Source organism: Vigna unguiculata, chromosome 1 (genome assembly GCF_037176805.1).
Source record: "Vigna unguiculata cultivar grain cowpea cultivar isolate G323 ecotype 2 chromosome 1, ASM3717680v1, whole genome shotgun sequence".
NCBI lineage: Eukaryota > Viridiplantae > Streptophyta > Magnoliopsida > Fabales > Fabaceae > Vigna > Vigna unguiculata.
This window is the reverse complement of record NC_140792.1, coordinates 29,937,502-30,009,590: the sequence shown is the minus strand read 5'-3', so window position 1 is coordinate 30,009,590 and position 72,089 is coordinate 29,937,502. Positions and strand designations below refer to the sequence as shown.

General features: G+C 34.9%; 3 protein-coding genes and 1 long non-coding RNA gene across 6 annotated transcripts in view; 2 read left to right on the top strand and 2 right to left on the bottom strand.

The window, feature by feature from the left end:
- Window positions 1-3,634: 3,634 nt before the first annotated feature.
- On the bottom strand, window positions 3,635-8,303 carry LOC114163282 (uncharacterized). Its single transcript, XM_028047501.2, has 8 exons — window positions 8,153-8,303; window positions 7,213-7,328; window positions 7,015-7,124; window positions 6,587-6,773; window positions 5,068-5,292; window positions 4,208-4,279; window positions 4,039-4,099; window positions 3,635-3,957 (listed from the first exon to the last, which is right to left on the bottom strand). Exons 1-8 carry the CDS (start codon window positions 8,205-8,207, stop codon window positions 3,926-3,928), a joined length of 858 nt encoding a protein of 285 aa, XP_027903302.1. The 5' UTR covers window positions 8,208-8,303; the 3' UTR covers window positions 3,635-3,925.
- A 4,583-nt stretch (window positions 8,304-12,886) lies between these two features.
- On the bottom strand, window positions 12,887-17,046 carry LOC146888852 (uncharacterized). Its single transcript, XM_085666556.1, has 7 exons — window positions 17,038-17,046; window positions 15,500-16,140; window positions 15,000-15,430; window positions 14,561-14,852; window positions 14,201-14,425; window positions 13,082-13,217; window positions 12,887-12,928 (listed from the first exon to the last, which is right to left on the bottom strand). The coding sequence occupies exons 1-7, from the start codon at window positions 17,044-17,046 to the stop codon at window positions 12,887-12,889; spliced, it is 1,776 nt and encodes a 591-aa protein (XP_085522682.1).
- Window positions 17,047-21,495: 4,449 nt separating this feature from the next.
- Window positions 21,496-71,260, top strand: RIF10 (polyribonucleotide nucleotidyltransferase). 3 transcript variants are annotated; one of them, XM_028074660.2, is made up of 25 exons: window positions 21,496-21,935; window positions 23,351-23,419; window positions 32,709-32,815; window positions 32,912-32,954; window positions 33,772-33,855; window positions 37,126-37,190; window positions 37,596-37,752; window positions 38,915-38,971; window positions 39,434-39,547; window positions 40,647-40,913; window positions 41,352-41,423; window positions 46,298-46,411; window positions 47,093-47,185; window positions 57,337-57,515; window positions 62,830-63,013; window positions 63,911-63,958; window positions 64,176-64,248; window positions 65,844-65,917; window positions 65,997-66,104; window positions 66,210-66,304; window positions 66,867-66,930; window positions 67,515-67,568; window positions 67,659-67,700; window positions 69,932-70,397; window positions 70,891-71,260. In XM_028074660.2, exons 1-24 carry the CDS (start codon window positions 21,657-21,659, stop codon window positions 70,283-70,285), a joined length of 2,796 nt encoding a protein of 931 aa, XP_027930461.1. In that variant the 5' UTR covers window positions 21,496-21,656; the 3' UTR covers window positions 70,286-70,397; window positions 70,891-71,260. The 3 variants fall into 3 exon arrangements, with proteins under 3 accessions (XP_027930461.1, XP_027930453.1, XP_085527232.1); XM_028074652.2 differs by having other exon boundaries at window positions 69,932-70,404; XM_085671106.1 differs by lacking the exons at window positions 21,496-21,935; window positions 23,351-23,419 and adding an exon at window positions 25,023-25,071 and having other exon boundaries at window positions 69,932-70,404.
- A 668-nt stretch (window positions 71,261-71,928) lies between these two features.
- The window catches only part of LOC146888851 (uncharacterized), a 2,054-nt gene continuing 1,893 nt past the window's right edge, over window positions 71,929-72,089 (top strand). Inside the window, exon 1 of the long non-coding RNA XR_014995201.1 lies at window positions 71,929-72,089. This exon is cut by the window's right edge and continues 645 nt beyond it. This is a non-coding gene — a long non-coding RNA (uncharacterized LOC146888851).

Here is a 72,089-nt window from a genome sequence, read left to right as displayed (position 1 = left end):
GATTCATATTGAAGCTTGTTGAGAAAAGAAAACCAATTATTAAATTCATGAAAAACGCAACGAGAGTCGACATGTGAAGAAATATTTTCAATCATAAAATTCTTCCTTGCATCTTGATACTCTAAAAGCTCACACAAAACAAATCCCCATTAATATACTTAATAGTTTTAGGCGAGGCCATGAGTGTGTTTCTCATATGAGAAAGAAACAAGGAACAATTACTTGTTTACTTTATCATTTGTACACTATAATAATTTGAGGTGTGCTACCACGTGATTGATGAGATAGAACTAGTCTTTATCATGATCACTTGAAGATTGCAACCGTGCTTCGAAAGACATGAGGTCTTTGTTGGCATAAATTATTAGGTGCACAAAATTGTCAAGAAACCTGATTTGGTAGGACAAATGGTTAGCTCATCAGTTGAACTATCTAAGTATTGCATAAAGTTTGAGACAAAAGGACTCATTAAAGTTCAATGTCAAGCTAACTTCGTTGGTGACTTATAGTTAAGTGAGGAGATTACAAATGCACATTGGTGGGACATATCATGTTGATGGGTCCTCTAATAAAAAAAAGAATGAGGGAAAATATTTTACTTGAAGGACCTGGTAATTTTCTTAGTGAAAAGTCTTTTCGATTTGACTTTAAAACGTCTAACAATCAAACTGAGTATGAATCCCAAGATATGGGAGCATCAAAATCTTGTTGTTCCAACAATTACCAACTCATAGTGGGATATTTGTTTGAAGGATTCCTAGTAAAGGACTCACTGCTATTTAAATGCTAACACTAAGTACAAGAGGTGTTGTTGGATTTCAAAAAAAACAAAAGTGAAGCGCATCTTGTAAGAAGATAAATACAAAGTCAACGTGTTCTCAAAGTTAGCAAGTACAAAAAAGAAAGGTCAACAAAAATTCATGATACAAGAAATAATCATGTCACCCACTATGGATGGAATTGAATGCCTTGTTATGAACCATGAGCGTAGTTGGATGAGGCCACTAACTAATTACTTAGAAAAAAAAAAGGCATGTGCCAATGACTCTAAGGAAATTATATGAACCCTAGAAGGTTGGGAGGATCTTGATCCACTTATGAAGGTGTGAGATGGGCGAAATCCATGAGAAGATAGCGTAACAATAGCAGAAGCAAGAACACGCATGGAATGAGTTATACAAATGGAGCAAGATGAATGGAATAATAAGAACAAATAATGAAATGAAAACCAAAATGGATTAAGATCAGAAAATAAAGAAGAACATGCCACCTTTAATTCTAGAATCAAAGGATAAGCGCATGGAGATTCACCACTTAAGAAAGCTCCTCATGATAAGAACCAAAAGAAGTTAAAAGAACTCTCAAAATCTCTTAATAGATAATTTCATTCAAAACTCAACTTGTGTTTTACAAATGAAGGGGACTTTCATTTATAATGGAGGAGCTCAACCTAGGGTAGAAGAAGGGACAAAAGTTAGGATTTAACTTTTCTAATCAAGAGTTAACTTCACTAAACATGATTAATGCTTTTAATCCCTTGAAATTAGGGAATGCACATGGTTAGTTCCTATAAATTAGGAAAAAGTAATGATTACAAGTGGAAAGTAATGATGACATGGACAAATACATCACATTCACATGTGGTGCCTAAGAGGTCTCAAAGGACACAACAAGGATTTAACTTCAACAAGTTCTTCTTCATCCTTATTTATATCAAGAAAATAATAACCCAACAAGTTAAAAGAAAAATAGATGGAAAAACATCATACACCATTATGGAATACTCCACTAATTGTCACATAATTAGCTCTATGAAACGACCTCAAACAAATGGATCTAAAGAAAAATGGTTGTATGAGTTTTTGAGTCCTTTGGGCCTATAAAATTATGAGAATCCAAGGTAGATTGCTTTAGTTTGAAAGTTCTTTCTTATCAAACTTCAAGCAATAACTTTTGGTTGAATTTCTTGGAAGGAATTCTTTGAAGAAGTCTTGAATAAAATATGATTTTCAACTTTTGCAAAAGCCACGAAAAAGAAAAAAAAATTCAAGAATACACAAAAATCATGATAGTCTTAGGAAACAACACCTTGTACCACTCAAATACTATGAGATAAACAAGGTGATGATTTATCACTTATGACCTAACCCATAAGAATACTAGAAGAGCCTTGTGCCACTCATACTTGAGATAAGCAAGTATAGAAAATTGTCACTTGTGACCTAGCTCACAACATAAGAAACCCTAAGATAGAAAATGTTCTATTTACCAAACTTTGATGAGCACCTAATGCGCCAAATAAGAAATATGATAAGGAGTGTTACTTACTCTGGATAAATTAAGGAAAAAAGTGGCTCGTCACTTGAGATATGGTACACTCAAGACCAAAACTCTCACGCACGTTTATTCACTCAAAATCATTAAAATAAGTGTAATAATTCTCCTCACATAGAGAGTATGGTGGGAAAGGATTAGCTAAACACTTCCCTTCCCTAGTCTTATGTCCAAACAAACAAAAATATACTAAAACTAGGAATACCTAGTTTATTCTTGCAATACTAAAAAAATAGGGTTAAAAATGTTTTTGTTCCCTCAACTTTCAGTGAAAATTGGAATTAGTCCCTCTTCGAAACTTTGACTCAATTTAGTCCCTCAACTTCAAAATTGTATGGATTTAGTCCTTTTCACCAGATTTTGTTAAGTTTAGTTGACGTTTCAAATACGTTTCATGATAGTTTCTTAGCTAATATTGAAGGAAAAATGTGTCAAACGGTATAAACATCTCAAATGCCATCATGAAATGCGTTTGAAACGTTAAATAAACTCAACAAAATTTGTTTGAAAGGACTAAATTCACGCAGTTCTAAAGTTGGAAGACTAAATTAAGCCAAAATTTCAAAAAGAGACTAATTCCAATTTTTACTAAAAGTTGAAGAATAAAAAACATATTTAACCCAAAAAAAATAATATAGTTCTATTTTTATTTTTCGGATCACATCATTTTTTTTTAAAAAGTCCTTCATAAGTACTTTACTATCGCGACTTTTAAAAACAAAAGAAGAAGAAAAAAAATATAGAAGCTCTTCTTGACCTTCTCGTCGTCATGGTTAGATTGTGCTTCTGAAAGAAAACATATAGTATGAAACAAAGAAGAAAAGTGAATTTAGAGAATTCTTTTAAAATTTTGATTTTTTAAAATAATTCTATTTATTGGACTTTTCTTTAATTTTATATGGTTATTATTAGCAATTGATAAATAATTTTTTAAATCATTTATATTTTTAAGAAATGATTTTTTTCATTTTCACAATTAGTTTTTTGTTAAAACAAATGTTTACATTTTTAAATAATATATCTAAAGACAAATTTGATATTATACTTAAAAAACAACTTAATTATCTTCATTAATTCAACCAAATCAATCACATATATTAATAAACAAAGATTCTCCTGAAATTACAACCTTTTCATTAAACCAGACCATTTTTACTTTTCATTCAGTTTTTCTTCAAATCAATCTTACACTTTCTACCCTGTAACCTCATGACTTAGACTAGCAATTTCTGATTGTGAATCATTAACAACAAACAAAAAACAACAAACATTGAACTATTGCCTGAAGAATGGGAACAGATTGGACTCTAACTCACAAAATATATACTTAAATAAGGTGTTTGAAATAGTATAATTCGGAGCCTATTGGAATAAGTCACATCAAAGTGTTCATGTGTTTGAAATAGTATAATTATACTACTTAATACTGAACCAATCCAGTAAAAACCAGCCTCTATAATCAGAGTAAAAAAGTTACATATCTAAGCCAAGAAATCATCACCCTAACTGCACATATCAGAAGGATTCCCCAAGTTCATTCAACCTAGCATTTGTCATCAGTTCTTGTCCTCCAGGAGTATTCTGTGGAGATTTAATAATGTTGCATTTGATTAGGTGCATCACCTGCCAAAACCAAATGTTTCATACAATCAAGAAAATAGACTCTGAGAAAACAGAAGAAGAATATTAGTAAATTATTGTTACCTCTCTTCTCTAACACATCAGTCACTTTATCAAGTGCTTCGGTTATATCACTTTCTTGTTCCTGGGACAAATTATACATTCATATGATACACACTTTGTTAGAATTGTCTAAAGAGTGAAGACATATATATCTAAGGTAACTTGATGCATCTCAATAGAAAGACATTACCCTAAGAGTCCTTCTTGCTATCTCAAGATCAACTGGGTCAGGTTTCTCTTTACTGAAAAGCATCTTCTCAACCTGCCAAAAAGAATGAACATGTTACAGTATATGTTAATTAGTTGCTGAGTGTTCAATGTATTCATTGAGTAAGCATTATTCATAGCATAAAAAAGATCCTACTCAGTAACTCCTTGAACAAGCATCAGTCATAACATAAAAAAGAGACCATGCACGATAAATAATCTATCTAGTTATACAAAGAAATGCTTTTCAAGGTGAACTTTTCAATAATTTATAAATTTTCATTTAAAAAATGAGTCTTTTTAAATGCCTCCACTTTTAAACAACCGAATCAACAAAATAACTCTTCTACCCTACAAAATATTTCACTTTTAAACCCATTCATACTCATCGATCATCTGTAAAATGTTGAATGTGAAAAAATGAGCACCCTTTAAAATGCAACCGAAGAAAAGGAAAATCCTTTGCTCGGCATAAAACCTTCTGATTCTGACTGCATAATACAATAGAGTAATTTTGTTTCTACATATGCAATAGAATGCAGTAATAACACAAAAATAAATGTATAATTCATGTTCAGGATGCTAAAAAGGCTTTACACATTTGATATTCATTCAATATTGCAAAATCAGATTCAACATTCTTAATGATAAGGTTAAATTACGCACAGATATACAGTGGATTCATCACAGACAATTATGATCAACATTTAATCATCGCTTTATGCACTACAAAGTGTATTTTCTAGTTACCTCTTCATATCTACAAGTTCCGTGAATAGCCAGTGAAAATGAAAATAACAAAAAGCCAATCAAAAAGTACATGCAAGTAAGGATTTTGCTTACATCACGGATAACCCTATCTGTTGGACGAAGCTGAATTACATCAGATCTTTTCTTTAACTTGGCAGAGTGAGATCTGTGAAGATCCTTCTGCAATAGATGCTTTCCTTTCAGCACTCTCCCTCCACCAACAGGTGGTAACTGAACACTATAATTGAACATTTCCATAGATTGTTGCACTTTTCCATGGACAAATTCGGCAGTCAATGAATCACCATTAAATTTTGGCTGGCACACAAAATCATAGTTAAATAAGCCTGAGGCTCAGCAGTTTTTTGTGATGTAGTTCTGAATGATCACATATACCAAATGAAGGCATGAAGTGAACTGGGACTCAGGTATGGCAATCAATTGTTGAAATAAGCAATTTAGATTTTAGAGGATTAGTTTTGAGTAAAACAAACTTCAAAACGAATTGCGTTGGAATAGATTTTTACAAAAGAAGGAATTCATTAATGAAGGCCATGAAATATACTTAACAGAAGACCAAACAGAGAACAAATAAAAGAAAGAGGGGAAAATTATGGTGAGATGTGTTGGGAATCCCTCAACATAATTTTACCAGGCAAACCAGTCAAACCACATAAAAAATGGCATTTGCACTTTCACCATCGAATAAAAGCCAAATGTACATAACAGCATGCTTAGGCCAAGTGTTAGACCATAGAAACCTAAAAAAGTACAAGTTGTGCTCAAACCAAATGCACTAAAAATGCAGCATAGAGTGAACATTGCAAAAGTTTTGCCTCTTTACTCCCATCAGAGCCACCGAAGTTAATCATCATTAACTAATTCAAAGACCTGGACATACCTAAGATTCAATTTACAAAACTGCCAAATAAGGAATACTGTAAGGAAACAGAAGCAGAACAGTGTTCAGAACAAGCATAAAACTGATTCCTATCAAGCACCACACATACCACATAAATCAGGGGAACAAGGTGTATGCAGCCTCCAACTACAGTAATGTCATTTAACATTATTAATTCTATAAAGTATTGTACATGCCAAATGAAAGACTTGACCTTAGAGGTAGCTTTAGAGTTCCAAATGGACTTATCAAGAAGAAAAGTAACCCTATTCAAGGAATGTGTCAGGAATTGGAATATTCAGAACAATCAAATGTTTTACTTTTTAGAAGATCAGTGAATAGAATCAAATTTAGTGTACAAGAGTGACCTTAAAAGGGTAAAACATTGGATATTGTTAGAAAATATTATTTTCAGATAAGAATGCTTACATTAAATTGTTGTATATGCATGATAAGGGTATTTATATAAATAGATTATATTAGAAAGTGTGAGAATTGATTTTCAAGGACAAGTAACAGTTTCTCATTTTAACTTTTAGACCCCAACTTCAATTCTCAAACTCCATATTCAATTCTCCTAAGTTCTGCAAAAAACATTTGCATGCTGTTCCTTAATCAGGCCTTGTTTCAAGAGTGTCTAAAATCTACATCAAACAATGAAGCATGAATGCAATACAAATTTAATATTTGTATTAGGCTTGATTGACTCACAGGCTTTGAAGAAGGAGTAGGAATAGAAACAAGACATGTTTGGCTGCGGGACATCTTCTGAGTATAAATCGCAGCAGAGGGTGGAGTTTTCAATTTCATCACTGCATTTCCCATTGAAGCAGAAGCACAATGAGGAGCACTAGCTTTAATATAATCCTTAGCATGAGATGACAATTTCCTCTCCTCCCTGGGAAACAAAATGCCAAAATTGGTAAGGATTCTGGATCATTACAACAATCAAAACAAATGTGCATAAGAGTTTTAGCTCATCTAGAGTGAGCAAATGTGTAACTAAGAAAGTAAAAGTGTGTCTATCTACTTCTATCGAAGTATTGAAGTACCACCGTAATCCTAACCAAGTTTAAATCAATGGTGATATATGTTTGTCCCTTTAGAGAAGTCAAATCCATGTACGAGAAGACAATCACCTTATCTGCTTAATTAGCTCATCGGAATTGATTTTCGCTAGGATTTCTCCATGTTCAAAATCAGTAACATTCAGTTCCTTTCGCAGCTCAGTCATAAGTTCCTCTTTGCCCTACGGCCACAAACAAATTTTCAGCAGCACACTCAAGATGAGCCAAACTTGATCACAGAAAACAGGTTCAGAATAAATATTAAGTTACCCAAGTAAGAAGATCAGACTGAGCAATGAAAGCCTTCAAAACAGAACAATAAGCCTCAGTTTCCAGATAGTGGATTTGATGCTCCAAGTCCATTACATCCCTTATCCCATGAGGTTCTGTAGTTAATGTATGTAAGAGACCAGTCATCAATAAACATTTTACATCAATTTCCAGAGATCTAGTGATATAAATTCACATAATGCACTAAACCTTTACTTGCATTGAAAAAAATTAATGGCATCAGCAGTACTAATCAACATGTAACATGAGCAGCCACAAGCCATACACATCTCATATAATTATAGCATTTAAGATCAATTACAAACACATTTCAAATTAGAGAAAGTGTAAATGCTATTAGAATCTTTAACACAACTATATATACAACACATCTTGCTGTGCTATCAGATGTTGTGGAGTCAAGTGGGACATAATAGAGAAAGTAACAGATAATCCTGCCATAAAATGAGTAATGGGTCCATTCCTCAATAAATAAAACCACCAATAGTCATACATTCTTTAGTAAACTATTTCTCCATAGAAAATTAGAACTGAAAAAGTATATAAAACAAAATTCAAAAGGGTTACCAAAAAGTCAGCTATATGTCACCAAGAATCTTGGCAGCACAAGTACCGTGGACACTCTAAACCTCGTACCACATGATCACCCATTTGAAAAAAACTATTTATTTATTCAATCATAAAATAAACAAATAAGATACAACAAACAATACATATACACAGAACCAAAGCAAAAAACACATAAAGTTCATTCCTTTGCATTTGATTTTTAGGGGTTGAGTGCCCATTTATTTAATTACTAGTTTATTTAGTCTTAGGTGGAAAAAAATAATGAACATGCAAGAGGGAAGATAGAAGGAAGTTGACATTAAAAAAGTGAAAAGCCAGAGAAGAGAAGAAAATAGAAGAGAGGGTTTACCAACAGTGCAGTAGTTGGTGTCGTAAGTGTACTCCATCATCACTTGCTCCCTCATACACTGCTTACCCTTCTTGTCTCTCTTCACTGCTCAGATTCTTCCCTTAAACCATGAGTCTATTCAAGTCCAACACTTCACCTTTATTTTTATTTTTTTTCAGGTTTCTCAATCTTAATTCAATTTTTTGTATTTTTTTTTTTACTTAGTATACAAAACTAATCAAATGATATTATAGTTTGAAAAGGAACTTCACAGTTCTAAATCAAAGAAATATGTTTTTAAACATGCAATAATGTGAGTTGATCAGAAAAATACTGGCTACTGTCATAATTAGTTATAAATTTTTATTGAATATATATTTATTTTATTATAATTTGAAATCATCATTTCTCTGATTAATAAATATCACTGTACTTTATTTAAGCGGATTTTGTCCGCTTTAAAAGGAGTAATATACAGGGAGGACAGAGTGTGATTTTCTGTTTTAAATGTTGTTTACATATATCAGTTATTTATTGAGCAATAAATTTCTTTTGACAATCAGTTAAAATTTGAATTTGTTTTTTCTTTTCAAAGAAATCCTTTTTCTTCCTCTTTTAAAAGTCCAACTGTTTGTTTAAATTGAAATAACCTATTTTATTTTAAAAAGTGTAAATTTAAAAGTATATATACATTTAATAATGATAAACTACTCATATTTTGTAGTTTAATATCAGTGGAAAAATACCAGAGTGTACATTTTTAGTTTATAATATATATATATATATATATATATATATATAAAATTGAAAATTTAATTACAAACTGAAAAATACAATTTAATTTATATTAAAATTACAATAAATATATACATAAAATAGTTATGTTTCATTATTTTTCTAATATTTATAATTTTTTATTATGAGAATTACTAATTATGGTGAATTGTTTAGTAATTTATGAAATTAATTACGTCTATAACATATAAAATGACATCTTCAAGGAGGGAAAAGTGGTAGTTCTTAATATTTAGATTTGGAGAAAATAAAATTAATAATGGTATTTTCAGTTATTTTTAAACTATATGAACATGTATTATCAGTTTTTATTTTAACATACAATTAACAATAAAATAAAATACAAAATACGTATACAAAATAAAAAATATTATTATAATAAATATAATTAAAAATATAAGGAATATAAAATATATAAATTAAATAAAAAAATTATCTATATATATAATTAACTATTACATATAAGGATAAAAATAATAAAATAATCCATTTTTATTTTTATTTATAGATAAAATTTTATATATATATATATATATATATATATAATTACAATAAGAATACTCCAAAACAATATATCTCTTATACAATTATAAAAATCATTAAAGAATAAAATTGTCCGATAAAAAATATATTATAAATAGTTACAGAAAAAATATATCATCCTAGCAAAGATGTATAATGTATTTTGATTTTAGTCCAGCAAACTTTATTATCTTAAAATTACTTTAAGAGAAACTAGTATGAGTGTTTAAACAAAGGTGACTCTGATTATAATATTTTATTTAAATGATTAATTTTCACAATGATTTAATATGTCAATTCTTTCGTACACACTTATAGTCACTTATAAGAACTTTTATATCATTTGATAATTTTAATTAAAAAAATTATGTCCAACATAATAATGTACACTAAATATTTTAATTACACAAATCAAAATTAACATCATATGTAGCTTTTAAAATGTATCAAAAATGCAAATATCCAATTGTAACGTCCCATTTAATTTATAAACACAATTAAAGGAAACGTCACACATAAGATAGTAAAATCACGCAGTCCTGGGGTTTCCAACATCACCCCTACAAAACCAGGCACACCACGATGCCAACAAAAGCAGGATAACAATTTAACTAAGAGTTTACAATCCAAAGACAACGAATACAGGGGCCATAGCCCTAAAGAAGACATCAAGAAGAGAAGTGTAAGATTCAGTCCAGACGGCTAAGCGGTGGAATCGTCATTCCCTTGTTGACCACGAGAACCTCGCCCATCTGCTCCCATCAACCAAGTCGATGATCATTGCAAGAAAAAACAATCAAAAGTGTTTTCATCATATCACATCCAAATAATCAACCACACATGTTATGACTCTCAATCAATACACTACGACTCGACTCGACTCATCCGGATACGTATAACTTGGTCGGATTCAGCGGATGCTTGCACTTGTGGTGGATACCTCTGCTCGACCCTGAGCTGCTCGATCCTGAGCTATGTAATACAAGTGTTACGATGAATCAAATCTCCCTCACCACAAGGTTAGCCCTTAGTGAATTTCAGGCCTCCTGCTACCCTCACCACAAGAGTCAGTCTGCTCTAGGTGAGACTAACTGGCTCCTCAGAGTGTCAGGATGCAACCTTACCTTGAATCCTTACCTAGTTATACAGATGGGGCACCACCATGGACACCCACTAACAGGGGCCTTGGGATTACGTCCCGACCACTGAAGCGCGACCCCAGAGGTCTCACCTAGAGACCCCAAGGAATTTATACGCTGACACGGACCAACATTCATAGCGCAGCAATAAACAAACATGAAATCATATTTACATTTCCATACCAACCCTTGAGATTAATTCCTCATACGCATCATATTTCGAATCCATACCTCTGATCATCACCACCCCGTGAATCTAGGGCCTCATCTCATATTAATCACGTGTTCCTTTAGTCCCAAACCACTCATTCATTTCACATGCCAATATCATACCCAACCCGTTATACGCAATTCATGAATCATGCCAAACATACCTCATGTTCCATTATATACATATCACTCATCATACAATCATACTCAACCAAAACAGATCATTTAGGAACAAACAAACATCCAATCACAGCACTGTCTCGCCCAGCACCTCGCTCAGGCTGAGGGGTCTCGCTCAGGCGAGGCAGTCTCGCTCAGGCGAGTCCCCCCTCCGCTCAGGCGAGGGCTCGAAACAAGGAAACAGGAACCACTGCGGGATCTCGCTTAGGCAAGATCCCTCTCGCCTGGGCGAGTGGTTCGCTCGCTCAAAAGGTTGAGCAAGTCGCCTGGGCGACTTATCGCGAAAAGGGGGTGGGCGAGCCTTCGTCAGACTCGCTTAGGCGAGATTAACAGTTCTCGCTCTGATGTACCTGCAACAGATGCATCATTCCAAACCAACGAATCGTGCCAAGAACTCCACACATCCAAAACAATGATTCATCCATCCAACAACAACCAATCTCAAGAAAACAGTACATGAACAATATAACTCGAACCCTAACTTCCCGTACCTAGAAATAGGTTCGTACAGGACGTTCGACGTGTAACCGAGAAGCACAACAGCTCTAGAACTCACTACGGGGGTGGAGTAAAAACTGATTCGGAGCTAGCTCGAGAGACTTGGGAAGGAACCCTAGCAGAGCTCTAGTGCGGAAGGGGAAGGTGACGGCTGCGGAGTTTCTGCAAGAGTGAGAGTGAGTGTGAAATTAGGGCAGACCTAGGGACTTTATACGTTGGGCCGGCCTTAGACCCACTTACAAGGGCAATCCACTAATCTTTAGGGCAGAAAAATATAAAGGGGCCTTACATTCTCCCCAACAAGAAAATTTTCGACCTCGAAAATAAAGACTCACCAGGTAAACAGATGTGGATGTGATTTTCTCATGTCCTCCTCTAACTCCCACGTCGAGTCACCCGTCCTCCGATCCCAGATGACTTTAACAAGACTGACGGTCTTTCCACGACGTTCCTCAACCTTGTTATCCTCAAAAGCGATGGGTGGTACTTCCACTGTGAGATCCTCCCTGATCTGTATATCCTCAGCCTCCAACACGTGGGCCGGGTCGAATACATACTTCCTCAGCTGTGACACATGAAACACCGGATGAAGGTTCGCCAACTGTGGGGGTAAAGCTATCTCGTAGGCCACCGGCCCGATCCTCCTCGTGATCTGATATGAGCCAAGGAATTTGGGCGAAAGCTTCCTTGAGCGGAGAGCCCTTCCCACTCCCGTGGTTCGGGTCACCCTCAAGAACACATGATCTCCCGCTGCAAACTCCAAAGGCCTCCTCCTGCGATCCGCATAGGCCTTCTGCCTACTCTGCGAAGCCAACATCCTGTCTCTCACCATCCTCACCTTCTCGGTGGTTTGTTCTAACAACTCGGGTCCAACCAATACGGCTTCTCCATCCTGATACCAGCAAAGAGGAGTCCTACACCTCCTGCCGTAAAGAGCCTCGTATGGCGCCATGCCAATGCTCGCGTGAAAACTGTTATTGTAGGTGAACTCTATCAAAGGCAATACCTCATCCCAAGCACCCAGATGATCCAATATGCAAGTTCTCAACAAATCCTCTAACGACTGGATCGTCCTCTCAGACTGGCCATCGGTCTGAAGGTGATACGCTGAACTCATGGTGAGCTTGCTACCCATAGCACTCTGTAACGTCTGCCAAAACCGGGATGTGAACCGCGGGTCTGTGTCGGAAACTATACTCGAGGGCACTCCATGAAGTCTTACTATCTCCTTAATGTATAACTGGGCCAGCTTGGCCATAGACATTCTCAGGTTCATCGCCAAGAAGTGTGCACTCTTGGTCAGTCGATCTACTATCACCCAGATGGCGTCATGTCCTCTAAATGTTCGTGGCAAATGGGTCACAAAGTCCATCGAGATGCTATCCCATTTCCACACTGGTACCTCCAACGACTATAGAATGCCACCGGGCCTCTGATGCTCCACCTTCGCCTTCTGACACGTTAAACAAGCTGATACAAATTGAGCCACATCTTTCTTCATCCCTTGCCACCAGAAAGTTTCCTTGAGGTCCTGGTACATCTTAGTCATGCCAGGGTGCAAGCTAAGACGACTCTTGTGTCCTTCCTCAAGGATCAACTTCCTCACCTCAGCATCATCAGGTATACATACTCTGCTTCGGAACCTCAGTATGCCATCATCACTCACGGCAAAGTCTCTGGCTTCCTCTGATCCAAGATGTTCCCTAACCTTGTTCAGACCAACATCCATCAACTGCCTCTCTCTGATTGAGCCCAAGAAGTCACTAGATATATAGCAAGAGTACTACACCCAATGGACTCGGACCTCAACTCCACACGTATCCTCATGTCTCTGAATTTCTCTAGTAGTTCCACCTCCTTAATCATAAGGTGTGCAATGTGTACCGTCTTCCTGCTCAGAGCATCTGCCACTACATTTGCCTTCCCCGGGTGGTATAGGAGCTCGAAGTCATAATCCTTGAGGAATTCCATCCACCTCCTCTGCCTCATGTTCAGCTCCTTCTGATCAAACAAGTACTTTAAACTCTTGTGGTCGCTGAACACCCGAAACTGAGCACCATACAGATAGTGCCTCCAGATCTTCAAGGCAAAAACTATAGTTGCCAATTCCAAGTCATGAGTGGGATAGTTACGCTCATGTATCTTAAGTTGTCTCGAAGCATATGCCACTGTCTTCTTTTCCTGCATCAAGACGCAACCCAATCCAAGATCAGACGCGTCGCAGAAGACCTCAAACGGTTTCCCCACATCTAGAATTACCAATATAGGAGCACTCGTCAATCTCCTCTTTAGCTCTTGAAAGCTCTCCTCACACTTGTCCGTCTAAGTGAAAGGTTGGTCCTTCCGAGTAAGCAAAGTCAAAGGTGCCACAATCTTGGAGAATCCCTCTATGAATATCCTATAGTAGCCCGCTAACCCCACGAAGCTCCTGATCTCTGTGGCCGACTTAGGATTTTCCCACTTTATCACTGCCTCTACCTTTGCTGGATCCACTGCACTCCCTTGGGCGGATATCACATGCCCCAAAAATTGAACCTCATCCATCCAGAACTCACACTTGGACAACTTGGCATACAACTGCTTCTCTCTCAAAACACCAAGCACCAACCTAAGGTGTTCTGCATGTTCCTCCTGTGTTCGGGAGTAGATAAGGATGTCGTCTATGAAGACCACGACAAATTTATCTAGGAAAGGTCGGAAGATCCTGTTCATGTAGTCCATGAACACTGCTGGGGCGTTGGTCACGCCAAAAGGCATAACCACATACTCGTAGTGGCCATACTTGGATCTGAAGGCTGTCTTCTGTACATCATCAGCCTTTACCAAAATCTGGTGGTAACCTGATCGCAGATCTATCTTCGAGAACACTGATGGCCCATGTAACTGATTCATCAAGTCGTCAATCCTCGGGAGCGGATACTTGTTCTTGATAGTCATCTTGTTCAGTTGCCTGTAATCCACACACAGGCGTGAACTCCCGTCCTTCTTCTTCACCAACAACACTGGTGCTCTTCAAGGTGAAGTGCTGGGTCGGATGAACTGTTTCTCCATCAGATCTTCTATCTGTTTCTTGAGCTCTACCAACTCTGCCGGAGCCATGCGATACGGGGCCATCGAGACCGGGCCTGTTCCTGGTACTAAATCTATAGAGAACTCCACTTCTCTACACGGAGGTAATCCTGGAACCTCCTCCGGAAATACATCCCTAAACTCCTGCACAACTGGTATCATCGACGTCGCCTCTCCTCTCTCCACCTCCATATGTGTGAAGATCATGTAGCACTGCGCACCGTCATGTAATTCCCTCATAACACTCTGAGACGACACCAACTCAGGCTCCTCTGCGTCGGGAAAAAGCAGCTTCTTCTCCCGACAATCTATCAAAATGCGATTGGCAGAGAGCCAATCCATCCCTAAGATCACCTCCAACTCCTATAGGGGTAGACAGATTAAGTTCATCCTGTACCTGCGTCCCTCTACCTCTACTGGAAGCCTAGCACACAAGGACGACGTCTTGACCAAACCTGACGTCGGGGTAGATACTGCGAGTTCACAATGCAGCTCGCATACCGGCAGACCCTGACGCTCCACACAAGCAATTGACACAAAGGAGTGTGTCGCTCCAGAATCATACAGCACACACAAAGATTCACCCGCTATCATGCATCGACCTATAACAAGATTACCTGAGCCTACAACCTCTGCTCCGGTCATGGCATATACCCTGCCTGTCGCCTGAGGCCGGTTGCCTCTATCTCTCCGCTGGTGCTGGTGAGGAGTCTGAACTGGAGGGCGTGCTGCTGCCCTAGCAAGGGTGGGACAATCCTTTCCGAAGTGGCCTTCCTTGCCACAGTTGTTGCACCGACGGTAACCCTCCATACGCGGGCAAGCACTTCTCAGATGAGGGCCCCCACATATGTAGCACTGCACTCGACCCTGCTGGTGAGGAAGACCCCTAGATCCCTGAGACTGATGGTGGGGCCTATCATACGGTCTCCTCCGCTCCTCATGTCTGGGCCTGGACCCAGATGGTCCACCGATCCTCTGAGGCGGCTGTGGCTGCTGTGGGCGTTGGCCTTCCACCTCACGCTTCATCTTCTCCATCACCCTGGCCTTCTCTACGAGAGCGGCAAAATCCTTGATGGACAAGGGTGCCACCATCAAGCGAATATCTCCCCTGAGGCCGTTCTCAAACTTACGGCATCTCCACTCCTCATCAAGCAGTAGGGTATAAAAACGGCTGAGGTGTTTGAACCTCTCAGCATACTCTACTACTGTCTTCCCTCCCTGAGTCAACTGGAGGAATTCCACCTCCTTGGCGTACCGGATGCTGTCAGGAAAGTATTCTGATAGGAATCTCTCCCTGAAAGTTTCCCATGACACTGGCTCATCCCTCTCCTCCAGGATGGATCTAGTGCTGCTCCACCAATGCTCTGCCTCCCCCGTGAGCATATACACAGAGAACGCCAACCTATTCTCTGCAGGGCACACCTTTGCATCATAGATGCGCTCCAGGTCCTTCAGCCATTGGTCTGCGGCGTCAAGACTAGTCTTCCCGTCAAACTTCGCCGGGTGCTGTTTCAGAAAGTCCTCCAGGCTCCACTCTCTGACTGCAGGTCGGGGTTCAGGACCAAACACAGGGGCAGCCGCCCTGTTCTCCTCCAACTATATGAACATTTATTATCAGTTTTTATTTTAAATACAATTAACAATAAAATAAAATACAAAATACGTATACAAAAAAAAATATTATTATAATAAATATAATTAAAAATATAAGGAAAATAAAATATATAAATTAAATAAAAAAATTATCTATATATATATAATTAACTATTACATATAAGGATAAAAATAATAAAATAATCCATTTTTATTTTTATTTATAGATAAAATTTTATATATATATATATATATATATATATATATATATATATATATAATTACAATAAGAATACTCCAAAACAATATATCTCTTATACAATTATAAAAATCATTAAAGAATAAAATTGTCCGATAAAAAATATATTATAAATAGCTACAGAAAAAATATATCATCCTAGCAAAGATGTATAATGTATTTTGATTTTAGTCCAGCAAACTTTATTATCTTAAAATTGCTTTAAGAGAAACTAGTATGAGTGTTCAAACAAAGGTGACTCTGATTATAATATTTTATTTAAATGATTAATTTTCACAATGATTTAATATGTCAATTCTTTCGTACACACTTATAGTCACTTATAAGAACTTTTATATCATTTGATAATTTTAATTAAAAAAATTATGTCCAACATAATAATGTACACTAAATATTTTAATTACACAAATCAAAATTAACAATATATGTAGCTTTTAAAATGTATCAAAAATGCAAATATCCAATTGTAACATCCCATTTAATTTATAAACACAATTAAAGGAAACGTCACACATAAGATAGTAAAATCACGCAGTCCTGGGGTTCCCAACATCACCCCTACAAAACCAGACACACCACGATGCCAACAAAAGCAGGATAACAGTTTAACTAAGAGTTTACAATCCAAAGACAACGAATACAGGGGCCATAGCCCTAAAGAAGACATCAAGAAGATAAGTGTAAGATTCAGTCCAGACGGCTAAGCGGTGGAATCGCCATTCCCTTGTTGACCACGAGAACCTCGCCCATCTGCTCCCATCAACCAAGTCGATGATCATCGCAAGAAAAAACAGCCACATACAACACAACCATGCAACGAAACGAGTAAGCTAGAGCCAACAACATATGCATCATACAGTCAAAAGTGTTTTCATCATCTCACATCCAAATAATCAACCACACATGTTATGACTCTCAATCAATACACTACGACTCGACTCGACTCATCCAGATACGTATAACTTGGTCGGATTCAGCGGATGCTTGCACTTGTGGTGGATACCTCTGCTCGACCCTGAGCTGCTCGATCCTGAGCTATGTAATACAAGTGTTACGATGAATCAAATCTCCCTCACCACAAGGTTAGCCCTTAGTGAATTTCAGGCCTCCTGCTACCCTCACCACAAGAGTCAGTCTGCTCTAGGTGAGACTAACTGGCTCCTCAGAGTGTCAGGATGCAACCTTACCTTGAATCCTTACCTAGTTATACAGATAGGGCACCACCATGGACACCCACTAACAGGGGCCTTGGGATTACGTCCCGACCACTGAAGCGCGACCCCAAAGGTCTCACCTAAAGACCCCAAGGAATTTATATGCTGACACGGACCAACATTCATAGCGCAGCAATAAACAAACATGAAATCATATTTACATTTCCATACCAACCCTTGAGATTAATTCCTCATACGCATCATATTTCGAATCCATACCTCTGATCATCACCACCCCGTGAATCTAGGGCCTCATCTCATATTAATCACGTGTTCTTTTAGTCCCAAACCACTCATTCATTTCACATGCCAATATCATACCCAACCCGTTATACGCAATTCATGAATCATGCCAAACATACCTCATGTTCCATTATATACATATCACTCATCATACAATCATACTCAACCAAAACAGATCATTTAGGAACAAACAAACATCCAATCATAGCACTGTCTCGCCCAGCACCTCGCTCAGGCTGAGGGGTCTCGCTCAGGCGAGGCAGTCTCGCTCAGGCGAGTCCCCCCTCCGCTCAGGCGAGGGCTCGAAACAAGGAAACAGGAACCACTGCGAGATCTCGCTTAGGCGAGATCCCTCTCGCCTGGGCGACTTATCGCGAAAAGGGGGTGGGCGAGCCTTCGTCAGACTCGCTTAGGCGAGCCCGACTCGCTTGGGCGAGATTAACAGTTCTCGCTCTGATGTACCTGCAACAGATGCATCATTCCAAACCAACGAATCGTGCCAAGAACTCCACACATCCAAAACAATGATTCATCCATCCAACAACAACCAATCTCAAGAAAACAATACATGAACTATATAACTCGAACCCTAACTTCCCGTACCTGGAAATAGGTTCGTACAGGACGTTCGACGCGTAACCGAGAAGCACAACAGCTCTAGAACTCACTACGGGGGTGGAGTAAAAACTGATTCGGAGCTAGCTCGAGAGACTTGGGAAGGAACCCTAGCAGAGCTCTAGTGCGGAAGGGGAAGGTGACGGCTGCGGAGTTTCTGCAAGAGTGAGAGTGAGTGTGAAATTAGGGCAGACCTAGGGACTTTATACGTTGGGCCGGCCTTAGACCCACTTACAAGGGCAGTCCACTAATCTTTAGGGCAGAAAAATATAAAGGGGCCTTACACCAATCGTTTATTATAATTACTTTTTAAATAAAAAACGTATCCAGAAAGGTAATGTATAATTATAACGTAATAGTTAAATTGATTAAAATTATTTGATACAATGATAGAGGTTGGTTACCGATCTTTATTTATTTACATAATAGTCAGTTTGAGAGCACCAAGAATGAAATGGCCGTAAATATATTTATGTATAGGTTGGTGTACTTTTGTATAATATATGGCTTCGAAACCAATATTTTTAGCTCTATTAACTCAACAACATTCTTTAGCCAACGAATGTATATATTTTTTTTATCCTAAAATATTTTTCTTTTTTTTAATAAAAAACATATTCCAATTTAATATAATTTATGAATATTAAATAATACTATTAATTTTAAATAAAAAAAACATATTTACAATTTCTTATTCAAACCTTTTATCAAATCAATCATTTCAAAATATTAATTATCTCGATCATCTTAAAAAAAAACTCAACTATTTCGTACACTTTAACATTCTCAACTAACCATAACAACTCATCCAATTCAACTAACTCAAACGTCCAAATTGATATATCAAAACTCAATAGATCTTTTAATTTGGTTTTGATTTTGTACTTAAATAACAAAATATAAAACAAAAATTTATAACATTAAGTGGTCAAATGTCAAAGGCAATTATTTTAGTTTTAGCTGAATTGGTACAATCGTTATTTGTTATGTATTTCGTCTGATTAATGAAAGTGTCTTACTTAGTACTTTTCATCTAATAAGTTTTTATTTGGATAAACAATAAATGTACTTTGTTTGAGAGACAACAACCCTTAAACATTTTAAAATACACATAAAGAAACTTATAAATTTGTATTCTCTTTATGTAAGGAATCATTATCTATTTATTTCTCTAAAGACAATTTCACAATAAAATGTACATTTCAAGATCTCTTGAAAAATATTCTTAAAACAATTCGTCATAATCATTGTTTTCATGTTTGAATGTGGTCAAACAATAATCATAAGAAGATGAAAGACATGTAAACCACACAAAGACTCAAAAAGAATTTACAATGGCTCTTTTCTTCTTAGCTTTATATAGATAAGTCATTTTTAAAGAAGAAAGTTGACTACAACAACATATTGACAATTTTTTTCCGCCTTTTGTGGGAATTCAAAATTCCCTTTATGTAGAGTTAATGGGACTAGTTTTGCTACTAAGTATGCTTGATTTATTGATCATAGGTGAGATTGGTTAGAAAATAATTCTTCTTTACTTTTTAAGGTGGTTTATTCAATACAAATTTTTTTCTTGGTCTCTTTTAGAGGAAGATGGATAAAGTATATGAAATTTTGTTAATATAATGAAATTTAAATGCACTTGTATTTATGGATAGGGTAATCATTGTGCAAATATAGAGCACAAGTAGTATTCTTCTGTGACATCTAGAATTTCTCTTTATTTTTTTTTCACAATATGTATTAACTACCTAAGTTGAGACTTGTTTAATTTTTGTTTAGATGTTTTCTATGTAATTTTTTGAGTTTAGTTTGGTTCCTCTATTTATTTTGTGTTTTTGTTGTCTTCTAATAAATTTATCCATGTGAAAACATCATGCCTAACATGAATTTTATAAATAGTAAAAGAAAGAAAGTCCATTATCAATAACAATTTCACTTTTTTTTACACTGAGAAAGTCCATAGTGATACATTTATTTTGCACACAAGTACTTTTTTTTATCAGCAAAACAAAATTAAATAAATAATACAAAACACCTTGGTGTACTAACTCTTATAAAAAACTTGCAAAAACAAGTGCATATTAGTAAAGTACCCTTAAAACTATTATTATGTCACATTGTCATTTCTTTAATGTTGTTAGCAACAATTAATTTAACTAAATGAATTCACTAATTATAAATTAATATGAGATTAACTTAAACCTTTAAAAATAGTAGATTAAGTTGAAAACAAATGATTAATAGAGAAACCAAAAGGATTATAAAACTCTTTCACCCAAAATTAAATATTAGGAGTATTATAACATAACCAACAAAAAGAACAATTGAAATCCAATCTAAAAATACTTTAAATCAACCAAAACTTTTTTTTTTTTTTTAAATTTTGTTGGCTCTAGTTTCTTTTATTAAATAAATAGATTAGTTTGAAATTGAAAATAAAGAATTCAACCACGTATTATATTTGAATATTAAATTATATATTTTTAATTAATTAATAATTAAAAATTACATTGCTATTTTATAATATAATTAATATATATATATATATATATATATATATATATATTGAAATTTGATAATAATTTGGTATTATAATTTACTCATCAATATGGAAGGAAGTTAAAATTAAACTAAATATAACTACAATCGTATGGAACAATACTCATAATTTATGTTTTATTTCAATTTTTTTGTTATAGAATATTTAACAATTCTTTTTTAGAAAAAAGGTTTTACAATTTTTGTGTAAAAATACTTTATAATATATCTTGTAAAAAAATGTTTAAGAACTACAGAAATCATTATTTTTTATTTAAATTTTATACTAAATTAAAACTTAATTGCATTTAATTTTTATATTTGATTTGAGTGATTGTGAAGAAACATCAACAACTTTTAGATTTAGATTTTTTTTTAGTCAAGAGAGGTGTAGGAACAAATACAAACGGTGCAAGAAGCATGAACCCAAAACCGAATGAGAAAGCCCATAACCTGAGCGCGCCTCTGAACCAAATAGCAGAAGCGGATAACGGCAGAGTTTTCTCCTTCTCTCCCTTTCCTCTCTATCACTCTCTGTCCCGCTCTCACTCTCACCACTCTCTTCGTCTGAGAAGCAAAACCTTCACTCGCTCCACAATCCAAAACCCTAACAGCGGAATAGTAATAATAATAGTAATAACAAGACGATGCTGGCATGTCCTAGTAGTTCCCTCCATGGCCTCGCCACGCTGCAACGCCATTCCCAACCATCTCACTTTCTCCTCTCCAATTCTCTCTTCTTCCCTCCCTCCCCTCGCCTCGCCGCTTCCCGCAAATGCAACTTCCGCTCGCTTCTTTCTGGCAGGAGTAGCCGTCGCTCCGCGGTCAGAGCATCCGCGGACTCGCCGGAGGTGTCGGAGTCCGTCGTCAGCGACAGTGGCGTACTGCAGCCGTATTCCGTGAAGATTCCCGTTGGTGATAGACATGTGAGCTTGGTTGCGTGAATTTGTTTCTGTGTTTGCCTTGTGTGTACGTGTTTGGCTTGTTTTGGCTGGGGGTTGGGTTGTGGACTGGAGGTTTATTAGAAGATACTTTTACTTTTCTTTTGTAAAATTTAAGTTACTTAGTTTGTTAACAGCATTTTAGAAAACGTGTCTGACCAGCTTCTTCTTTCAAGGGGAAGAGAAGTCCAAAACCAGCTGGGCAAACACTGCGTAGAATTATTTATGCTTCCTTCTTCTATCTCTTTGAAAGATTATAAATATATTTCATAGTTGTTTAGGTCTGATTGAAAGTATTAAAAGTCAAAGTTATCAAATCCGTATTTATGCTCTGAATTGTTTAGCTAATTTTTTGAGTCATGAATCATAATATGTATCGAATGTAAGATTTAGAGACAATAAAAAAACTTCAAATATATAATATTGGATCATATATACTGTTCAATTTAAACAGATAACACAACTAAACCATAAGTCTCGTGAAACTATATTATTAGTTGTAGTTGAGTTTGTGAAGCCTTTATTTTGGAAGAGTGGAAAGGAAGCAATGGAACAGCCAAACAGTGAATGCATTGAATGAATAAGTAGCAAATAAAGTAGTGAAATAATCAAATAGGGTAAGTTTAGAAGTTAACCTTCAATTACTTTTTTTTTTTAATGATTTAAGCTTCTATGATTTCAATTTCTTTCAAGAGAATTACTGAAGGAAAAGTAAAAAGAATTAGTGGAATGTTGGGAATGTTTGTTGAATAACATGTGAATCACCCCTAATTTTTAGTTATCAACCAGATGACTGTAGCAATAAGCACACATGGTCTATGGAAGCGACTATGCCTTTTTATGGCTCTCATATTGTTTTCATTTCTTTGCAAGATTTTATGTCCTTGAATGCATAGCTTTTATTTTATTTTGATAAATGACAAATCTTCATAATATTTTTATGTTACATTATGGTTGTATTTGGGGTGTTGTTGTAATATCCTAAAATGATTTAAGCTTATATGATTTCAATTTCTTTCAATAGAATTAGTGAAAGAAAAGCAAAAAGAATTAGTGGAATGTTTGGTATGTTTGTTGAATAACACGTGAATCACCCCTACTTTTTAGTTATCAACCAGGTGACGGTAGCAATAACCACACATGGCCTATGGACGCGACTGTGCCTTTTTGTGGCTCTCATATTGTTTTCATTTCTTTGCAAGATTTTATGTTCTTGAATGCATAGTTTTTTTTTTTTTTTTTTTTTTTTTTTTATAAATGACAAATCTTGATAATATTTTTATGTTACATTATGGTTGTATTCGGGGTGTTGTTGTAATATCCTAAAATATATTTATAGAGTAGAATGGTGCATCTAGTACTAGTTTGATTTACATATTAGGTTCTGTGGCATTCTACAGATTTTGGTTGAGACTGGTCATATAGGAAGACAGGCAAGTGGCTCTGTTACAGTTACAGATGGAGAGACAGTAAGTTCCCATACTTCTTCTAGTAATTAGTTTATCCATGATTGTGAACATGAACATGTGGATAAAAACTGTGTTAAAAGAAAAGAAATTTGATTGCTAAATGTTATCATATCTTAGGGTGCATTATGCTCTCAGTTTTGTTAAAAGCTCATCAATAAGGGTGGAGCTACTTGTGTTTTGAGGGTGGTCATGGCCTATGAAGCTCAAACATGGTCATGGATACAAAGATACAACTAAATTAAAAAATGTAGGAGACAAGACTATATATATATATGTATATATATATGTATAGGATTATAAGTATATTAAAATGTGTTAATCATACTTTATAATCTAAGAAATCAAGATAGAAAAGTTCTATAGAAGAGGAATTTATGCAACTATCATGTTTGGTGATCCTCATTGAAAAATAGAACTTCTAAGTCTGGTTCATTAATAGATAAGCTAGCAATCTCTAGAATCCCATTATCATCCGATGAAAAGTCATCTTCTACAATATCCCCCAATTTAATTGTCTCTTCATTGTATGTTGAGGAGTTTCTTAAGGGAAGAAGAAGGTTGATATGCACAAATACTAGATCGTCTGTATTTTGAGGTGTTATCTTATTTCTTTTCAAGGAATGTATAAATGAGTAAGTACTCCAATTTCTTTCACTACAAGAACTTGATTGTCCAAGTAACATGAGTGCTATCATTTGAGGTGTTGGTGCATGAGTTCAATGAATAATCCACCATGATTTTGCATCCATTTCACATTTGTCCCTAAAAGAGTCTACATTGGAAAAACCTTCCCTTTCATTTGGGAAGTTTCACATTTTATAACTAGTCTCCTTACATGCACATCATCAAAGTACCTTTTAAAACACTTCCTTTCATGCGTAATTTCCATGCTTGATATTAGTGTTATCGATAACGAAAAATATCGGAGATCCAAAATTCCTTTATTAAATTATAAAGGATTATGGTGGAAGCATTGCGGTTAAAAGAAATATGATATATGCATATAGATAAATTAAAAACGAAAACAAAAATATAATGGTAATAGTGTTAGTGGTGGCTAGAGCAGGATCGCCAGTGGTGGCAAGCGATGGTGGTGAGCGGCAGTGGCAAGCGACAATGTCATCGACGACCATCGATGGCAAACAATAGCACCAGCGGTGGCAAGTAGCGGCCGGATTGAATAACAAAGAAGAAGAGGTTGTAATGTAGATAGGGTATTAGGTTAAATTGTAGTGTTTTTATTGGGTTAGGTATGGCCCAACTTTTAAGAAAATGATAATTTGGGCTGATAACCCAACAAAAGATTAAGAGAAAAGAGCTAGAATTCCAAAATTTGTGGGGTGTAAGGAATGATGGGGTGTACGAAGCAGTAGCTCAACAAGATTCTCTCATGGGCTGCTGCACTTTAGGGTTTATCTTATGCGCACTAGGGTGTCTCTCATGCTGTTGCAGAATAGTTCTTCCCACATGTGCCGCTGCACATCTGCCTCTTCCATTTTGAGATGGGAGCCATGTGCTTGATCACCTTTTTCTCCATTTCTGTTTCATCTCTGCATTCCATGATGCAAAAAGTGGCGACCATGAGAAACCCGCATCACCACTGCAATGTTGTGGCGGCAAGTTGGAAATCCAACAACACTGCTTGATACAGGGTAAGTTTTTTTGAATCTTCAATTAGCTATTCATGACTATAATATCTACAACATTACGAATATATAAACAAAAATTAATATAATTCTTAATAAATGAGTTTATGACTAAATCAATTGTACAAAGTTGGCCTATAAGGTGAGGTTTGTACCAACTTATGTATTCTAATTTGGCCTTATCCTTAGTTGATAGAGGATCTCCAAGACACCCAAATGCTATGGAATGAACATCTGGAACATGGGATTAGATGATTTTGGGTGGTCAGATTATGGGGACACGATAGACTCATCAAATTTTGCTAGGATAGACTTTGAATGACTTTGATATCATCTTAAGAAAGGAAATTATGCCTAACTCAATCTTACACAACCAACTTGTAAGATAATGTTTGCCCCCCTACCACACACACACATACACACACACACACACACACACACACACATATATATATATATATATATATATATATATATATATATATATATATATATATATATATATCATTGTAGTAAGTATCGTACGATTCATGATACGAATCCTACGAAACGATACGATACGGGTGCTTGGCGATACAAATCGCATGTTGTATCGTTTATGTTCATGAATCGTGTTTGATACGATACGATACAAGCCTGAATTGTACGAATCGCGATTCGAAACTCGATACGGGTTGAAATTGGTTTTTGAATTGGGTCGGGTCGACCCACCCTATTGAAACCCTAATTTTTTTTCCCTTTTGTATTTTTGGCGCGCTGATTCAGGTCATCTCCTTCACGTTGCCTACTCCCCTCGTCTCTCTTCTCTTCTCTCCTTTCTCGTTCCTTCCTTCGTTTTTATCTGCGTCTGAGCGAGACGCGAGCCGCAGTGGTCGCATCATGGTCGTGTGGTGGTCGCACAGTTGTCGCACGGTGGTGGCACGGTGGTGGCACAGTGGTGACACGGTGGTGTTCGCACAATGTTCTAGAGTTTTCGCATAGTGGTCTCGTGGTGTTGGTGCAGTGATCTCGCGGTGGTCGCGCGATGCTGAGGTGGTGCCTGTGTCGTGGTGCAGTCTCCTCTGTTTTGTGTATGTTCTGTGCAGGGAGGTTTCTCAAGTTTCAGGTTCTGTTTTTGTGTTTCAGACATGAGTAAATCAAACACAAAATGAGAAGTTAATATTAAATGGAATTATTGTCAGTGTTTCACCAAACAGAAGTGTATGTTTTGTTCTCATACTTGTTGGGGTGGCATAGCAAGGATGAAATAACATCTTGCTCGGACAAAGAAAGATGTCATTCCTTGGTGGGACATCTTGATGAAACAACTTATTTTTTGGATTGCTATAATATAGATTTTTGTAGAAGCATATAGCCACAGTTAAAGGAAACTTATGCAACAACCACATTGTTTTTTGAAGGCTATGTTGCTGAAATTGTGAAATAATGTGGTATATACACATGTATACAATCACTCTATTTCACTATGAGGTTATTTTGTTCTTAATTGTCTCTTTGCATATTTATATATCTTATATATTTAAGTATATGTTACATTTTTATAATGTTTTAAAATGTTTATGAATCGTACGATTCACGATATGATTCACGATTCAAAATTGAGGCTCTCCGATACACGATAGGATTCACGATTCAACTACCATGATATATATATATATATATATATATATATATATATATATATATATATATATATATAGATATATATATTATAATTTGGCTTATTCTCTTGTCATTGTGGGATCTCCGAAAATAATGTGATAAATTTATAATATTTTAAGTTAAAATGTACATAGCAAAATATAATCATAAAATTAATTTAAGAATATAATGTATTACCTCAATGAAGAGATGTGCCACTCTTAGTTTAATAATCAATTAATATCGAGTTTAATACCTCATAAAAGGATGAATGCTCAATTTTTGTCTTTCTTTCACTTTGGTATATGACCTTTCTCGCATTTTTAATCATTGAATCCCACATTTCATATACCAAATAAAGGGAAACTATATTCATATTTGTTTTCTTGAGAACATCATAAATAGGGGAAGTGAAAGTAAGTGTATAATCAACCTTCATCTATCAATCCTCAACCAACACAGTTTCTTTCACAAATTGTGCTCTATCCATATTTTTCTTTGTAAGACGACCATTGATCACTAATAACCATTTCGTGATGTCATTTTTTCAAACTAGACCTCTTGAGCATGACTAAGTTGAAGTAAATTGTGTCGGAGCAACAACAAACAACTTGAATGAGTTGAATTTGTTAAATATTGAGAAAAACTGTATAGGGTTAAACTCCGTTGTGTCTAAAATACACATAGGGTAAATATATTTATAATAAAGAGTGATGCAAGTATATATGACAACCAAACATAAATATGGTAAATAGAAGATATTGTTAAAAACAGTATCAACAATATTTGTCAATATGAAACAATGTTTGTTTTCCTAATAAACAATAGGTGCTATGTTTCCCTAATTAACATAAAATGCAATATATCTAACACTCTCCCTCAAGCTGATTACAAATATAATCCATTCTCGGCTCCCTCATTTGAGTTAACGAACTCAGTCTTGATGTCTCCAGATACAATAATTACTCGAATGAAATGACAATTAATCTCAATGTTTTTGGTCCTCTTGTGAAAGACAAAATTAGAATTGTTTGAAGAGCAACTTGATTGTCGCATATAAGTGTTATTTGAGTGACATTTCCAAATTGTAACTCTTTAAGCAATTGGTTAAGTCGAACAAGTTTACAAGTGACTGAGGCTATATCTCTATATTCTGCTTCTGCACTAGATCTTGCCACAACATTTTGTTTCTTTCTTTTCCAAGAAATCAAGTTACCATCAATGGAGACACAATATGCAGAAGTAGATATTCTAATAGAAGATCCTGCCCAATCAACATTTGAATAGCAAACAACTCTTGTATGGTTATTGGAACCGTATAACAAACCTTTTTCAAGAGATCCTTTAATGTACTTTAATATATGGATGAATGCATTCCAATGATCTTCACATGGGAAATTGAGAAGTTGGCTCACCACACTAACTACAAACGAAATGTCAAAACGAGTAACTGTAAGGTAATTTAATTTTCCAACCAATCTTCTATATTGTGCAGGATTGGAACTAGGCTCCCCCTAATTTGGTAGGAGTTGGGTATTAGGATCCATGGGTTTGTCAATAAGTTTTGAATTTATCAACCTAGTTTCCTCCAAAATATCCAATGTGTACTTCTTTTGTGATATAACAATACTATTGTTGGATTGTGCTACCTTAATACCCAAGAAATATGAGTTTGTCAAGATCTTTTGTCTAAAAATGGTGGCAAAGGTGTTGTTTCATCTGAGAGATGCCATGGTGGTCATTTCCTGTAAGAACACTGTCATCAACATATACTATCAAATAGACACATCCAACACTTGAGTGACGGTAAAAGACAAAATGATCTGCCACACTATTGAGTCATGCCAAATTGTTGAACAACACTGCTAAGTTTGCCATCCTAGACCCTTGGAAATTGTTTTAGGCCATATAAAGATTTGCGAAGACTACATACTAATCAGAAAGACTCCCCTTGAGCAACAAATCCGGGAGGTTGCTCCATATAAATTTCTTCCTACAAATATCTATTTAGGAAAGCATTTCTGACATCCAATTGATATAAAGGCCATTGTTGAAGAGCAGCCATGGCTAGAAATAAACGAATAGAAGCCATCTTTCTGACAAGAGAAAAAGTATCACCATAATCCAATCCAAAAATTTGTGTAGCCTTTGGCTACAAGTCAAGCTTTGAGGCGATCAATATTACCACCAAAACTAACTTTGATAACAAAAATCCACCTGCAACGAACAACAAATTTCCCAGACGGTAATGGGACGAACTTCCAAGTTCCACATTTCTGAAGAGCACTTTGTTCATCTAGCATGGTCTGATCCCAACCAGGATGGACTAAGACTTCACTGACTGATTTAGGAATAGACACATAAAAAATAAACGAAAGATAGTTATAAAAAGGTGAAGATAATCTATGGTAACTCAAAGTAATATAATGTGGAGAGAGATTACAAGTAGAACATATATCTTTATGGACAATAGTGGGAAGGTCAAACTAAGTTGTCAGAGTCGGAGGAGACAAAATAATTGGCACTTGAAGTGAGTCACTTGGTGGTTATTGGGGATGATGTCTTCGATTATAAACCTTAAGGAGTGGTGGAGGAGGGGAATATGACGGTGGACTATGGACAATAGGAGGATCACATATAACATAAATATTAACTATAGTAGATGGACACACATTAGAAGAAGAAGGATCCTTAAAGTAAAACGAAAACTCATTGAAGATGACATTTGCAGACACAAAATAGTTGTTAGAGAACTTGAAAACCACTTGTATCATTTTTGTGATTGAGTAAACCCAAAAAAAAACACATTTTTGTCTTCTAAGAGATAACTTATCAAGACCAAGATCAAAATTATGAACAAAACATATAGACCCAAAAACTTTGAGAGGCAAGGGAATTTTGTTATCTAAAACTAAAAATGACATACGATTAATAAGATAACATGCAATAAGAATAACATCACTCCAAAAATGTTGATGAACCTCACCATGAATTAAAAAAGTGCGAGTTGTTTCAATAAGGTATCTATTGCGCTCAACCACCCCTTTTGTTAAGGTGTATAAGCACATGAAGTTTGACGTAGAATGCCATGAGAAGCCATAAATTGTTTAAAAGAATTTGAAAGATATTGACGACCATTATCACTTCGCAAAGTTTGAATTGGAACACCAAATTGAGTTTTCATTATAAAATGTTTGAAAGATAATCAGAACGATTTTTCATTAAAAATATCCAAGTACATCCGGAATAATTATCAATGAAAGTAAAAAATATTGAAAAATTAAATTAGACTTAATACGACTTGTTCCTTAAATGTTAGAGTGAACCAAGGCAAAAGGAGATGAAGTACGTTGTGACATATTACTAGGAAAGGAACTACAACTATGTTTTCCTAATTGAAATGACTCACACATACCAAACTAGACAACTTGGATAAGCTAGAAACAAACTGTTGTAATTTTGCCAGATTGGGATGACCTAGCTGAACTTGGAGGAGAGATAGAGACTTCATCATAATGCCATAATGTGTAGCAGGGCGGAGATGATAAAGACCATGCTTACCAGTAATGTGATCTATGCCTCAAGAGTCGAGAACCCAAGGACCAATAAACGAATATTGAGTCAGGCCAACAAAAGATGTAGCTCTGCATGCAACATAAGCGATGGAACTTGAGGGCTTACAGTCCTTACACCATTTAAAAAATTCATTGATGATAACAGATTTGTCAGTTGGATCAAATGAAGGAGGATCCACAATAGATGATTGTGAGGGAAGATCATTTTGGGCAACAACAGTAGATCGAGGAGGACAACCATGTAGTGCATAACACCTGTCAATTTTGTGGGCTAGCTTGCCACAATGGTCTCACTTGGGATGCCCTTTTCTTGGCTTGCGAGAACGAATACATTCATCTCGTTGAGATGCCTAAGTAGAGGAATCATCGACAAAAATAGGTGTATCATTGAGAGGTTTACATGACACACGCAAAAGGGTGGAACATATAGAAGTAAAATTGGGTATAACAGGGGAACCCAAAATTTGATCATGGACATGGGAATATTTATTAGCAAGTCCGTGTAAAGTGAAAACTATGAAGAACTTTGACTGTTGCTCTAATTCTTGGGCAGGAGGTATTATCTCAATAAATTCATGAAGAAGAGTATGCATCTTACCCAAATAATCAGCCATAGGATCTTGATTTCGAGGAGCAACAACATTAAAAAGGTTGTGACAAACACCATAATGACATTTGAGTATCATTGGTGTATAACAATTTGGCCTATTCCCAAACATTTGAAGAACATGTGCTGTAGGCACGAAACATTTATTTTAAAGAAGATTGGATGGTATTCTTGAGAATCATGCATAGCTGAGCATTAATTCTCTTCCAACGTGGAAAATCACCGAGAGCAATATCAATCACTTTTTGAGTAAGATGATCAAGACACTCTTGACTCTCAAGTCAAAGTTTAATGTTTGACGCCCAAGTCGCATAATTTGTGCCATCTAATTTATCAATGGGCAAGTGCACATTGGCATAGTTAGTAAAGATTGATAGGTCAGACACACCGGTGGCAGAAGAGGTTTCAGAATTGGAGGCAATGGAAGACGCCATGGCCGAAGAGAAAGAAAAAACCCTAAAACACTAAAGAGGTCCGGTTGGATCAATGAGACCAAATCTAGAAAGAGGATGACAAGGTGATGCCGACACAGGTGATCGTTGCAGGAGAGGAGTGGTGATGCGCCATAGGGAAACAAGAGGAAGCGCGACTTTGAACGGCGTGTGAGGGAGTGTGGCTGCTCCGATGGCGGCAATTCTGGCTCGTGGAGGTCGTCTGGACGTGGCGATCAAAACCGTGTGGTCGCCAGTTGGAATTGACACTCCAGCAACGACAAAAGTTGCAGTGACAAAGGCGACTGAAAAAAAATGCCAAAAAGACCTAATCTTTGATACCATGTTAAATATAGAGAAAATTGTATAGGGTTAATCTCCCTTGTATCTAAAATACACAAGGTGAATATATTTATAATAGTGATACAAGTATATATGGCAACCAAACATAAATATGGTAAATAGAAGATATTGTTAAAAACAGTGTCAACAATATCTACCAATATCAAACAATGTCTATGTTTCCCTAATAAACAATAGACCATATGTTTCCCTTATTATCATAAAACGCAATTATCTCAAGAGTGTCGCACAAATTAAATTTTTAGTGTAGGTAGCATCAACTGCAATTTGTGGGATCCGAGAAAATTGTTGGCGAATATCATTATTTCTTTTTGTATTTTTGGCAGCAAAAATATTTTGTAATGTAGGATTTAAGGTGTTTACAACACAAGGAGTCCAATAGATTGAAGAAAATTCTAACTCGGGAGCATATGTGTTGCCTCACAAATATCTGTGTTATCAATAACAATTTGTACCACATTTGTTGGCCCAATCTCCATGATTGCATTGCATGTCTCCTATTAATTACTGAAATAATGGATTTCATAAACTCATTACGAATGTATTAATTATTAGGAAAAATGATCAAACTTTAAATGACCTATAAGGAGCTGAAGCTTCATATTTTTCGGACTAGTCAAGTGCAAGGTTTAAATTTGGCTTGTTTAAACAATTGAGTCCAGCTTGAGGATCACATTTGCAGGCTAAGTTTGAACTTTTATGTTTAAGTGTTCAGCTTTACTTTACTAGTTTACACGTCCTAAGTATTAATCTTTTACAAAGAAGGCAATTGTAGAAAATTTGTTGTGGGTTCAAAATATGGTTAGTTTTTTTATGTACCTTCTGCAAATATGGTTCAAAATTTGTTGTTATGTACATTCTGCAAATATATTGTTAGCTGGCTTAAGTAAACTCTTTTATTTTATTTATTGAATAAAATTGGTAATATTTTTCATTGTTTTAGGATGGAAACAATCATTAACTTGTTGATGAGGAATTCAGCATTTATTCTTTTGAAATTTCAAGCTGCTGTTTTTCATATTGCAGATCGTGTACACAACTGTTTGCTTGGATGATGTTCCTAGTGAACCATCTGACTTTTTTCCCCTTTCTGTTCATTATCAAGAACGATTTTCAGCAGCTGGTCGTACTAGGTATGGCATATACATTTCTGTTTCTAGATTTCTTTTTACTTATTGCATGATTCTTTTCATTTAGTTGTATAATACTTCAATTTACAATTGTTTCAGTGGAGGGTTTTTTAAGCGAGAAGGAAAGACAAGAGACCATGAGGTACTACTTATCTAGTCATTAACTCTGGCTTTACAGTAATGTCAACTGCCAAATGATCTTTTATTCTGGGCACCCATCTTAAATTTCAACACTTTGTGACTTGTATTGGTAATTTGCTTTCCTCTATTTGGTTTTGAGATTCACTTTTACTTACAGGGTCTGTTATTGATAGAAAACTGATACACTGATTTGTTATTATGGAAAGGTTGGAATATACAACATGACTATGAGACTTTGTTAACATAAGACTATATACAGAGCTTAGTTACAAGTTAGCTGTTACTGTCTAATAGAACAGTTACTTGCTAACGTACTGCTGCAGTAACAAAAAGCAACTGTCTAACTGAAACAACATCATTGACGAACCTAATACATGTCAGACAGAGTCCTATGCTCACAATAATGATCAACACTTGCATTATAGTTTCCAATCAACAAAATAGTGCAATGTGGAGTGACTGGAATATTGCACTGACTAGTCTGCTCCCCCTCCTCTGTGTTATTATGCTTTTGCCTTAGGAGGACCCATTGCTGTCCTTTTTATATTCAAATACCAACAAAAGCTTTGCATAGATTTAACCAGTTCTATCATTATGTACTATGAGTTGGTAGTTGGTAAGTTTCTAAGCATTTTGGATTGATTCAACTTCACTTAATTTTGGCTTGTATGTATTATTTACAAATTGCATGAGCTTTCTGGTACAATATATTTTATAGAGAAGACGACATCTTAATTTATATAAATGTTTTGTTATCTGTTAAAGGTTTTCCTTTCAATTCCTCTCCTTAACTTTTCATTGCCATATGTTGCTCGCAGGTTCTTATTTGTAGATTAATTGACAGGCCTCTACGTCCTACCATGCCAAAGGGATTCTATCATGAAACTCAAATATTATCTTGGGTATAGTCCTTATAATTTGACTTCTTAAAATTTTGTTGCTAGTGTCTACTTCAATTGGTTCACATACTACCGTTGCTTTATGTGCTGATGGTCCAAATTTATTGTCTTGGGGATAGATAACATCCATTGACCAATTATTAAATTTCAAGAAAAATATCAGATTGAGGAAGTTAATTTTTTCTTCCAATTGAATCAATTTATATATTTGGATAAATTATCAATAATTTTGTTAGTTGCGAAAATTGAGATCCTCCTACCTAGGACTGGAAAATGAGGAAAAGTATGCAAACCATGGGATTACAATAGGTAATGAAATTCTGCCCATTTGGATCCATAGTCTTTTGAAAATGAATTAGTAGGTTGAATGCTCCTCGTGAATCACAAACTCACCTGCGCTAAAGTTACAAATCCAAATATAAAAGACATTTTTTTTACAATGCATGAAGCTAAAACACAAAAAAAAAAACAGTCCAATCAGAGTAGTGATTGTGTGCATTTGCACCAATGCAGCACACCGAAAGGAGGAAGGTTGCATCACATTGCACCTTGGGGTTGCAGTCATTGCATGACGAAAATCACAGGAGATTGTCTTTTGTAGGTCTTTGCTGCGATATATGTTTAACCTGAGGGACTCAATTTCATCTATAACCCACTATTTTCATTCCCCAGCTTTAGAAAATCAGCCCTCCTTCTCCCACTTTGCCTCTCAACTTCCCTTGTTTTTCTTTCAACTCTCAACAATGTTTCAGACATTGATTTCGATTACGTCCCTAGTAGCGCTTCCAGCAGTAATTCCTAGCTGACCGGCAACTTCCAATGAAACCTGTATTTTTTTCTCTTTTTGGTTCAACTACAATGGCTTCATCGTGCCAATCACCCACTTGAAAAGGATTAATCTGAATGAGAGGATTTTATTCAACTGATTAATTTGAAGCAATACATAGGCCTCTAAATATACAGAGTCTAACCCTTGAGTAATGATTACAAAGAGATATCTAGAATCTTCTATGAGCTTCTAACAGACTCTACTATCACCTTGTAGTAGTTCACTTAATATCCTACAATAACACTCCCTCTCAGACCGGTGAATGGATATCTATCATTCTCAACTTACATGTGAGATCATGAAATCGTTCGGTAGGAAGATCTTTTGTTAACAAATTTGCTAACTGAAGCCTAGATGGGACATAAGAAGTAGTGATAAGACCACTATCTAGTTCTCTTTAGTAAAGTGTCAATCTATCTTTTGTGTGCTTGGTCCTATCATGCTAAATTGGATTGTGAGCAAATGCTAATAGCTGATTTATTATCACAATAAAGAATCATAGACTCTTTTCACTTGCCACTTTAAGATTATTTAGAATGATTCATAGCCATAACAATTTGCTGACCTCATGTGCCATAGGTCGGAATTCAAGTTGGTGGTCCTTCTTCCCTACTTGACAGTAACTTGATGGACCTACAAATGCTTCACAAACTCTTTAAAGATCAAATAAATGCAATGGGCAACACATGGGGTTCAATGCAAAGGCTCCTGTTTTTGCATCAAAATTCTCTAGGCACCTGTTCAAATTTGCAGCATTATTATTAGTGATCACTTGCACTACATTTTCCTCTCCATCCAATTCTGCAACATCACCAACATCTTAAAAACTTTATTTGTTGTTTTTTAGATGTTGGAGTATCCAATGAATGAAGAAATACAATCTCTTGATTGTTTGCAAATAGTTACTAATTGAATGTCTTTTTTTGTTTGTTCACCCATCATTGATAATTCTCAAATACTAGGGTACAATAAAATGGTTTTATTGCTAAGAATATACAATATATATACACACACACGCACACAAGATTGGAAGACTAATTAAGGAAATATAATAACAACACTACTGTAATATGATCGCTATGATTCAGGGATATAATTAGATCCTTATGATTTAGGGATATTTTTGTTATAGACTTTAATTATTATATGCTAAATACGGAAGTAATTAAATGTAATTGTTGACACCCCTGTCAAGCTGGTGAATATGTATTTTCAATTCCCAACTTGGAAACAATCCTTTGAGAGTTGTTGCTATTCTGCTCTTTGGTTAGAAGGTCTGCAAGGTTGTCTTGTGAGGAGACATATGTAATGAATATTATACCAATGTGTAATTTTTCTTTGATAGAGTGCTGGCCAATTTTAATGTGTTTGGTTCTATCATGTTGCACCAGACCATGGGCAATGCTGATAGTAGATTTTTAATCACACTAAAGCCTTGTTGATTCATCTCACTTTATTCTTAAGTTTTCTGGATGATCTTCATCCGTAGTAGTTCACATATCCCTTGTGCCATTGTCTTGAACTCTGCTTCACTTTGGTTCTGGCTACCACAGTTTTTATTTTTACTATTCCAAGGTAAAAAATTCCCACTAAAGAAAGTACAATATCCAGTAGTTTATCTCCTATTCCTAAGTGACCCAACACAGTCAGCATCTGTACATACTTTGAGATTATTTTGTTTGAACAGAATTCCTTGCCTATAGTCCTTTTCAGATATTGCACAATTCTTAGTGCAGCCGGTAAATGAATCTCTTTTGGTTGGTGCATGAAGTGGCTGACTAGACTCCGCTAAAGCAAATCAGGTCTAGTGGGGGGACAATTATACGAGTTTGCCAACTAATCTCTATTACATTTCCTTGTCAACAACGATATCTTTTCATTTCCCAACATCAGATTTAGATCAATTAGTGTACTTTCAGGCCTGCATGCTATGTTACCCGTTTCCTTTAGCAAATCAGTAATGTATTTCTTTTGGGATATGAAAATATCCTTTTTAGAGTGGCTACTTCAATCCCGAAAAAAGTATCCAATTTTACCTTGGTCGTGATTTCAAATTCCTTGGCTAGATGTTGGCTTAATAGTTGTGGCTCCTCTTCATCATGATTCATGACCTAACATTATAATATCATTCACGTACAGCAGTAACATTGTTACTTTACCTGACTCTGTGTTTATAACAAACAGTGTGTGGTCTCCTTGGTTTTGTTTGAAGCCCAAACCTATCGTAATTTTAGTTAACCTTCAAAACCATGCTTGTATCGTTTTAGTTACCCTTTGCTTTGTTCTTTGTCAGTTAAGAACATAATGATGTTTATTTCAGTACTCTGCTGTAATCAAATTATGTATTTATCATGCTGTTGTTCATTTTTATTTGGTATATTAAAATGACTGTACCTTGTAGTAATTTCAGATGCTTTTTGTCTACTATAAATTGATGATTTTAGGTTTTGAGCTATGACGGACTGCACTCCCCTGATTCTTTGGCTGTCACTGCAGCTGGTATAGCAGTGTAAGTTGGTCATTCTGTTTTCTGGCAACTGAAGGACTTGAGACCCCATGCAAAATGCTTTTTTTTTTTTATTTAAATTATTAAAAAGGTACCTTGCTCTAATTTTTGTTTGCCAATGCATAAAATTGATGACAATTCAATGAAAGGGGAAATAAAAAAGAAGAAAGGAGGATGAGATGATGGGATAATCCAATAGAAGATGTAAAAATAGGACAAGTATGCATATAAGTAGTCCTGAGATATTTTTGTCACATGCATTATGCTATCTAAACATGCTCACTAGAGTTATGGTTAAATTATAATACATAGGTGATGACAACCCTTCTAGAAAACAGTCATTTGTAGGGTTATAAATATGTCTAAACTCACATTTAAGAATATTAATCTTAATCATTTAATTTCCAGTGCACTTTCAGAAGTGCCAATGTCGAAAGCAATTGCTGGGGTTCGTGTTGGTCTTGTTGGTGATAAGTATATAGTAAATCCTACAACCAAGGAGATGGAACACTCTGAATTGGACCTCTTGCTAGCCGGCACAGATAGTGCAATACTGATGATAGAGGTAAAACATTGTCCTTTCTTGTGAACAATAACATGATAGGAATACCAATATACTGATAGAACATGTTTCATAATTATTTGTAACTTGCTTGCAATAAATATAACTGTCCTAATATTTTGGAAATAGAAAATAGAAGATTCTGTGAAATTCATAGATATTATCTTACACTTCATTAATACAACTATTTGTTCTGTATATTTTTTTCTTTAGCGTTTTTTCCTAGTTATTATGATAAACTCTGATATCACCCAGACTCAAAGGACGAGCCTAGTGTGTTTTGATGTATAATAGCTTGCCGTGTGTTTTGATGCCAGAATACAAATACGAAAATTCCAATTATCCTCATTTCTTCACTTGAATAATTAAGTTGAAGAAAACAGCCTGTTCAACCTACACTGTTGTACCTTTTATCGAAGTGTGTGTGTGTGTGTGTATATATATATATATTTATATGTAGGTTAGAAAAAGAGGCAAGACACTTTCCTTAAACCCTAACCATAAAGCTGGGTATACTAAAAAGAAGTAATAATAAAATAACATTACATTTCAACACCTGCTAGCTGATTTGTGATATTAATACTATACTTAGCCTGCAAATTCGTTGGAAGTGATTCAAAGTTCTAAATTTGTCTCCTTTCCACATCATTCTCTTTCAGTTTCAACTTGACATATAAGTTCATTATCACAGATAAAGACCAACTGTGAATTGCAAAAAGAAGAGGTTTCCAGGAAGGCCAGCTGAGTTAGCCTTTTGGATATTTACTTTGAAGCAAATTTAATTGTGAAAGCAGATGGTAGATGAAGTTCTATGTGATTAAGATCAAATAATCGAAACCCCTAATTAACATATTTGTAATCCTTATCCAAATCATGTACTAGCAATCTCAACAATTATTTTTACTTCACCTGCAGCTTTCCGCAGAAAACAGATTCAAAATATTTCCTGCTCTTGTAATATGTCAGTATTTGAAAAGCCAAGACCTTTCACCATTTCAGCTGTCTTAGAGTCAAATTGCAGGAATCTGCATTGGTTGGTATAAAATAGTAATGATGAAACCATATCTTTACAGAATCGAAAATATGTTTAATGTGAATCATGATTCTGGAAACTCTTATGGTTGTACTTTTATGCTGGCTCAACTGGTATATACTTTCATTGCAGGGATATAGCAATTTTATTCCAGAAGAAAAGTTACTCAGGGCTGTCGAAGTTGGTCAGGTGTAGTGCTACTCAACAAGCTTATGAAACCCTTTGTTTCTTAAATTATTCTTTGCACTGCATCATGCAAGACATTTATTTGTGGCTGTTGGATATACAGCACTGTAAGCAAGGAATCACCAGAGGATTTTGATCTCTAAATTGTCTTCATTCTCAATTAAAAATTTAACAATTTGAAAATATTTCTAAGCAACCTTTTTTCTTTCTACATCTGTCTGTGTTGTTAAAACTTCAATTCATTTTTCAATGACTATTATTGCTTTGAGCATATGAATATTTCACCATAAACTTATATAGTACAAGAGTAAGCTACTTGCCTCCATTACAGGTTTAGTTATATTGGATTTATAATGTTTACTTTTTAGACATTCACATCTTTTTGTGATCTGTTTTCTTTGATAGTTTATCAATATTCCTGCTTAAGGTTGATTGTATTATATTTTTCCTGTTCTTCACTGTCAGGATGCAGTACGAGCAATCTGTAATGAGGTAGAAGCTTTGGTTAAGAAGTGTGGGAAGCCAAAGATGTTGGATGCCATCAAGTTACCTCCTCCTGAACTTTATGAACATGTTGAAGTATAATCCTCCCTATCCTTTATCATGTTCTGCTATTATTTTAGCCCAAAAGTTTAGAATTATTCATGATTTGTGAATGTCTTTGTTAGTGGGGAGAGTTGAACTCACAACCTCTCCCACCTTCCCTTCTGAATCCATCAAACCAATCTTATTTCTCAAAATTGTTAGTACGGGGATTGAACCCACAAATTTTCCCTCCCTTCCCTTCCATCTAACCACTAAGCCACCTTATCACTTTGATAATAATAATAATAAAGTCTTTTAACCCTTATTGCATCTCTTTTTCTACTCTTACAACTCTGCATTCTGTTGCCTTTTTTCTGTGATTTTTTTTTAAATGTGTTGGGCTAGTGCCACTACTGATTGCGCCAGTGGGCCCAAAGATGACATCCTTGAATCAGAGTTATAAATTGTGGGCATTGGAGGCACTATATAGTGCTGTCAAGTAGTGGCAGGTGGCTGCACCAGGTGCTCAATTGCGTTGCATTTATGGGATGTGGTCACTGTGCTCAATCACAGCCACTATAGTGGAAAAAAATGTGGCTGTTATGGCCACTTTGATGAACAGGGGTTAACAACCCTATTTTTCCCTTGAATTGAGTTTATTTTCATGGGATAGTCTCAAGACATAGCTATGGTGTTGTTGTGGTCAGCTGCTCTGCCTTGAAATAAGTTGGGTCCTCAAATTTGACCTTATTCCATAGACAATTCCTCCTCTTGTGTAAATTTTATCATACTGAAAATTTTCCATTGAAACTCAAGCTGAGATTGTGGGAGGATTTTAAAAGCACGCAGTACCATTTATATACTTCTCTGGACTCAGGCCAGATTTTTCATTTTCACAATGTCATCGAGATCAAACAATTATGTGCTGCATTTCACTTCAGACTTCACCCTCCTGCTCCACACTGTTCTTTTAAAATCTCAAGCATGCTGTTACTTTTATCTGGTGTGAAGTTTACTTGTGTTTTCTTAGACATTTATGATATGGTTTTGCTCATTTATTGCTATTGGTAGTTTCTTGCATGTCCTTGTTTGAGAGGACTGCTTTTACTTTATTAATATTTGGATAGAAACTGAAGTGAGAGGGAATGTGCAGGAAATTGCTGGTGATGAGATAGTCAAAGTTCTTCATATTAGAAACAAAATACCTAGAAGAAAAGCCCTTTCATCATTAGAAGAAAAGGTTCTGAATATACTCACAGAAAAAGGGTTTGTCTCTAATGACTCAAAACTGAGGAGTAGTTCTGAGACCATTGTAGAGGTTCTTGAGGATGAGGAAGAAGATGAGGAAGTAATTGTTGATGGTGAAGTTGACGAAGGTGATGTTCATATAAAGCTTACATCACACAAACCAGCACTTTTAGTAAGTACTATGCATATTTCTCATTTTTTTTTTCTCTATATTTTTGAAATGTATTGTTAGGTGATGTATATATGGTTAACTTAAGCTCAGTGCTCTCAGTTCATAGTTATTTTTTAAGGCCATTTCTAAGATTTACATGCAAGCAGACTGGATTGCTCAAATAAGTTGATTATTCTCGTTCTCTTTTTTTGGTTATGTAGTTTCTCTGTGGCCTGAGGAGACTTGTTTGCACTTCTCTCATTGTTTTCTTAGTGTATACTTTTGCTAAACCTCTATTGGCAAATATTTTTGTTGTTTCTCCTCTGCTTGTGTGCACAAAGCTTCTCATCATCGGTCTCATCATCATGTAGAGACCATGCTTGCCCTGTTGTATCCCTGATTTTCTGAATCCATTCAGTTTTACTATTTAACATATATCTATTTATTTTCCCTCTACAGTTTTCTGAGGTAGATGTCAAGTTGGTATTTAAGGAAGTGACATCCAAATTTTGGAGGAAGCGCATAGTAGAGGTATGAATACTTACAATGAAATAATTAAGATTACTATGCGACATAATAGTTTGTGTGGTTTTTGCTGTCTTTGGTAGAGTTGTGTCAAATAGGCTGGGTTTCTGTTTTCTTCATAATGAGCCAAAGTGAACAATCTAATAATTGTGCCAAACAGATCTGTTAGCCTTTGTGGAATCACAAATGAAACATGTATTCCTTCAAAAGAGTCTTAACGGAGTTGCTCTTCTCAACTATTGAAACTTAAACTTGTGAGATTGTTCCATTCCATGTTACCAAAATGCATCAATCGTTTCAATGGCCAATGAGGCAGGAAATGGCTTACTATTTATCATGATTTTAGTATAGCAAACAGAAACCCGTTTGATATAAATTTAGTTGTGGGCATGCATGTTAAACAGCTTAAACAATTTGTTGACATAGTGTTAGACTGAAATCTCATATTTCCTGTAAAACTATTCTAAGTCATGCGGCTAGCTTATTAAGCTTTTAGTTTGAGTTGGTTCTAATAAACAAAAGGCATTATGAAGTAAAAATATTTTTAAATATTGTTAAAAATATGATTTGATTGCATTAAATAGGGAAATATGGTATTATTTGATTACATAAAGTAGAGAAATATAATATGATTTGATCACATCAAATAAGAAAATATGTTAGCAAATATTCTCCAATAATAGTTTTCGATTTTGTTCCTTATTATTGATTCTCTTCTTCATTATAAGAGTACTCACGTCTGTACAGGACACACAATGACGAGGAAAATAATTTCTATATGGTATCATAAGGGTACTGTCCTCAATGACTTGCTTTCTCACTATTTCATTGCGTAGTTCTCCTAAACAAAAAGAAAAAATTATGAAGGGCTAATTAGTTACCTTATTTTTTCTCCCCACTGCACCCTCCACACATTTTTTCTCTCAAGAAGCTGTCTTACTCTCTAGCAGCTTGTGTGCTCTTCAAGTAGTTTTACTCTCTGTCATATGTCGCACTATCTAAGCAATTTTTCTCTTCAGCGACTATTGCACTATTTAATTAATTTTTCTCTTCTGCAACTGCCATGCACATTTACCATTTTAGCTCTCGAGAAGATATAGAACTCTCTAAAGCAGTTTTTCTCTTTGGAAATCTTTGTGTACTTCAACCTCAGATGCTACCCCTCAATTTCTGTGGTTCTCACTATGCTGCGAGACTATTGGCCAACTGCCATCATGTTCTGTTAGTTCCTTAACATGTCATCTTCGCACACTTGCACCAAATTGATGCGTGAAGCTTTGTCATCATTGACTTTGTTAGCTTCAGCAACCAATTGATTGTCAAGTTCACCAAGTCTCTCAAGGCCTTTTTGTGTGATAAGATTTTGTAACAAGCTTGACTCATATGATACATTTGATTGGGGAGTGTTAAAGGTATGATTTGATTACATTAAATAGGGAATTGTCGTATGATTTGGTTATATCAACTTGAGGATGTTGTTGAGCCCTGGTTCATTTATCCCTTTAATTAAAATTAGCAAATTTCAGCAGCATTGCTTTTCGCAATATATTTGGATGCTAAAATAGAAGATAAACCTATCTGTAATGGCTGAATGGGAATAGGATAATGCAACACTTTTATTTTTATGGATGTTGTTTGCATCATTTGATAAACAGAGTGATGTAGCTCATTTCTAGATTAGATAGCAATGTACAAGTAAAAGGCTATATCTAGGTAATTAACAATAATAACCAAAACTTTCTAGGGCAGACTACTTACCCTATTCAAACAGGTGAAGTTATATAATCAAGATATATTATTCTAACACTCCCCTTCAAGTTGGAGCATGTAGATTGTATCTACAAAGTATGAGGTTCTCTTAGGAATTTGTTGAAACGTTTGCAAGTTGATCATTATTTGGGCTACATCTTCTCTTGAATAACATGACAGTCAAGTTCTATATGTTTGATCCTTTCATAGAATACAAAGTTAGAGGCAATGTGGAGAGCTACTTGATTATCACAATACATCTTCATTTGTTGGATCTAAAAAAAATTTACTTTAAGAAATTGATTCACCTATACAAGTTTAAATGTGAGAGACGCCATAACACTATATTTAGCTTAAGCACTAGACCGGGGCAGACACATTTTGTTTCATGTTTTTCCAAGAAATGATGTTGTCTCTAATGAAGACACAATACCCTATAGTGGAAAGTTTATCCATAGTAGATCCTACACAATCATCTTCACAATACCCAAAACTTTGGGTTCCCTTTATCTATGTGCAACAAACCTTGTCTTGGAGCCTTTTCGAGGTACCTTTAGATGTAGATGATATCATTCCAATTATCAATCCAATGATTTTGCATACATAAGTGTCTAGTTTTTTCTCTGCTATACCATTTTGTTGAGGTGTCGAGGATAGGTGGACTAGTGTAATGATGCCATGTGAATTTAAAAGAGTAAAAAAGTAGAAAAAAAAAATTCTTTGGCATTATCACTCCTTAAGATCTTGAACACTTGGCCAAATTGGTTTTTAATTTCATGAAGAAAAGACAAATATTTAAAAGTGCAAATTGACCTTTCATGAGTTAAACCCAAGTATAATGAGAATATTCATCAATAAATTTTAGAAAATAATGAAAATCAAAGGATGTGACTTTGCTTGGACCGCAAATGCCACAATGAGTTATAAAAAAGACATAGTTTCATCTTGTTTCAATTCTTTTTGGAAAAGTAGACTGGATGTTTTCTTAGTTGACATAACTCATTTTGTCACTTGGACTTTGCTAAGTTCAAGAGTTATCCTTTTGAATTTTGTTAAATGTGGATGACCCATGCGATCATGCAAAAGCTAAGGAGATGGGGATGCTAAACAAGACATTGATGGTCTAGTGCCAAGATAGTAGCATTGTCTAGATTCATGTCCTTCAACAATTAGTCGACCTAAACCGTGCTTTTGTATAACAAATGAACTTGCATCAAAGGTTATGGAGCAATTTAAAGATTTAGTTATTTGACTTAAGGAAATTAAGTTAAAAGGATCATAGAGACAAGAAGAACATGCTCTAGGTTCAAAGAGGGAGAAAGGGAATTTTATCCAAGTCCTTGAGCAGTAACTTTGGATTCGCTGGCTAAACTAATAACATGAGGAATTTTAGGATGAGAAGTAGAAGAAAATAAACAACCATTACCAATAGTGCAAGCTTTTGACAAAATAGAATGGGTGAAAGATAGTGCTTGGTTGTTGGACTTTAAACCTTAAATATTCTTGATATTCTTTGGTATATTGTGCTTCAACTTTATTAGATTGAAAGATATTTGTTGTCTTGTTAGGAATACCATGTAAAGAGAAGTGGTTCTTTCAAGTGTAACCAATTCGCCTACAAAAGGAGCATCGAGGAATCCATTTTTAGCAAAGGCATATTGAAAGACGAATCCATCAATAATTAGAATTATAACAACCTAAAGGGTCTAGATCAACATCCAAATCAATAGGCCAACACACTTATTACAACCCAATATAGAAAACACTGAATTGCAAACCAATAACTATTCGGAACCAACAACTTGTATCTCTCTCATAATACAACAAGTAGCAATAGTTGGAAACAACAACACTCTTCATTCCATAACTAGTGCCAATTGTAAAAGACATCAAACAATATTGGAGGAAGAGTCCGAGAGAGATAGAGAATGAAGCTTGAGAGAGAGGAGAGATAAGCCTCTCAATCAAAGTTGAAAACAGAGAAACAAGGGTAAAAATAGGGACAAATAGGTAGGCGACCCTTGTGGAGGAGACATAAAATTGCTCTAGTGAGGGTAACAAAGTGTGTGGTCTTTATGCGATGAGTTGCGATGAATAGCGGTTGCGTGAGCTTTGAGACACACCTAGTAGGTTTGATGTCATACGGTGAGACACACCAGATACGGTGGTTGTCAGTTAAAAAAGTGGCAGTTAATGACGATTGACAATGGTAAACACAGTGGAATCGCTATATCTCAATGAGATGAACCATACGGTGTTTGTCATAACAAGAGATGGGTAGAGAGACAATAGCAGAGAATAATGGTGAACAATTGTAGGCAATAGTGGACAACTACAAAACAAGTACAGGGGAATCAACCCACCTTGATACCATCTTAAGACTATATGATAAACAGGCTTAAGAGATTGATTGTCTCTTAAATGACAATAACAAGAGTGTACAAGGAAAAAGGTATATCTGGGTAACTTGTGCTAATAACCAAACAACTTTTTAGGATAGACTGCTTAGCCTACCTAAACAAGTTAAGTTATAGAATCAAGATAAATTATTCTAACATGCTTTATCAATGAGTTCGCAACTAGTTCCTATGATTTCTTTATGACAGTATTTTAAGCAATTAACTTGGCCATGCCTATACTATACTTTCTAAAGTTCTACTTATGAAACATGTTATAAAACAATTCTTGTACTTCCTTTTAACCTTAATCTTTTGGGTTGAATTTCTTTACAAAAAAGGATATAGGTTTATTTCTTTTTCATAATTTTTGTAAGTTTAAGTAAATGTAATTGATACAATGAAGTTGCAATCCCTAATAACTTGTTGGCTTGATGAATTACCTGTTAGAGATATTGTGTTAATTAATGAAACATAGCGTCTATTTTTTGTTAGGGAAAATAGACATTGTTTGATATTAGTAAATATTGTTGATATTGTTTATTACAATATCTTCTATTTACCATATTTATGTTTGGTTACCATATATACCTGTAACACTCTTTATTATAAATACATTCACCTTATGTGTATTTTAGACACAAGGGAGATTAACCCTATATAGTTTTTCTGAATATTCAACATTACCGAACTTAATGGATCCATGTTTATTGATTTATTTTCTATATGTAACAGGGAGGAAAGAGGAGTGATGGGCGAACACCTGATCAAATACGTCCAATCAACTCTAGATGTGGCCTATTACCTAGAGCACATGGAAGTGCTCTTTTTACAAGAGGCGAAACACAGGTCTGAGCCAACTTTTTGTTTACAAGTTTATGCTCTGGATGATGTATGTTGGTGTCTGTATTTGCTTATACAGTCTCATTATCTCTTTTAGTTTGTTTATTAGTTTTATTAGAAGGGATATAGAATGAACAAAAACAAAGGAGGAACAGAAATAATAAAATCAAATCTTTGGACCTTAAACACAAGTGATTGGAACTATGTATTGCTTATTCAGGTTATTACATGACTTAGAAGTTTGAAATTATATAATTTTCTCAGCCTTGATGATGACAGAATAGTGTGTTATCTGTTGAACCTTGTGTATCGCATATAATTTATGCTTACATTTCTAAGGTTTTCCGTGTATAAACTGCTACTCTTAATTGCTGCCCGAAAAAAAAAACCCACCTTGGGAAGAGTTTTTTTCTCCAAATTCTCTTCAAGAATGCTAGACACTTCAATTGTGACTTTATTGTTTTAAGAAGCTTCTACTAGTAAGAAACATGTTTTTTCATTCTGACTTTACCCAAAATCATAAGAGTATGTTTCTACAATTATAAATTTGGGTCTGGTCACTAGTCTTGGGAAGAGTATCTATAATTTTATACTTTTGTACGTTATTTCTAGTTCGACTTTCATTATTTGTAGTGATACTTATATCTGCATCTTAACCTGAGTGATTAATTGGCTTTATCTTGGCAGTCACTAGCCGTTGTCACTCTTGGGGATAAACAAATGGCACAAAGAATAGACGGACTTGATGGTGATGATGAATTAAAGAGGTTCTATTTACAGGTCTCTTTAAAATTTGGCTACTTTAATGTTCTCTTATATTTTTGTGAATATTACCTATTCTGAGAAATTTGAGCATATTTGAAAAACACTACTACACTGGATGGCTTGATTTGAGAATAGAGGTGTTTATCAGTTTGGATTAAACCCAATTAACTCAAATCCAAATCGAGTCAATTAAATTGGTTCATACTTTTAGCCTAATTGGACCCAACCCAAAATAAATGAATCAAATGAGATAGTTATAAATTCAGTTATCAGTCGTGATTTACAAATCTGATAAACACAAACCAAACCAATGATGTGAGTTTTTTCTATTATTAATTAACTACTATGCATGGAGCTTTATGATATAATCTTATATAATCATATGTTTTTATTTTTACTATTATTTAGTTGATGTAAGCAAATTACAAGAAATATATTGTTTACATATTTTAATGAGAGAATATTTTGTGAATATTTGAATATTACCTTCTTTTTTTTCCAAAACATAATTTTGAACATTTGTAGATTATGGAACCTAATTGATCTGAATGGAATCAACTCATTCTTGATCAGGTTGGTTTGGTTTGAATTGTGTTAAAAAAATTCAAAAATTGGATGCTTTGAGTTGTTTCAAAAAGTTTGAAAAATATAAAACTTGAGTTGTGCTAAAGGAAGGTGGAAAGATCAAACCAGGGAAAACTGATTGGTTTAAATTTCATTTTTGTCTATATCTAATTCAAATAGGGTCATGAACACCCTACTTGTGCATGTTGTTTGTCTAGCATAGTGCATTAATAAAACTATAAATGCCAAAAGCCAAGATAAACACTGAACTGCTATTAGTAGGTCATTATGCATACTGAAGATAGGGGGAAGAAACTTTTATCTCCTTTAGTTAAGTAGACATGGTGGCAACTGCTAAGCCATTTCGTTCTGCTGGGGTTATTGGAGTGCTTCTTTATTTTTCTTTTATGCTCACTGAAAAGTTGCTCTTGTTACCGGCAAACTCAACAGAATTGTAACAGCTTTTGGAAAATCAGACGGTCATTAAAGAAGTCTAACAACATAAAGAATCTAGTAAAGCTTGATGAACTTTTTGTGGAACCAGGGGATCAGGAGCTTTGATACCATGTGATAATATGAGAAAAGAAATTTTCTTTATTTAGATTTCGTAGTTTTTATTCTTGATCATTTTAAATAGAGAATCTTGTGTTTTTTGACACAAATAGCAAATCTTATATCTCCTATTGATCTGCCGGAGAATATAGCAGAATGTTAAGACCTGCTATTTTTGCTTGGCTCTATCTTGTTAGCTGTCTGTTATTCTTTCTGTTAGGCTGTTATAACATTTTTACCATGGTGTTGTAAGTGACACTAATGTAATCGAAACCGAACAGAGGAAAGATGAAAGAAGAATTGAGACTGTATAACTGTTTTATTTTCTATTTCAAGTCAAGCTTTATAATGCAAGGCAACACTTCTTATATAAAAGTTTGCTATCACAAAGGAGTGACAACTGTCCTAAGAGTGACAGCTCTCCTATACACTAAGAGCCCCTCTTAAATTCAATGGCGTTTAGAATTACAAATAGACTCAACAACATTGAGTTTGGAACGCAAAAAAGGAAAGCAACTTGGAAAAAGTGGTTTTGTAAGAGCATTTGCCTACTGATCTGCCGTAGGAATGTGATAAACATGAAGTTTCTTGGACAAAACCTTTTCTTGAACATAAAATATATCAATTTCCAAATGTTTAGTTTTTGAGTGAAGAACAGGACTGTGAGTGACTGCAACTGCACTTTGGTTGTCACAATACAGAGCTGGGACAAGAGAAGAGACAGATAATTCAATGAGCAGCATTTGTATCCAGGTTATTTCAGCAGCAGCACTAGCCAAGCAGCGAAATTCAGCTTCAGTCGAAGATCTAACAACATACTGTTTCTTTGATCACCAAGAAATCAGATTTGGACCAAAATAAATAGCAGCACCTGAAGTAGAGCGTTTATCATCTAGGTCTGAAGCCCAATCAGAATCACAGAGCCTTTATTGAAAAGGACTGTGAAAAAGAAGCAGGTTGAAGACGTAATCCATAATGAATTGAGCCTTTCAAGTATCCCATGATATGCTTAACTGCCAGCAAGTGAAAATCCAGAGAAGCACTGACACTTTATTCACAACATAACTCAACTCGGGTCGAGTAACTGTAACATATTGAAGAGCACTCAGAACTGATCTATAAAAAGAAGGATCATGAAAATCATTTGAGTCATCTTTAGTATGTTTGCAATGAGCTGTCATGGGGGAAGAAACAAACTGAGCCTGATGCATCTTGGTTGTTTTTAAGAGATCTCTAATATCCTTGCTTTGGGTTAAAAGAAGAGAACCATCAAGCATTGGTTTTATTTCAATACCAAGAAAATAGTCTAACTTTCCCAACTGTTTGATAGAAAAATTAGAATGAAGCTGAGAAATGAGCTGCTGTACCAGAGAAATAGAACTGCCAATAATTATGATACCAACTACATAAACCAAGATATATACAGTATGCTTGTTTGCATTATACACAAACAGAGAGGGATCACATTTACTGGCAGGAAACCCAAGCTGAAGAAGGTTCTCCTGAAGCCTATGAAACCACTGTCTTGGGGCTTGCTTGAGACCATAAATGACTTTGTTAACATCGAGTTGAAACAATTCCCATTTATTTGTAAGAGCAAGAGTAATTACCAAGCGGATGGTAATAGGATAAAAAGTCTCATTAAAATCACCACCAGCATCTTGATTAAATCCCTTAGCCACTAACCGGGCTTTATATTTGTTGACAGAACTGTCAACATTCTCTTTAATCCAAAAAACCTATTTACAACCCACTGTATGTCTACCACTAGGAAGAGAAACAAGATCCCATGGTTTATTAGCAATAAAAGTCTCAAATTCAGAGCTTGTTTCATGACAGGCAACAATTGAGAATCAGGAAGAGCTTGTTTCACAGTTTTATGTGCCAAAAGAAGAGAAGATTGAATTTTAGGTCTGTAATTACCATAATTAGATCTAGTCTGCATGGGATGGACATGTAAGGTTATCCTGGGAAGAGAATTAAGAGACTGAGATGATGAAGCAGACAAAGGACCTTGAGATGAGATGTAGAGGAATATGCACCAGAAGGAGATGATGAATTAGAAATATTAGGAACAACAGTATGTCTAGTGGTGTCAAGAGAAGAGTGAGAAGAAGCTTTGGCAGTAGGAAAAATAACATGAATAGTGGCAGGAGTTAAACAGTCAACATCATATGAATTATTAGACTGAGAAGAGAGAGACATGTCATTAAAAGGATATCTCAACTCATTAAACACAACATCCTTCGAAAAATACATCCTACCAACCACTTGGTGACAAACAATTATAACCTTTATGAGAAGTGGAATAGCCGAGAAATACACATTTATGAAAACGAAACTCCAGTTTATTTTTATTATAGGGATCAAGAAAGGATAACATGAGCAACCAAAATTCCTGAGAAAATTATTATCATGAGACTTATTAAACAAAAACAGTAAAATGAACTTTAAACTGCAGTGGTAAAGATGGCAACCTGTTGATGAAATAAACAAAGGTTTGAAAAGCAAAGCCCTAAAACTTCAAAGGAAAAGAAGCTTGTATTAGAAGAGTAAGACCTAACTCAACAATATGTCTATGTTTTGTCTTGTCTCTACAACTCCATTCTGATGGTGAGTATGAGTACAAATCAACTGATGTATTATACCATGAGTATGAAAAAATTGAGTAAGAAGTCTAAACTCACTCCTCCAAACTGTTTGAACAGTTTCTACTTTAGTATCAAATTGCAGTTCAACCATGGCTTTAAACTGTTGAAAAACACTATATTTTAGACTTGGAAAAGGCATCAACAAAACTTAAGTAATAGGAGAAAGCATTAGTAGACAAAACATGAGCAGGACTTGACAAATCACTATAAATAAGCTCAAGAGGAGTACAGTAAATAGTTTGAGATAAGGAAGATGACAATTTGTGCAATTTTCCAACACAACAGAACTCACATTTTTATTAGAGATAGGAATATTATAGTATTTATAACAATTTCCAGTACATTGGAATTGGTATGACTTAGTCTAAGATGCCATAATGTCTGAGAACTAAGAGCAACATGCTCTTTGAACTGTGAATTTACAAAAGAAGAACATGGTACATTTGAACGATCAACAGAGGTATGGTTATCATGATGCAAAAATGAGTAAGCAGAGAAAGATGGAGCAGTACAATTGCAAACTTGAAGTTTTGGAAAAACATAAAGACCCTTAGAATTTAAGGAGCCACGAAGCAACACTTATTGTTTTTTTAGAAAACTTATTGGCACTAATTAAAATCTTAGTGATGGAAGGCACATTTACCAACTAATTAGGAACAAGAGAAACACTAGAAGACAAAGGAGAAATTATTTTTGTGGATCTTGAGCATCGAACTGGAAGACCTTGGTCATTGCCTATGTAAATCTGGTTAGGGCCTTCAAATGGTTCCAATGGTTGAATGTTTTGAGAATCCATGAGTGAGATTGAGATTATGATTTTCAAAATTAACAAACATAGCACTTGGATAAGAGCTCTTGTTCTATGACACATTTTGTCGAGCATCTTGTACACTACTAAAGAACAATGGTTCTTGAAGGCTAAGGAATGAGTGCAGTTGATAGTCAGAATCATACCGATAATGACAAACAACTGTTATGTGGCCAAATTTAAAACACACTTGACATTGAAAATTGGCATACTGAGAATAATTGGAATCTACCATTCCTGTCGCGACCACGATTGGTTCCATGGCCAGAACCACCACTACCACGAGAATAATTGGAATAATTGTTATGATCCAAGTTGCCAGCATGACTAGTACTATTGTGATTTGTAGGATAATTGTTGGTAGAGTCCTGATTTTGAGAACGAAAATTGTTTGAATCGGCGGGATAAGTCTAGTGATAAACATTCATGAGCAATGTTAATTGGAGATTCAATTAACTTTCCCTTAAACTTTTGTAGACGCGAGGAAAAAGATCAAAATTGCTCTCAATAACATAAATTACCGAACCATACTCTTATGGTAAGCTTTCAATAATAGCATCTAAGTGTTCACGAGGAAGAATTGGATCACTGCAAGCACCAATAGCATCTAAGTACCCTTGACTCGAAGAAGAAACTCAATCATCGACTTCTGTTCAAGTGTCGTAGTCCGAAATTTAATTCGCAATTGTCGCACTTTCGCATGTGTCTGTTTATAGAAATATTCGTGAGGCTGCTCCCAAAGCTGATATGAGTGAATACAATCGATCAACCGAGATAAAAAAAATGAAGAAAGAGTAGATTGAAGCCATGAATAAAGTATTTGATCTTGTTCCCTGTTAGATATTGTTTGATATTATTAAGATATTGTTAGATATTGATAACCACAATATCAAACAATATCTTCTATTTAATCTTTTTATTTTCAGTTACACTTTTTACTTGTACCTCTCTCTATTATAAATAGATTACCCTATGTGTGATTTATACACAAGGGAGATTAATCTCAATCCCTATTTTCTTTATTCTCAACATGGTATCTAGAGCTTAAGGTTTTTTTTTTTTTCTTTGCTATCGCTGCCTCCGCCCCTGCTGCCACCGCAGCTGCTGCCACCGGAGCCGCTGCCGGAGCCGTTGACGGAGCCACTGCCGGAGCTGCTGCCGGAGCCGTCGTCGGAGCCACTGTCGAAGCCGCCACCACCGTCGCCGCCGAGTCGTCGTCGCCGGAGTGTTAGTTTCGACCGGCGACCATACAGTTCTGATCGTCCCTCACGCGCCATTCGAAGCCGCATCTCTTCCAATTCCTCCATGGCGTCTTTCGCTGCCTCTTTCAGTACATCTTTTGTTGGTCTGACTCAATCTTCTTCTCCTGGTCCTTGGGTTTTTGATTCAGGAGCCACTGATCATATTACTGGTAACAAATCTTTGTTCTCTTCTTTATCCTCTACTAATCCTTTACCTTCTGTTACACTGGCTGATGGTTCTAGAGTCTCATCTCATGGTGTTGGCAGTGTTAAACTTTTTCCTTCTTTAACCATTGATAATGTTCTTTATGTCCCTGGGTCTCCTTTTAACCTGTTGTCCATCAGTCGCCTAACTCGTTCTCTTGATGGTGTTGTTTCTTTTACCAACAATTCTATCTGTTTACAGGACCGGAGTTCGAAACAAGTGATTGGCACAGGATATGAGTCTCATGGTCTTTATCATCTTCGTCCCTCTACACACGTTGGTGCAGTTATGGAGTCTCCCTCTCTTATTCATGCTCAGTTAGGTCATCCAAGCCTTGCCAAGTTACAACAGCTTGTCCCTGCCTTGTCCAAGTTGTCTCGTTTGGATTGTGAGTCGTGTCAATTAGGCAAGCATACTCGTACTTCTTTTCCTCGTAGTGTCACACGTGATGCTTCGTCCCCTTTTGCCTTGGTTCACTCTGACATTTGGGGTCCTAGCCGCGTTAAGTCTACTTTAGGTTTTCAATACTTTGTTACTTTCATTGATGATTATTCCAGATGCACTTGGTTATTTTTAATGAAACATCGTTCGGAATTATTTCATATCTTTCAATCTTTTTTTAATGAAATTAAAACTCAGTTCGGTGTTTCTATTAGAGTTTTGCGTAGTGATAATGGCCGTGAATATCTTTCTCATTCTTTCAAACAATTTATGGCTTCTCACGGCATTCTGCATCAAACTTCTTGTGCTTATACCCCTCAACAAAATGGTGTAGCTGAACGTAAAAATAGACACCTTATGGAAACCACTCGCACTCTTTTAATTCATGGTGAGGTTCCTGAACATTTTTGGGGTGATGCCATTCTTACTGCCTGTTATCTTATTAATCGTATGACTTCTTCGGTTTTAAAGAATAACATACCTCATTCCATTTTATTCCCTCATGAACCTCTTCATCCCTTACCTTTAAGAGTTTTCGGATCTACATGTTTTGTTCATAATTTTAGTCCTGGTCTTGACAAGCTTTCTCCTAGATCACATAAGTGTGTTTTCTTAGGGTTTACAAGATCACAAAGAGGATACAAATGTTTTTCTCCTTTTCTTAACCGTTATTTTGTGTCTGCATATGTCACCTTTAATGAGTTCTCCCTTTATTTTAAAAGTCAATCTTCACCTCTGACTCCATCCAATCCTAACAACTCTTCTAATACCTTTAATGTTTCTATTGTTTGTGACCCTCTTACTGTGTCTTCTTCACCCTCGATTCCTGCTCCACAGTCACCTGCTCCTCCACCACCTCTTCAGGTTTATAGTCGCCGTAATCGATCACAACCACCACCATGTGACTCCACTCCAGTACCAACTACTCTGTCTCCTCCGGCTCTGACACCTGAGTCTGACCTTACCATTGCCCTCCGAAAAGCTATGCGTTCTACCCGTAATCCCTCTCCCCATTATATTGCTTTAAGTTATCATCGATTGTCATTACCTTTTTATACATGTCTTTCTTCTCTTTCTTCTGTGACCATTCCAAAAACTGTCTGTGATGCTTTAGCCCATCCTGGTTGGCGTCAGGCCATGGCAGATGAATTAAGTGCTCTTCATAATAGTGGAACTTGGGAACTGGTCCCGTTGCCATCTGGGAAATCTATTGTTGGTTGCAGCTGGGTGTTTGCTATCAAAGTTGGACCTGATGGTACTATTGATCGCCTCAAAGCTCGTCTTGTAGCCAAAGGTTATACTCAAATTTTTGGGTTGGATTATGAAGATACTTTTTCCCCGTGGCAAAGATGACTTCTGTTCGTTTATTTATCGCCATGGCTGCTCTTCAACAATGGCCTCTTTATCAACTAGATGTTAAAAATGCTTTCCTCAATGGTGGTTTGCAAGAAGAAATCTATATGGAGCAACCTCCTGGATTTGTTGCTCAGGAGGATTCTTCTGGGATGGTATGTCGTCTTCGCAAATCTCTATATGGCCTAAAACAATCTCCTCGGGCTTGGTTTGGAAAGTTTAGCAATGTTGTTCAGCAATTTGGTATGACTCGGTGTGAAGGAGATCATTCTGTCTTTTATCAACACTCGAGTGCTGGATGTGTTTACTTGATAGTATATGTTGATGACATCGTTCTTACAGGGAGTAACAACCATGGCATCTCTCAATTGAAACAACATATCTGTCACCATTTTCAGACCAAAGATCTTGGCAAACTCAGATATTTCTTGGGTATTGAGGTGGCACAGTCTAATGATGGTATTGTTATATCTCAGAGAAAGTATGCCATGGATATTCTGGAGGAAACTGGGTTGATGAGTTCAAAGTCTGTTGATACACCCATGGATCCTAATACTAAACTTCTACCAAATCAGGGGGAGCCTATATCTGATCCTGAGCAGTATAGATGATTGGTTGGGAAATTGAATTATCTTACCGTTACTCATCCTGACATTTCCTTTGTAGTCAGTGTGGTAAGCCAATTTCTTAATTCTCCATGTGAAGATCATTGGAATGCAGTCATTCACATCTTGAAGTATATTAAAAAATCTACTGGAAAAGGATTGTTATATGGTTCTAATAACCATACAAGAGTTGTTTGCTATTCAGATGCTGATTGGGCAGGATCTCCTTCTGATAGAAGGTCTACATCTGGGTATTGTGTCTCCATTGGTGGTAACTTGATCTCGTGGAAAAGTAAGAAACAGAGTGTTGTAGCAAGATCCAGTGCAGAAGCAGAATATAGAGCTATGGCCTCAGCTGCCTGTGAACTTGTTTGGCTCAAACAATTGCTTCAAGAGTTACAATTTGGAGATGTTACTCAAATGACACTGTGTGTGACAATCAGGCTGCTCTTCATATTAGCTCTAATCCTATCTTTCATGAGATGACCAAACACATTGAGATTGATTGTCATTTCGTTCGGGAAAAGGTTATGTCTGGAGACATCAAGACTGAGTTTGTTAACTCAAGTGATCAGTTAGCAGATATTTTTACTAAGTCTTTACGGGGGCCTAGAATTGATTATATTTGTAACAAGCTTGACACATACGATTTGTATGCTCCAGCTTGAGGGGGAGTGTTAGATATTGTTTGATATTATTAAGATATTGTTAGATATTGATAACCATAATATCAAACAATATCTTCTATTTAATCCTTTTATTTTCAGTTACTCTTTTTACTTGTACCTCTCTCTATTATAAATAGATTACCCTATGTGTGATTTATACACAAGGGAGATTAATCTCAATCCCTATTTTCTTTATTCTCAACATTCCCAATTACTGTATGCTGGATTTGCATGTCCTTCCTCACTATCATCCTCATTAAGAAAATGCTATGGAACAATTGGGTTGACAACAAATCGTTGAAGTTTATGCACGTTAATCATCGATTCAACTTGTTGCCTCCACAAAAGAAAGTTGGAATCACTCAATTTCTCAAAATAGCAGAGGTGGAGAATACAAAATTTAGAGATAACTCCATTGATGGATCTTTCAAGCTTTGAATACCGTAATAGAAAGAAAACAGAGAAAAGATGATAGAAGAATTAAGATTGTATAACTATTTTATTGTCTATTTGTAGTCAAGCTTTACAATGCAAGGCAACACTTCTTATATAGAAGTTTGGTATTACAAAGGAGTGACAACTGTGCTAAGAGTGGCATTTGTCCTATACACTAAGATGATGTAGCTAAAACTTTTTGTTAGGCTGTTAATATATGTAGTGTACACGAAAACCTTGACGTCATAATCATTCTATGCATAATAACACAATCATACACTTTCATTTTCTCTCTCTTTCTCTGTATATTCAATATGTTATCTAGAGTGTCAGATCTTGTTATTGTTTATTGCTCCTCTCAACTTTAAGGACTGAAGTATGACTTTCTCAAATATTTTGGATGTGCCTGTCTCAAACACTACAACTCAAACAAGCTAAAGTTTGGGTTCCAAGAGTGTCATTCTCGGGTATTCATCGCATGCAAACTAGATTTTAATATGACAAAATCCAACCTTGTCTTCACCCTAAGCTTCTTGCTCTTGTGGGACATTGTGTACTAAAAAGAATTTGAGATCTATATTTTTTTTATTTTTTCCCTTTAATATCAGTATGATAGTTATTGTCTACCTCTTAAATTTTGCAGTATTCATTTCCTCCTTCATGTGTTGGGGAAGTTGGCCGGATTGGTGCCCCAAGCAGAAGAGAAATTGGTCATGGAATGCTTGCTGAGAGATCCCTTGAACGAATTTTACCTTCTGAAAATGATTTCCCTTACACTATACGTGTTGAGAGTACTATCACAGAAAGCAATGGCTCTTCAAGGTGAGGTCTTTTTTTTCTTCTTTCCATTTTCAGCTTCCAATTTTCTTTATTTCTTTGTCATTTGCCATGATTATTCTAAAAAAATATGAAGATTGAATGAAAATGCTTGTTGGGCTACACATGTTCTGGTACTTATAGTTTAATTTTCAATTAGAGTAATTACAAGACTTAGGTCTGTATGGACAAGCTTCTTAGGAGAGAAGAATAGGAAGGGAAAAATGAATTTGAGTTCTCCATAAGCTAAAACTAGACCATGCACAAGTGAAAAATAAAAAAAAAAAAATTATAGAGGCTATACGAGAGAGCTTCTACAAATTAACTTTTATGGAGAAGCTAAGTTCATTTTTTCTTTTTTCTAGTCAAGGATTTTATGGAGAAACTTGTCCAAACTGACTCTTATTGGTGCTAATCAGAAACTAATATCTGGCCTAATAAATTAATAATTACTGTTTGATCTATTCTAATCAGCTTTAATATCGTTGATTAAATATTTATAGATGTTCTAACCCAAATCTAGCACTTGTCTTGTTGAAATATGGGTGTAAATATTGCACATTTACTGTAAAATAAATATAGATTGATCGATAATAAATATAAATTTGTAAGTAATCCCTAAAATTAAGGGATTGGGATTAGGAGTTTATTTAGTAGGTGTGCTCCAGATTTAGAGTCTTTATGTTTGGAGATTTAATTCCTTTATTTCAGAATATCTATTTCCTTCTATTAGGATTTTTTTTTCTTGTAAATACCAATGTATTGCTTCTTTTTTAGATCAAGAAAAGTAATTCTATAGTTATTGCTTACTTCCTATACATTTTTTCACATGTCTTTTGCAAGACGGAGCACCCATTGTTGGAAATAGGAGCATTTATTCAGTATTACTCTTCCAAGTAGCTTAGGTATTGTGTGTAGCTTAGTTTGATGTACCATAGGAAGCATTAGTAGTAGTTATTTATAATCTTTGTAATCGCTGTTATTATACTTAAGATTAACACAGAAAATATATTTTGGAGGGCTTAAAGGACCCCTCTTATGGTCTTCTATATATCATGATAAAGAGTTGATACAGTAGGCACATAGCTAGGTACAGTTGGAAGAGATTTCCCAACACACTACTCCGTACTTGACTTAATGATTACACCAGCATACATAAATAATTATTGCATCACTCTCCCTTAAGCTAGAGCATACAAATTGTATGTACCAAGCTTGGAACAAATAAACGCAATCTGAGATCTTCTTAAGGACTTCGTCAACACATCTGCGAGTTGGTCATTTGATCCAACAAACTCAGTACATACTTTTTTTGTCAACAACTTTTTCCGAATAAAATGGCAATCAATTTTTATATGTTTAGTTCTATCGTGAAACACTGGATTTGATGCAATGTGGAGAGCAACTTGATTATAGCAATACATCTTCATATTCTGGATGTCACAAAAGTTAAGCTCTTGAAGGAACTGCTTCACCCATATAAGTTCATACATTAGTGATGCCATTGTCCTATATTCAACTTCAACAGTCGATCGGGCCACTATATTTTGTTTCTTACTTTTCCAGGAAATATTTTTTCCTTCAAGGAAAACACTTTATCCAGTAGCAGATTGTCTGTCACTAGGAAAACCTACCTAATTTGCATCACAGTGCCCAGAGACTTGAACGCTTCCTCTATCTTCGTATAACAAACCTAGCCCGAGAGCCTTTTTGAGGTACTATATAATGCGAATGATAGCATTCAAATGACCAACATATGGACCCTGATAAACTGACTAACAAGCTAGCCTTGTAATAGGAAGATAAATCGGTTTTCCAATCAGCCTCCTATATCTTTCTAGATTGGAGAATAATTTACCATCTTCACTTGTTAATTTCTGATTTGAATCCATAAGACTGTCTACTAGTCTGCAATATTTGTTTCTTGTATGATATCAAGAGCACCCTTGAGCAACAAACCCAACAGGTTGCTCTATGTAAACTTTTTTCTCAAGATCACCATAGAGGAAGGCATTTTTTATATCCAATTGATGAAGTTACCAGTGACGAATTGTTGTCATTGCAAAGAAGAGATGAAAATAGTAGTCATCTTGGTCACGGGAGAGAAACCGTCACAATAATCAAGGCCATAAACCGGAGTGTACCGCTTTGCAATTAACCGGGTTTTTAGCCGATCAACTTCACTATTAGGGCCGACTCTAACTGCATGCACTCATCGACATCCAATTGTCTTTTTGCCTGGTGGAAAGGGCTCTAGCTCCCAAATATTATTTTGGTCAAGAGCCTACATTTTTGCAATCATGGCTTGTTGTTGTCCAGGATAATCAAGTATTCATATTTTTGGAAACAACAACATAGGACATTGAGGATAGAAAGGAACAATAGCAATGCGACAATCTGTGATAACTAAGAAAATTATAAATAGGATGTGGGTTTCAAGTGGGACGAGTACCTTTTCTTAGAGCAATTGGCCTTCTTGAATCATCTTCACCAAGAGTCATAACATTGAGTGATGAGGGAGAAGAATTTGAAATAGGCGATTCACCTTGTTCTTGGATAACTGACTATCCATTGGGGTCCTGTGTAGGAGGATATCAATAAGTGGAGATGATGGTTCAGGAGGACTCTGATTAAGACTGGGGTTGATAGAGACACTTGGAATACTGTGCTCAACTACTGGTACAGGAAGGACCTGATGTATGTGACATGAACATCTTGAACAGATGGAGAGAAGTAAGGAGTTTGTTCAAAGAATGTAACATGGACGTACATGTAGTACTTCTTGGTTTCAAAAGAGTAACATTGATATTCTTTTTGAAGTCGTCAATAGTCCAAAAAGACACATCTGATAGCACGAGCAGATAGTTTGTCTAATCCTAGAGACATATCATGAACAAAACATACAGAACTAAATACACGATGAGAAATGTGAAAGAGAGGGTCATTTGGAAATAGAATGAAAAAAGGAACCTTATTATTGAGAGGAGGATGACATCCTCTTAATAAGAAAACATGTAGTTAGGATGGCATGCCCCCAATATGTGCACCAAGTAATAGGATACAAGTAGTCTTAACTAAGTGTCTATTTTTCCTTTCTGTTATACCATTATGTCGTGGTATATGAAGACAAGTGGACTGATGTAATATACCATGTGAACTTAAGACTGCAGAAAAATTAGATGAGAAATACTCTTTGGCATTATTACTTCTTAAGATTTTCATTACTTGACCGAATTGATTCTTGATTTCATTTAAAAAAATGTGAATATGGGTAACAATTTAGAACGACCTGTCATGAGATAAACCCAAGTGCATCTCGAATATTCATCAATTAACTTAAAAAATACTTAAAACCAAAAGATGAGACACAACTAGGTTCCCAAATATCATAATAGATAATAGAGAAACTAGAATTGCACCTTGATTCATACCTTTTAGGAAAGGTAGATCTAACATGTTTTTCCACTTGACATGACTCACATTCCAAGGTCTGGAGACCACTAAGTTCAAGAAACATTTTCTTTTAATTTGACAAATGAGGATGATATAGTCGATCATGTAACAGTTTAGTACTTAACCTATTATAATTAGATCACTTTTCTAAGCGAGACGTAGGAAAATTCAGAAATCTAATTCTCTCTTCTCACTCGTCAAATTATTACAATGTCACAAGATAGCCAACTGTAAGGAACTTTTCTGTTCAGTACTAGGGTTCTCAATTGCATTCACTACCATGAGCTTTCCAATAAGTTGCATGATCACTTCCAAAGGCAAACATGTGCACAAGCACACTAATTGCCAACACTTTGGGCTAATACATGCAATGATATCGTTGTCTTGTAGTAGATGCTCCATATCAAAGAATTGGTTGATTCTTTTTTACTTTCATTGCCTATTTGGTTTCTCATTATTAAGAACATGTTGCTATTCTCGAAGGTCTTCTTCTACAAGACTGAATTTTTGTGACTTATGAATGTAAGTATGTTAGCTTCTGACACTTCCAATCTTTTTCCAACTCTTCAGTTGGTGCCTACTCAATCTGGTTTTGTTTGCACTTCAAGTATGAATGTTGATGGGAATAATGTTTTTGTTTCTGTTGAAATATTTTAGGAAGTTTTAGATTTTATTCCTATTAGTTTTAATTATGTATATTGGCTGTATATAGAATTAAAATAAATAGGAATAAAATCTAAAACATCCTAAATATCTCTACACTCAACGATATATTTCCTAGAATTTTTTTTGTAAATTATCCAATCAATGTGTACATACACACATACATATACATATATATATATATATATATATATATATATATATATATATATATTTATTTATATAGTGGATGTTTATAATGAAACAGAATAGGAGAGAAATTATTTTCTTCTAAACCTAAGAGTTTCTCCTAGCTTTGATTGTACCGGGCATCTGCGATTAGGTCATCCTGATAGTCATGTTATGAAAATTGTACTACATTGTAATATCCTATTTTCTAATGAGAAAAACCATACATTTTGTTCAACGTGTTGCATGGGCAAAGCCCATTGTCTTCATGGCAGCTACTTCCTCTCCCATTCCCTTTTAACAATTATCTCTTCAGGTGTTTGCTCTCCTCGGTGCACTCTTTGAGCATTTTTGCTCTGAAGTAGCTGCCATAACTTCTGGAAAACTGTGAGCTGGCATTTTTTGCCTCCTCCTCTAACCTTTAATGCAAAACTGTGAGCTGCCCCTTCTCTGGCAGCCACTATGCTGGCTGACTCAAGCAATTATCACCATATGCCACTGGCTCCTTAACATGTCATATTCATATACCTTCCCACATTATGTGAAGCTTTGTTAGCCCCAACAGCCAACTAGCTGACATGTTCACCAAGTTTCTTAAGGGGGTCTGTGGATGACATTTCTAACAAGCTTGACTCATGATAGATGTGTCAGTTGGAGGGAGAGTGTTAAAGATATGATTTGATTCTATTAAACAAGGAAATATCTTTGGAAATTTGTATTATACTAGAAAGAATTAATATGAAAGAAAGAGGATTTTTATTCAAATCGATTCATTTCAAGTGGTACATTAGCCTTTATATATAGAGAACTCTAAATCTAAAGTAATCAATACAAAGAAATCTCTAGAATCTTCTACAACTAATAACTTCCAGTTCTACCAATTTCTAGTTATGCATTTAATATCCTACTAAATATAACAGACAATTACAAGTAATCCTATTTACTTTATACGTTTGCAAAATATACTACTGTTCTTTTCTCTTACATAGCTTTTAAAGTTTCCATGTTTAATATCAATTTTTTTATTTTATTATAGCATGGCTTCTGTTTGTGGAGGTATCTTAGCATTGCAAGATGCTGGGGTTCCTATTAAGTGTTCCATTGCTGGAATTGCAATGGGTATGGTACTGGACACCAAGGAATTTGGTGGAGATGGAACTCCGCTTATTCTGTCTGACATAGTTGGATCTGAAGATGCATCTGGAGATATGGATTTCAAGGTTTTGATTTTACATCATTGAACTTGTGATACGTAATTTTTCACTACATTATTTCAATATTATTTGTGGAGTTGGGTTTGTTCAATGTTTTTCTGTCTGCTTTTTTTAGATAACTTCACAAGAGATATTTTAGCAATGTTAGGACAGAAAATTTAGACATGATAGGCTGAAACCACATATCCAGGGTACGTGACATTGGTTGATTGCATTAAATAAAAATAATTATAGGAGATTTTATTCCTATACACAGGATATAATATGCCTATAAATAACATTTCAATAAGGATGATTCTAATAAAACAAGCCTACAATTCCAAAGATCCTAATTAAATGAGAAAACAAATCGGACAGGGAAGATGTGCCCGGAAAGTGGGTGGCTGATGATGATGGTCCCTGTTTGAGGTTGTGGATGACAGACAGAAGGGTCAATCGGACAAGGAACATTTGGCAACTTGATTAGAAAAAGATGACTAGTTGGAGTTTCAATTTCCTTTTTTTTATGGGAACTCAACAAAGAAATAGTGATAAAATGGGTCAAAGAGGATGGTACCAGTATGTTACCATGTTGAAAGAGACAAAACGTGTAAGACAAACTAAAATTGTGCGTCGAGTGTAGAGAATGGAGTCTACTTTATATAGGATATTTACAATAACTGCAAATAATTTGGACATATACAAAGATTGATACAATGCCTATATATCAATCTCTTAACAAATTTGATTCGAATCAATAAGCCTACAATTACAAAGATTCTAATTGAATAAGAAAACAATTCATAAATTATAAAAGAAGAATAATTCTCATGAAATCATCTAGGATACTTAAAAATTTTCGGAATATAAAAACCATATCATTAGATGTTTCTCTTATTTTCTGACAACAATGATAAAATGCAGGTTGCTGGAAATGAAGATGGCATAACAGCATTTCAAATGGACATTAAGGTAAATATTATGAACATTTTAATGCAATATCTTGATACGCTTACTTCCTCTTTTCTCGTTTGTTTGTATTTTGAAAGGCTACTTTTTTTAAGGGAGAACATTTGTTATGTATTGATTAACTAGCTTTTACTCATTATTTTTGTTCATTTCTTGTCCTAAATAAGTTATTTTCTTTTGTATCTGCATTTTTTATGCTAGTGTTTGCTAATTGTTGCAGGTGGGTGGAATCACTTTACCCATAATGAGAAAGGCACTCCAACAAGCAAGAGATGGCAGGAAGCATATACTTGGTAAAGTTAAAATTCAAGTTTTACTATATATGTTGCAGTTAATGAATTTGTGTTTGTGTCAGATTTTATTGTATTATATCAGAAGTAGAACGTGTGTTTGTTTCTTGAACTTTATGGTGGCAATGTTTTGTGTTATTATAACAGCAGTTAAAACAGAAAACAATGTTTTGTTTCCATCACTCTATGGTGGCAAATGTTGAATGGATGCTAATCTCAAAATCAGGGAATTAACATGTACTTTCACCAACAATATATCAAAATAAGTTTTAATTAAATAATTATAACTTACTATAGTCAATTACACACATAAATATTTTATAGCCTTCATTTTTTACATCACATATATTTTATTTAAGTAGTTTTTAATTAGTATATTTTATATATTTTTCATTTTTCTAAAAGAAAAGTACTTTTAAAATATTTTAAAAAATAAATTCTCTTTAGTTTTACTACAAAAGCATTAATAAATTAAACACAACAATACAAATTATTTTTGCGAGAAAATTGTTTTAATATACAAATAAATAAATAGTTCTAGGGTGTTCTAACCAAAAGGTGGAGCAGTGTTGGGCGAGTTGCCAAAGGAGCAAAGTCTCCTTGTTGAGCATTGGATTCCTTGAGGATGAACTCTCATAGATGATATCTGAGTACCAAATGAAAGTGCATTTGAAAAATTCTTCAAAGTAAGAGGTTTAAAATAAAAGTAATATAAAAGTAAAGAGAATTAGGTAGGTACTCTCTGGTAGTGGTGTATATTATAGGCTTTTGGACTTTCGTGAGTGAAACTCAGTAACAAAAAAAGAAAAAACATTCAGTTACTACACTTTTTTCTACTAAAATGATAAATACTTCATCATTGGATTTTGGTTCTAAGTCTAGTACTCAACCGATCAAGTTGTTGAATATTGGAATACTGGATTAAGTTTTAGTTTATCAAACTAGGAATGTTGTTGAGTAAGGTATATACTCGGATCTAGAGTATAGTCCTAGTTTGATAAACTAGAACTTAATCCAGTATTCCAATATTCAACAACTTAATCGGTTGAGTAATAGACTTAAATTAAATAAGTAAAAACAAGTTAAAGAAGTTTTTCTATAAGCTTAAATTGATTTGAGCACAAGTTAAAAATAAGAATTTAGAAGAAGTTATTGGAGAATACTTCTACTAATTAACTTATTATGCATAAGCTAATTTTAGATTTTGGAGAAAAACATTTCATTTTTTCTTATGTTTCTCTTTTAAAAATGAAAAACTAATCTAAAAATTATCATAATATATATGCATAAATTTATTGCCTTGATTTAAACACAAGAGAGGTAAATGTCTAACTGAAAACTAAATGGAGGTCGAGAGTCATTTGAGAAAAGTTCAGGAGAAGAGAATGTAATTTTTAGGTACTCAGCAGAATAGCCTATAAACAGGCTTCTGTGTACTCAGCAGTTTGTCAGATCAATCAAATGTTGAAACTTTGGAGTATAAAATGTGTGAATACAGAACAAATAAAACATTTTTATATTTTTTAACTTTAAAATTAATTTTCTTTGATTATTGTTGACATCTTAAATATCTTTCTCCCTGTTGTTACCTAATGTAGAAGCAATGACGAATTGCTCACCTCCTCCGGCAAATAGGCTTTCCAAATATGCTCCTCTGATACACATTATGAAGGTATTTCTTGCTTTCCTTTTTCTCCTTCGTTGGCTATCACTTAATCATCAATGGGTTATCACGCGTACATTTTTTATAGGTAAAACCGGATAGAGTAAATCTTATAATTGGTTCTGGTGGGAAAAAAATCAAGAGCATTATTGAGGAATCTGGAGTAGAAGCTATTGATGCGGACGATAATGGCACTGTACGTGAACAATCAGCTTCGACATGCTTTTACCTGATTATTTGTTACAGTTAACTATTCTATTGGTATACAGTGCAATGAATAAGTCTTCTTGGGCTTTTGCAGGTGAAAATATTTGCAAAAGATTTGCCTAGTTTAGAGAGGTCTAAAGCTATTATAAGTAGTTTGGCGATGGTTCCAACTATTGGTGATATATATAGGTAGCTATCACTTCTTTTTCTGATTATATTTGTTTCCTCATTTTTTTTCTTTTTCTCACAAATTTCTTCCTTATTATGATTCATCCAACTGGTCCCGGATAATCCTCAATTTTACTTTTTTTATTCCCATTTAGTCTCTTGGTTAGGGTTCTATTTGTTTTGTGTGATAAGGGACCAAACAGAAAATGTGTGATATTTATTGAATATAGTAAAACTAGGTTTAAAATAAATCTCCCTTGTGTCTAAAATACACATAGGTAATATATTGCAATATATCTAACAATATCTAGAGAGGCCAGAAAATAAGAAAAAAATAATACTTAACGGACAAAATTAATGACAGACTAACCAAGGTAGTATATGGGAAATGAAAAAGCAAATTTATGAGGACTAAATTACAGCCTCTTAAAAATAAGGGATCAATGAAAAATCATAATATTAAAATTAAAAACATAATTTAGCCAAAGAATATTCCTTTTTTAATTAATTATTTTCGAATTTGTTTGCAAAAGAGAACTATTGATAAATTGTATGTGTAACTGTGCTGCCTTCTATACTTCAGGAACTGTGAAATCAAATCAATAGCTTCATATGGAGTTTTTGTAGAGATAGCACCTGGACGAGAGGTACATAAACATATATAATTAGAAGCAGATACCATTTAGTTGCTTCTTACACATAATTCGATTTTGGGTTTTCTAGTGAAGTTGTATCGTTGTATGTTTTTGTTTCTTAAGTCTTATAAATGTTTTAGAGTGATAAAAAAGCATTTTCTTTTTAATGTTTGCAATTCTCTTGTTGACTGGAAATCTCAAACTATTAGACCACTATTTGGATACAACGCAGGTTTAAACTATAAAAGTTTATGTATTAATCAGGATCCTAATAATGGAAAGAAAAATCAAATTTTCTACTAAAATGGAACAAATCTGTACTCCTATAATTAGAAGGGTTGAGTGTATTAAAAATAAATCCCCTGACCATAGCTATAATATATTGTTGTAAATAGGGCACTACAAATTAGAGTGCCAAACCAGATAAGATACAATGAAAAAGTGATAATAATTAAATAAGAAAACAAATCATGAATTATAGAAAAGAATACCAAATCCTAAGAGATCAGCTAAGTACTCTAAAATATTCTATAAAATAATATCATCAGAAATTTTTCATATTTCTAACCATATCCAACATTTCTTATTTTATGTAGGGACTTTGTCATATCAGTGAACTGAGTTCAGGTTGGCTACCAAAGGCAGAGGATGTAAGCATTTTCTTTTGGTTCCATTTTACAAATAAAGTTAACCGCATAAGCAAATAATGCGGGGATAATATTTGACTTGCATTCGTGCAGGTGTTCAAGGTGGGGGATCGCATTGATGTAAAGCTTATAGAGGTATGTCATGTTACTCATTGTTAGTTATGAATGATGCTCAAATTTACCAATCGGTCTATATGCAATGTTGTAGTAACTCATTTTTCTTTCTTAATGGTGATTGAACTAAGCCAAGCTAAGCCTTCATTTGGTGTTTGTCGTATTTGCTGGGTTATTTTAGTGAATTACTTACATGTTCTCATTTGAGGATGTTTGTAATATTCTATTAACAATTGACTACATGATTTGTGCTTTATTTGCTTCGAGAAACGTTAGGTAATCATAACATTGTCTTCATGTAATTGCGGTACGGTTAGATAACTAGGGACTTGAAAGGATAGTATTGAAATTTCGGAATATTATTGATGACAATTCAACTGTTCAAGGTTTTACAATGTATAAAAGTCTACATGACGGCTTTACTAAAATATACCAAGTATTAGGAAACTTGAATTTATCCTAATTAAAATATTTACAAGATTTAATTATAAACGAAGTCTGTTACGATAGGTTATGTAAAGTACAATTTGACTGTAATTTTGTATGAATTTTCTTACCTCATTCTTTCTGCTCTGCTCTCTCATTTGCTCGTTCTGCCTCCATGACTAAAAAGAAAAGGGAGGAACTAGGAGAGAAAAGTGGTTGTTTTAATGGAGCTTTAGAGCAGTGATTAATTTCACTATATTTAATGTTATTCGCTTTATATGAATGAACAGATCTCGAGTTTCTGTCCCATAAATTCCAGCAATACATGTTTAGCTTTTAACTTACCCATTAGAAATGAACTAAGCCTAATTCATCCCAGCATGTGGTTCCAAGGGAGAGTATTTTCTGAGAAACATAGTATTTTTTACATATTCATAGTTGTTGAATATTGAGAAAAACTGTATAAGGTTAATCTTCCTTGTGTCTAACGTACACATAGGATAATGTATTTATAATAAAGAGTGACACAAATATATATGACAACCAAATATAAATATGGTAAATAAAAGATATTGTAATAAACAATATCATCAATATCTACCAATGTCAAACAATGTCTATTTTTTCCTAATAAACAATAGAAATTATGTTTCTCTAATTAATATAAAACGTGATATATCTAACAGTAGCCAATACAAGACATCTTATACATCTTTCCCATTCTCTGAAGTGGAAGTGAAGCTGAGCTAAACAGTACTTGATAGAATAATAGATGCAGTTATGAACTCTGATCAGTGAATACATTTCTTATATTTATGCATTTGGCTAAGAATCATAACCAGCATTATTGGCAAGTGTGTTGTGAAAGACAATTCTGTGAATTGTTGGTCTGTTGTAATAGAAACTATGTTTCCCTAATTAACATAAAACGCGATATATCTATCAGTAGCCGATACAAGACATCTTATACATCTTTCCCATTCTCTGAAGTGGAAGTGAAGCTGAGCTAAACAGTACTTGATAGAATAATAGATGCAGTTATGAACTCTGATCAGTGAATACATTTCTTATATTTATGCATTTGGCTAAGAATCATAACCAGCATTATTGGCAAGTGTGTTGTGAAAGACAATTCTGTGAATTGTTGGTCTGTTGTAATAGAAACTATGTTTCCCTAATTAACATAAAACGCGATATATCTATCAGTAGCCGATACAAGACATCTTATACATCTTTCCCATTCTCTGAAGTGGAAGTGAAGCTGAGCTAAACAGTACTTGATAGAATAATAGATGCAGTTATGAACTCTGATCAGTGAATACATTTCTTATATTTATGCATTGGGCTAAGAATCATAAGCAGCATTATTGGCAAGCGTGTTTTGAAAGACAATTCTGTGAATTGTTGATCTGTTGTAATGGATTCTGACACTCTGCTTAACTATGGCACAGTTATCTATTTGTCAGCTATTACACATGAGACATTATTACTAACTGAAACTTCTTTAATTTTTTTTTTCTATATTCTTCTTTACAGATTATTATTATTTTTTTTTTGAAATTGGTAAAATTGGTCCAGTCAATCAACTTTTCATTAGTTCCAGTCCCACTTTATGAAGTATGAACTATGTCAAGTTTTACTATATCTTGTTAAAAGATCAAGATAGAATATCGTTTCCTTTAATTTAGAGATCTCTTGCCGATAAACTGCTGCACAGTAAATCTAGAATATTCTATCCTGATTTTCAAATATCTGACGATTTTGATTTGATTTTACCATATTGTGAGATAGGTATTCTGTCTTATGATTTTAAGCATGCACTGCAGATCAATGAAAAGGGCCAGCTGCGCCTGAGTCACCGAGCACTGCTTCCTGATACAAATCCAGATAACTCAAATGTTAAACAGTCTACTGGTGAACTAGCTGACGACACAGAAACTTCATCAAAATCACCTGAAAAGTCTAAGGACAACTCTAGCACTCCCAAAATCACATCCTCTTCTAAAAGGAGTTCAGAGGATGATTCAGTACTTCCATCTAAAAAGTTTGTCAGGAGATTGGTCAACTCTTCCCAGGATAAGCCTTTGACTAACAAAGAGAAAACAAAGAAGAGTAGCAACAAAGCAGCTGGTAGTGTGTCTGTCAATGATGAAAGCACTTTGGTTAGTGGAGAGGCGTAAAACTGAGCAAATATATTTTCAAGTAAAGCAGAGACAAGTGATGCTTGCTAGGAAAAAAAATGGTTTCATACGCACAAGATGGCTGAAACTGCAAGCTCTTTAAAACTAACAGGTGAATGGTATGAACAACCTATATCAATTCTCTGCAGATTTTGTTGCATTGGTATCTATATTGGTAACACTATAAATAATAAATAAATAAGAGAAAATTGCCTGTACTCAAACTGCTCAACCCTGTTAAGTGACTAGCTATGCAGTGGCCACACTATTGTGAAGGTTGCTCTGACTTGTGAATGGAAGGTCACAGGTTCAAATCATAGAAACAGTCTGTCCACTTATGGTTTTATATTCCTCACTGGCCACGAACTTCATGGACTTTGTTGCTCTTTCTTAAAACTCCGGTTATCTACAAAGATATTTCTACACCTTGATCGAAGTTGAACTCTGCTTATATCTAAGAACTAATCAACCACTAATTATTTTGATTGCAAGTATCTGATCCAAAGTTGTTTTTTAAGAACTAGACATGATTCAGGTTTTGGTGGCATGCTATCTATTCCGGAGTTAATTTACTTGCCCATTGATGATCCTTATCTTATTGGCAGTGAACTTTTTGGAACAAGCTGGTGCCTAAACTTGGAAATGATGTGACTTGCTTCTTTCTAAGGCAGATAATCTTGCTTAAGCTGGGAAGGTGAAAAGGAGTACTCTGTATGGTCTGTACATCTCACAAATACATCATGGCAATTTTTGTGTTTTATCCCCCGATGACACCTCTATCTATAACCTGTTCTGTAGTTTGTTTTTTTTTCAATTATTTTATGTGATGACTCCCTCTTGTGAGCTCCTATTCTGGAGGTATCAAATGTAAATCTTAGTTCATCATTACAAGGGAGAGGGGCGAATCTTTACACTGCATTGTATTTATATTGTATTCTTTTACGTTAACAATTAAAATTATGATATTTTCGATAATTCAAATTGTTCGATACATGGAATGAACTGCTAATTTCATGTTGTTCAAAATTAAGAGTAAAATATGTGTACCTAAAAGTGTACATCAAATGAGATATCCGTTTATAGTCACTATAGAAGTTATAAGATATTTAATATTTTGCAAGATTTGTATACGAAATTGAAACGTGAATGATGACTACGAATTATTCTGATGCATCTGTAGTCCTTTCTATCTATCTTCAAGCTTGCTATAGCTTAAACTTTATACAAAAGAATATTTTATTTTATTTCTTTATTTCCTTTCAACTTGTCTTTGTAAGATGTGCTCTAAACGCAAAAGTAAATTTAAATAAGACTAGCTTAAGTTTTGATTATAAATTATTTTAAACAATAAATCTATCAATATGTGCACCCAATCAGGCTTAAAAAATGGCAATATTTTGGTTATAATTATAGTAAGAGATAAATATCCATTTGTGCCTATACATTTTCTGTTTCTCCACCTACACGCATTGGGTTTGTACCTGCATTTCTAAATTTACGTGACTTGAGTTTTAGTTATTAACTTCACGAAATGTAACCAACGGCCGTACAATTTTATTAGTATCTTACCATTGCTAATGTTGAATCATGAATTTGCAATTTGTGGTGTTTGATAGCCACAAAATATTACTTGCTTGTCAAAATTCATTTATGTGATAATCAATCTTTCTTCTTTATCAAAGGCAGCCATTAAAAACACCACAAAGTAACTTATTTCAGTACAGCAATTTTTAATCTCAATTAAAATCAATTATTGAACATCTCGACCTTCATGCTCTCATTAAAACCCTCATTCAATTTCATC

What these genes read in the sequence shown, in the direction of transcription:
- LOC114163282 (XM_028047501.2), bottom strand. Translation starts at nt 8,207, where the DNA reads ATGAGGGAGCAAGTGATGATGGAGTACACTTACGACACCAACTACTGC. An exon ending in CACCAACTACTGCACTGTTG is followed by an intron (nt 7,329 to 8,152) that starts GTAAACCCTCTC and finishes CATTAACTACAG; the next exon opens with AACCTCATGGGATAAGGGAT. An exon ending in AGTCTGATCTTCTTACTTGG is followed by an intron (nt 7,125 to 7,212) that starts GTAACTTAATAT and finishes TTGTGGCCGTAG; the next exon opens with GGCAAAGAGGAACTTATGAC.
- LOC146888852 (XM_085666556.1), bottom strand. An exon ending in GTGACCAACGCCCCAGCAGT is followed by an intron (nt 13,218 to 14,200) that starts GTTCATGGACTA and finishes GGGCTCAATCAG; the next exon opens with AGAGAGGCAGTTGATGGATG. An exon ending in GTATACCTGATGATGCTGAG is followed by an intron (nt 12,929 to 13,081) that starts GTGAGGAAGTTG and finishes TTAACGTGTCAG; the next exon opens with AAGGCGAAGGTGGAGCATCA.
- RIF10 (XM_028074660.2), top strand. Translation starts at nt 21,657, where the DNA reads ATGCTGGCATGTCCTAGTAGTTCCCTCCATGGCCTCGCCACGCTGCAA. An exon ending in CACACAAACCAGCACTTTTA is followed by an intron (nt 40,914 to 41,351) that starts GTAAGTACTATG and finishes TTCCCTCTACAG; the next exon opens with TTTTCTGAGGTAGATGTCAA. An exon ending in TGGCAGGAAGCATATACTTG is followed by an intron (nt 64,249 to 65,843) that starts GTAAAGTTAAAA and finishes TACCTAATGTAG; the next exon opens with AAGCAATGACGAATTGCTCA.